The sequence below is a fragment of the Spermophilus citellus genome (genome assembly GCF_964194105.1).
Source record: "Spermophilus citellus genome assembly, chromosome: 6".
NCBI classification, from domain to species: domain Eukaryota; kingdom Metazoa; phylum Chordata; class Mammalia; order Rodentia; family Sciuridae; genus Spermophilus; species Spermophilus citellus.
In genome coordinates this window covers 161,304,794-161,365,741 of record NC_138187.1, presented here as the reverse complement: position 1 = coordinate 161,365,741, position 60,948 = coordinate 161,304,794, and the positions used below count along the sequence as shown (strand labels likewise).

The 60,948-nt window shown below is 44.1% G+C and overlaps 2 protein-coding genes across 4 annotated transcripts; both read left to right on the top strand.

Annotated features, from left to right (window-relative positions):
- Positions 1-310: 310 nt before the first annotated feature.
- Positions 311-16,648, top strand: NTMT2 (N-terminal Xaa-Pro-Lys N-methyltransferase 2). 3 transcript variants are annotated; one of them, XM_081298160.1, is made up of 4 exons: positions 311-769; positions 9,029-9,204; positions 14,701-14,950; positions 15,698-16,518. In XM_081298160.1, the coding sequence occupies exons 1-4, from the start codon at positions 517-519 to the stop codon at positions 15,919-15,921; spliced, it is 903 nt and encodes a 300-aa protein (XP_081154286.1). In that variant the 5' UTR covers positions 311-516; the 3' UTR covers positions 15,922-16,518. The 3 variants fall into 3 exon arrangements, with proteins under 3 accessions (XP_081154286.1, XP_081154284.1, XP_081154285.1); XM_081298158.1 differs by having other exon boundaries at positions 313-769; positions 15,650-16,501; XM_081298159.1 differs by lacking the exon at positions 311-769 and adding an exon at positions 1,709-3,245 and having other exon boundaries at positions 15,650-16,648.
- A 368-nt stretch (positions 16,649-17,016) lies between these two features.
- Positions 17,017-37,340, top strand: LOC308651209 (uncharacterized protein). Its single transcript, XM_081298162.1, has 7 exons — positions 17,017-17,184; positions 17,231-19,512; positions 20,248-20,309; positions 27,177-27,297; positions 28,438-28,557; positions 33,377-33,504; positions 35,571-37,340. The coding sequence occupies exons 2-7, from the start codon at positions 19,492-19,494 to the stop codon at positions 35,611-35,613; spliced, it is 495 nt and encodes a 164-aa protein (XP_081154288.1). The 5' UTR covers positions 17,017-17,184; positions 17,231-19,491; the 3' UTR covers positions 35,614-37,340.
- The last annotated feature ends 23,608 nt before the right edge of the window (positions 37,341-60,948 follow it).

Sequence of the window (60,948 nt, the reverse complement as noted above, 5' to 3'; positions counted from 1 at the left end):
GCTTTCAAATAATTGCATCTCTTGAAGAGCCTTAAAAATATGAAACACATATCCATCTCTATGAAGTGACTTGGGGAAAATTGTACTGATGAAAGGAATCTGAGTGGCTAAGATGACTTTGAAAGGGACCTTGTAACTTGAGGACGCAGTGTTCCAGGAGGAGCAATGGAAATCAGGGAATAGGATCTCCTGCAAAATATTCACAACTCTTTGAAATGGAAATTAGGCTATTTCAATTTAGGAATCAAATTAAAGCAAATATTCAGGGTGTTGGCAGGCTGTCCTGGAGCCTGTTTGAAGCAGCAGCTAACGAAGGGAAGCAAGCGTGCTTTTCCCCTGATGGAGCAGGATCTCAAGCAGCCTGTTTTCATATTAGCACCTGCTGGCTTGGAGTGGTGTCGCCCAAGCAATCGGAGGGAGTCCGTGCCAGGAGCCTGACCTCCCCATGTTTGCTGCCCTTCCCCCACACCCCATGACAGACTGTCCTGATATAGATGGACAGGGGACTGGTTTAAAATGACAGTCTCAAGTTCTTTTAGGAAGAGAAGGCTAATTCAAAGAAACAGCCAGACAAGCTTTCTTTCTCTTCAGAAGTCGTCATTGCCCCGCTCCTCCATGGCCCATCTGGGAGCCCATTTTGCCTTTAGAGCCCGCTGGCAGAAGACCGATGGTGAACTCTGCCGGCACAGCATGTCCTTCATCCTTCACCGAGCCATTCGCAATGACTTCTTTCAGAGCTACCTCTACCTGCTGGAGAAAATTCCCCTGGGTAAGTGAGTCAGAGCTGCCAGATAAGGGACAAGGAATGACTGAAGGGACAATGTGAGGTTGTGGGACACCTGGAAGAGACACTAGAAGGAGGAAAGAATTGCAGCCAGTGTCCAAGGGATGACACGTTTCAATGACATTCTTGAACAGAGAGGCAAAGATCAAGTGCCGCCTGATAAGCAGGACTCTATTTTGGGCTTTCCATGCACCTTCAGGCACAGTGATTTGCTTCTGTCGGTGTCAGCTGACTGTACTCCAGGCTCATAGAAACTCACTTCTTGAGTTTTAACAGATCATTTTAATATTTGCAAAAGTTTTGAGGTAGACAAATTTGGTAACTCAAAGATGAGAGTGTATATATATACACACACACACACACACACACACACACACACACACATATTCAAGAGTATATACAGTAAGAGTTAAAAAGAGACAAACAATAATAGATGAAAATGTGCTTGGTGTGTGTGCATGTGTGCGTGCGTGTGGGTGTGAGTGTGTAATCCACTCTGGTCTTCCTGAGTCTCATTGGAGAGCCTAACAGGAGAACATTTTAGATTGGTCTTTGAATATTAAGAAGAAAACCTGGGCAGTCATCTGATTCCATTTTCGTGATTTCCTCCAGGTTTCGGGGAATCTGAGAGTGGAGCAGTAAAGAGCTTATCTGCTTCATCGAGGCTCCTGTTCCGCAGCCTCTGTGCAGGTGGTTACTTCAGGGCACTCCAAACTGCCTGGAGGAGGAAACAGCTTACAATTAGAGAGAAGGGCCACCCCCCACCCACGCCCCTTCCTTGGTTTATATTTTCTCCCAAAGAAAGCAGGACCACTGTGTCTCAGCCCCAGTCTGTTTTCTTAAGGTTGTGTGAAAGCCCCATTGTGCACGGGATGTGGTCAGGGTTTCCAGCTATGGAAAGGGCTACATAATTCTTTGTATTACACTCAATAAACAACATGTTAGTAGTCGACCAAAGTCTCCTTTTATACCCCCGTTTCTGAGGAATCATTAATTCTAGACATATAAATACCTTCATCTCGTATTTATAGAGCTTTCTCTTCAAAGTGTTTACTCATCTGACTTCATTTGATTATCATAGGATACATAGATAGGGTAAATATTACTATTTTTTCTTCTTATTTTCCCATCTCCTTCTCCAATTTTATTTTATTTTTTCCAGCAAGGGAAAGAAAGTTCAGAGATGATAAGGTCTAATCTGGAGAGAGCAATACCAAAGCAAAAACTGAAGCCCAGGGCTCTTTCTGCTAGATCACACTGCCACAAGTAATTATTTTACACATATAATACATCTCCTCTGTATCCAAATGGGAAGACGAGAAGGTGATTATGTCCTGGTCCCTCTATATATTGACAGCATTGCTTTCCTGGGGCTGTACCCCCGTAAAAGCAGTTTGGTAGCTGTGGTTGTGTTAGAATGGATAAAGCATCAATTATAACCAAGAAGAGACTCACTAGAGGGCAGGTGATGGCCACACTTTAAAAATAATTACTAGAGAGAAAAAGAACCTGTCTTTTTGTAATGGAAGGTGACTTAAGAACAGAGCAATCTCTAGGAAAAATTGGATGACGATTAATTTGGGACAAGTAGATTGTAATTTGTATTTGGCCCTCATCCTTTTTACCCAATATAATCCTTTTGGTTTTATGGTCATTTTGATTTTGTCTGTTTTTCTCCTTGTGAAAGTGCTGATGTTTTTCCAATAATTTCGAATCTTTTTTTTAAAATCAATATTTTGATAAAATATTCCTTGGAAAGAATAACAAAGGAAAAAGTTAAAATTTTCTGCTTAGGATTAGATGCAGGGTCCTCTTCTTGTCCTATCCTCTTTGTCACACCATTGGCGTCTGAGACACTCTGAGGGTATCTATAGTGTTCCATGACAGTTTGAATACCATTAGTCTATTCCAAGCCAAAGTTGATTTCATATGCCTTAGTTTCCATTTTCCATGAATGAACACTGCTTATTTTCTCTAACTGATAGTTTGGCCTAGGCATTAGTTTCCCTGAGAGCCACTGAGTGAGCCCTACCCCTACCCACAATATCTCTGATGATAGACATGGAGGAGTCGATTAGTTGGTAAGGACTAGGCTACACTGCGATAACGAAGGAACCCTGACATCTCAATGGCCAAACACATCCACTCTTGCTTCGTCACTTCAATATGCATCATTGTGGTGGGCAGGCTGTATTCCACTTAGGCATGCAGGAATCCAGGATGATGGAGTCTCCGTCAGCTACAGCGTCGTAGTTAATGAGGCAAAGGGAAAGAGCAGCTGAAAGCTTCTCTACTCACTTTCAATACTTTGACCCCAAAGGAGGTATATCACATCTGTTTGGAGTCCACTGCTCAGTTCCATGGGACTCTGTCTATTTTGTCATTCCATGTTTCCGCTACAAGGAAGAAACTTGGCTCTTTAGAGATGGAAACATCAGATGCTTCTTCATAATCAATTCAGGTATATTCAATGTAAGAGATATTTTATGGAATTCTTATTATTGTAAAATTTACTGTGCACTGGGCAAGATTCAAATATTAATAAGCCATATAATTTCTCTTTTTTATGGTTTTATAATCTAATAATGGAAGCAATCCTACAAATTTATTTTATTTATTTATTTTAAAATTTATTCTCAAAATTTTTAAATTAAGGGTGCAAGGAAGGCAAACTGTCAGCTCTCAGAATAGATGAATAGACTTTTTCAGTTTTTTCTTCTCATGGCAGAGCCTGAATGTTCAGAAAGGAATCATCTTGTAAGTCCCATCTGCCAGTGTCAACTTATAGGCAATTAGAAGTCTGCCCTACCCAATTAACTCTCTTATAACTGATACTTATGGGATGTGTTTGCATATACTGGTTCCTCTACTGGACTCTAGTTCTCACGAGAGTGGAGGATCATCTGTTTTTCTCTCTTCCAGGTCTGTGTATTTAGCATTTACCATAGTTCCTGGAACATAGAAATAACTCAGTATATACTGTTGTATGAATTAAATGGCCTCATATAGCAGTTAATTGCAGATACTGAAGTCCTGAATTCACATTCTTGCACTGTTACTAGTGGAGAAGTGAGCTCTGTCATTTTCTAAAGTCTATGTGCATCATTTTCCTCAAAAGTGTTGGAGGAAGGATCAAATGCCATATATATGTGAAAGTCATCAATCTTCAGTAACTATTAGTTTTGCCCCTTTCTTCCCCTGAGCCAGGCCTTTTTTAAAGTCACCATGTAGCCTTTTCTGGAACAGACATTACCAAAGACAATAAACTTAATTCAATATATGAGAGTTTGCAGGCTGGAGCGGATATTATGCTTTTCAGGTTGGAAATAAAACTTAGCCGGCCGAGATGCTCCCTCCCCTGCTCTGCTGAGGTGTTTTAGAGTTGGCTTCCCCTACTCTTGATGATTTCAAGACTTCATAGAAATGAAAATAAAGCCCTTCTTTCAAAAAGGTTGGGGAACCCCTCCTGGAGAGTCTGCACAGAGAGTTTGTTGTTTGCGGTAATTATGGAAAGAACTGCGGCTAACCAGACCCTTTGACTCCTGCTTTCCTTCCTCCCCACACCCCCCCCTGCCTGGGCCAGGCAGCCAGTCTCACTTTAGCCCGCCCTGTGGCCATGTTCAGTCACGGGGGAATTTGCTGACCATCCCTGGCTGGCTTCAGAGACTCATGGAACAGCAAAGACATTGGTACTGAAAGTCTCCAATGGATGATTCTGCATTGCCTGTGACCAAAACAGAATTCAGGAAAAGGGACACACACTTATCACTATTTCTGGTGTTTTGCATCTACTGTCTCAGTTCACCTTCACAACATCCCTGTCGGTGTGCTGTTATTTTCCACATCTCTGTTTGAGGAGCTGATGCACAGGGGAGTGAGGTCATGTGCAAGAGAATCACGGTGGTGAGAGCAGAGCAGGTCTAGAACCCAGGTGGCCACCACAGACTCGTTGTTAACCACTCACCACTCACACCACCTCCCAGTGTAAGTGGAAATGTGGCAAATGTGGGCAGCAGTGAAAGTGTTTCCATAGGCTTTTATTTGACAAGAATAGAAGATTCTACATTTTATCCACATATCCACACTGTGTGAAATGCCTTTCCTTGTAACTTTTTGCTAGTCCAAATAAAATCATCCTTGGTGGCTGAGGTCTTTTGGAATCTTTCCCTAACTGCTCCTACTTGCAGGCATCTCTGATCCCCCAAGACTACTAGTGCTTGTACCATTCACTGGGCACGTAGTGATGTGTAACTCAACTGCCCCTTTCTAGTTTGTAATCTCCACGAGAGAGGGATTGGGCTTTGTCTCCTGTTTCTTGAGGGTTGTATTGGTGCTTTACAACTAAGTCATAGATGAACTGACTCTTGCTGAACATCTTCTTGGATAGTCACCTTTCCTAGAAATTTCACAAAATCCTTTTTTCTCTTTCAGAGCAAATGAATGTGTTCTCTGTTTTTGTCCTTGGGAGTTCAGTTTGTAATGTAGGTCAAGAAATAAGTATCATGTTATACCAAGGAATAATAGTGTCTAGTCTCTGTCTTAGAGTACCCCACATTTCACAAAGGCATTGCAATGCTACGAGAACAAGCCATTACATGCATTTCCATATTTAAAGGCATGCCTGTTGACCAATTGCCTTATCTGAGTCAACATGCACAGATATCAGAAGGGGAGAACTTGGGACTCCCTGTGACACCTCATATATCTTTTTTAGTGAAATGCACCTGTCAATTAGGTGAAAATGAGAACCATAAAAGCCCACCTATTGAGGCTGACACCTGCTGAGCTTGGCATTCACTTGTGGTCTAAAGGTTGCTGGCATAATGGACCATTCCCATTTCCAGATAAAAGGTTTTAATAGACTGCACCAACTAGTGGACTTAACAGGTGATGATGAGTGTGGCTGCTTGGAGCTTTGCTTGGATAAAGGAGAGCCCTGGACTGTGGCTTGTCAGGGGCCCCAGAGCAGCAGCATTCAACCTTGGGCAGAATCTGGGAGCTGTACTTTTCCAGCATGATTTTTGTGAGATATCAGGAATTTGTAACAGTCATATTATTAGGATGGCAATGCCTGCCTGTTTTTGACATCCTTTTGGATTTATAAGCATTTATTGAGCTACCTGTTATTTACACACTACCAATTGCTAGGAAGGGGGATTGGTATTGGTCAGTAGTTCTGTTTTTGAACTGGAAGATCCTACTTCTAATGTGTTCCCTCAATCAGTAGCTAATTTGTATATAAAGTGGCAGAAACCTTCTATATTTGTTAAAACTTCTTAAAGATTTGTATTTTCAAAATGACTTTTTATGCACAGTAGTCAACATGTGTGGGGGAGATAGCAAGTAATATTGTTAGTCTCCAGAAAATGGCATACCTGGATGTGGATTCTTGCAACTCTTCCAGCAAATTCAAGGTCACTGAGGGTTCAAATATGGCTCCAGTGTGCTTAAGTTGGAAAATGCTGGTGTAAATCCAAAGGTGGAACATAGTCACAGTGATATAAACGGTGTTTATTGGATTTTTAACCTTTAAAATCAATTTTCAATTGACTCTTGAATTTAAGTTGTTCAGTTTAGAAGCAATTAATACACTAGTTGAATATCACAATTTTGGGATTATCTAAAGAAAAATGTTGTTAGTTAAGGTTTAATAGATTTTTTCTTTGATTTCCTCTTCTCAAAATTATCTCATATTTTGCTTTGCTTCATACCATGATCATAATATTTTTGAATCTAAGTGTTCTGCTTAGAGTTTTCAACTTCTTTTAAAAAATTTTTGGTGATTGATATAAAAACACATCTTCCTTAGAATAATACTGATGTCTCCTTGCTTTTTGCCTACTCTCTCTATTGCCTAGAATCCAGTCTTTCTCTTGTAATGTAAACTGATTTCTTTCCAGATTTGATAAACAGCTGTCATTTGGGTATTCCTGGGTTAATTACATCATCTTTCATCATGCGTCTTCTCTTGATTTTAACCCTAATTGGTCTAGAATATAACTTCAAGAAACTTCGGAAGGATGAATCCATGGGAGGTAAATATTCTTTTGATAGTTTAACTGGGTATTAAAGTTATTTTCAAAATAATTTTTCTTCAGAGTATTGATGGCATTTTATCATTGTTATCTAGCATTTCTGATAAGATTTGTGGTATAAGCCTGGTCTCAGTCTTTTGAACATAGGATCGTGTTCTCTAAGATACTAATTACTTATTGTTTATCAAAAAATCAAATAGAACTGTGAGTACTATATTTTTATTTGCTATATCTGGGAAAAATTGAAGATCAACCAATTTTACTCCTCAAAATGGCTTTAGGATCTTATTATTATTCTTTCTGTTTTGAAATTTCTTCAGCACAAATGTAAACGTTGCTTTTTCAAAAAGCTATACTGCTCAACACTTGTTGGATCTTATAATCTTTTTCAGTCTGGAAAGTTTTCTTCTAGTATTTGTCTTTAGTTGCTCTTGTTCCTCTATTTTATTAATTTCCTTTTAAAACAATTTTATCTTACTTAGCTTGAATTAAGTCTTTGTAGGTTTATACATTTGTCTTTTTACTTCTGTTTTCATATCTGTCCTTCTGTTTTATGTTCTGGAAATGTATCCAATATTCCAAAACTTTAATTTCTAAGAATTCCTTTTTATTCTTTGAATTATCATTGCCATTTTCTTTTTTGTATCTTATCTTGGACTGATGAATGCACCGGTTCTTATGTTTCTTCAAAGACATATGAGATTTTGGTTGTGTTTTGACTTAAATTCACTTCTTGAATCACTTCTATTTCCTTTTGGGTCAATTCTGATGATTTATCTGAATATTTTTCTTTCAGGCTGACATTTTACTCTCATGAGTTTGGAGATCATTGTTTATCTACATGTAGGAATACATGACAAGGTAATGAATAAGGTTTCCTCTGCTGTGTAATCATCTCAAAAATAGAAAGGTGACATGAAACTCCACATGTGCAGGTAGCCCTTATCAAACTCTGATGAGTGTGAGGCATGTGGAGTCTTCTACATACCAAAGCAAGTAGAGTTCTAGGATTCTGATGCTAAAAGCTAGTTTCGTTTTTCCTAAGCAATTTATTTATTTTTGTATTTTTAGAGAAGAGACATATTTTTCCATGGTGAAGGCAGATGTATTGCCTGTTGTGTTTAAGCGGTGCATTTGTCCCCTCACCTAGTTGTTCTGTAGACAGGCTTTTGATTAATTATTATTTTTTCAACTTTCACTCCTATTCTTACACTTCCCTCTGATTGGCTGTAAATCTGGAATGTAATTTCCTCTTGCAACTATTTTGATGTGCAAATTATTGAGCTTTATTCTATCTGATTTTTGCCTTTCATAAATTCATTGAAATTATGAATCCATCAGTGATCCCCTCTCATTTTCTTCACTAAGTGGAATTACTATAGTTCAAAACTTCTCAGGGAGTATTGGAGGCACAGAAGACAAATGTGTATACATGGTCTGCAATCTTGAATTGAAAGTTCTTCCCTTTCATCCATTTTTCAATCATTTCCTTTTGAATATCCTCTAATGAAAATATTTTATATCTGCATGGGTGAATTTTGGTTGACAAAACACACATAAATGCATTCTCATTCATGTCTTGGAAGTTTTTCCAAAAATAAATCTCTTAAAATAATACCTTGTGTGTTTTGAAATAATGAAATGACAGTGTGCCTAGGGTACAGAATAGCTGCTCAATAGATATTGTTTCTTTCTGCATTTTATTTTTAGAAGGTAGAGCTCAACTACATTTCTATAAGGTGGGTACAAAGACATATTGGGGTATGTGTTGCTATAAAAAGAAATGAAAATGATTTACCCCTGCTTTGTGATTAGAAGCAAGAACTAGTGAGGAAAATTATCATAAAACATTTGAACTTAGAGATAAAACTCACCATGAAACTGATGAAATTTTTACTGCAGCCGAAAAACTGTTAAACTTCAAAAACACAATGGTAACTGTGTTTATTAAATGACAGAGTTACTCATTAATGAAAATGTCACCTGTGATTGACAGATGAAATCTCCTGAGATCACAGAGTTTTAGAAGTCTCCCCGTATTATATAGCATGTAAGTCCCTGAACCAGAGCTCAAACCCAGATCCTCTGACTTCACTCCAGTGCTCCTTCTTCCACACACAAATTCACAGTCTTTAAAGAGGAATTTCAGTGCACAATAAGACGGAGTTGTTCTATGATATAATGACTATTAATAATGTTTCACTTGCAGTAAAGTTGTATGCCTTAACAAGCCAAGTCATCAATGGCGAGATGCAGTTCTATGCTAGAGCTAAACTTTTCTATCAAGAAGTGCCAGCCACAGAAGAAGGCATGATGGGGAACTTCATTGAACTCTCCAGCCCAGATATCCAGGCCTCTCGGGAATTTCTTAGGAAATTTGTTGGGGTGAGTTATCTAACTGCAGCTTGATGAGAGGGCAAAGTCCCTGCCAATACTGAGCTCAAGTGCTTCTGTGTGGTAAATTTAGTCAGGTTAAAGCCGTGGGCTCAGCTGAGTTCAGCCTGTCTTAAGACGTTCACAAAGGATGGACTTCATCGGACTCCTGGCTTGTCCCACTGGACATTTTGCCCTCCTAGCATTAGCTAATCTTACATGCATGCTTCAAGGGAAGGTGAACCTGCAGTGCTGATACTGCATTTGAGGATTAAGAAGACATTTCTTAAACATCTCAGCAATAAAAAGTTGACATCCAGATAAATAATGAGATATACCTTTGGGAGCTTGGGTTGATTTATTGAATTTCCCATAATAACAAATTGGTTGTAGAAAAGAAATGTACGCTTGTGTTCAGTTTAATAGTAAGGATGGCAGAATCCCTTTGTATTATTTTTTTTACATAGTTCAGATTTCTCATTGATCCCTTTGTAGTCTGGTTTGGGGTGAGCCTCCACTGCCCTATGTCCAGGTCCTATGGAAATTGTAGAGTATAAGGGTCAAACCTTGGGCTCTACAGTCATTGAAGTTCTCCTACTTAATGCAGAAGCAATCCTGGGCTTGTTACTTAAATTTGTGACTCAGGCATGACCACAGAATCTGCTTCATAGAAGAATGTGAAGATCAAATGAGCTCATACCTGTAAAGTTCCTGCTTTAGTTCACAAAATGAGTACCCGCTCCATCTAACTTACTGCTGCAACTACTAACAAGATGTTATGGAATGTGTTTAATAAGGAACTTTGTATAGTTGTGAGAGTAGACTTCACCCACCCAGTAAAGCTGCTTTTGGTCCTACTGAGGATAAGACCATTTGCAAATGATGCTTGTTCCAATTCACTACAAAGTCATAGATTTGCAATTCGGACCCCATTTTGTTCCGATAGAGGAAACATCGTGGATATTCAGTTTTGGATTTAGGCTGTTGACCTACTTGGAAGCATGGTGTTGTCACTAGGTTTGTGTCACCTCTAGCTCCTGGAACACCCAGGTCCCAAGCCTGGTGGTAGAGAAAATGTGATGAGGGTGGAACATTTCCTGGAGCCAAAGTGTCTGTCTGGACCGTAGCTACAATCAGAAAGGACTAGGACGTGCAGAGATGAAGGTCAGGCCCACCACGTCAGTGTTTCTGACCCACTTCACAGAAGTCTGTTCTAAGATGGTCAGTCACTCTGCCAAGCACTGTAGAAGCTCTGTCCTCTTTACTCTCCACAGCAGTTCTTAAAGTAAGGACTGTCCTAGCTCATTTTTATGGCTGTGGAAACTGAGGCTGAGAAGGTTAAATAAGTTGTCAAGGTTACACACTGGTAAGAGACAGAGCTGACACTAAGCCCAGCCAGATCTGTCTGACACCAAACCGTCTGCTCTTAACTCTGACATATTTTTTTCCATTTGTCTTGCAAAGTAGAAAAATCCTTGCTTTTTTTCCATGGACCAGAGAAACCTCACCTCTCCAGTCTGGCCCAAAGCAATTGCTCCTGCTCGCCTGGTGGTGAGGCCGACTTTGATCCTGAAGCATTTCAGAAGCTTAGTTAGTAATCCAGCTGTCTTGTCACTCTGTGTGGAATGCCAAGCTGACCGCAGGGATGCTGGTCCTACAGAGCCCTTGAGCACGTCCAGGACCTGGGAAAGGAAAGCGTCTTGTGCTCGCGTGTTTATGTTGGAAAAGGGGCAGACTGCTCCTCTCAAATAGGAATGAGCTCTTCTTAGCAGACAAGGCTCATTGTAAAGCTGTGACCTCTCACTAAGCACAAACACAGTCTTTTTAAAGGAATGATATTTTTAGTACTTTGACCTTAATAATCTGCTAAATTAGTATCCAGGTCAAGGAACAAGGACTTAGGGAATAGGAGTATCTGACATGATTTATTCTTGTGTCAACCGAGAAAAGGCAGATTGTTTAATTCAGAGTTCTGTTTTCCTTTCAACACCCAGTGACATGCGACAGTGGGAAAGGTGTTTAATCTACTCTCGAACGTATTTACTTTAGCAAATAGACAAAGGGTATCAAGATGACGTCAGTGGCATAACTGATAACTTTCCTCAGGTTTAGATGTCTATGGAGGGGGAATTCATTTTTAAAAAATCAGTATTTGATGACTTTTTTTTAAAAAAAAAAACAACATTTCATAGAGATCGGATGACTAAAAAATCACGATCTAACTTGTTGTAGTTCATTTCTTTTGTGTGTGTGTGTGTGTGTGTGTGTGTGTGTGTGTGTGTATGTGGTGCTAGGAATTGAACCCAGGACCTCACATATACTAGGTAAATGCTCTACCACTGAGCTATACCCCAGCCCTTTTTTAAAAAAAAAATATTTTTGAGACAAGGCCTCACTCGGTGGCCCAGGCTGGCCTTGAACCTGGGATCCTTCCGCTGCAGCCCCAGTTGCTGGCATTCCAGGTGTGCACCTCTGTGCCCCGTTATTTCGTGGATTTTAAGCAGTGCCAGGAAGTGCTTTGACTTGAGTTCTAGATCCTACTGGATGAGCTTAAAGTAATGTTCTTTGAAACGACATACAGAGGCAGAATCAGAAGTAACATGAGAGCGCTACTCGTATTTTACTGGTCTCTATGAATCCATAAGTGAAAGAGAGTCTATGAAATGAAAATGAAAATGCCAAAATACCTCGTTCTGAGGTCATGTGTTGTGCAAAGCTCTGGCCACATTCACCAAGGGCATCAGATTCCAACGCCATCACAGCATCTGCAGTCCCTGAGCTCAGGCTCTAAACATTCCTTCTCCGAGGAGCTGCCTGTGAATGAGACGTTGTGCCGACCATATCACAGGAAGCAGAGTGAAGAATCAGGTGACTGCACCGGAGGCCTGGTGCACAGCGTCTGGGAGAAAGGACAGCCTGCATGTTTGCGAATGACCACAGTTTCAAGAATCTCTGCTCAGATTTCACGTACTAAATGGATTTCACTGCTTAGACCATCTCCAAGGAAGGTTTATTTAAAACATTTTGCCTCAGTTTCTTTGTGTGAAATAAAGGAACGAAACACGTGATTTTAAAGCCCCGGGGTTTTAGTGAGATTCTGAAGGGCTCCTTGGAGAGCTGTGGGAAGGTGGAGTGGCAGGGCTCCACCTCCCTTGAACCAGAGCAGCCTCCTGTTTCTCTGTTCATGGAAAAACAGATGTTCACTTGTTCTAGTCAAATCCTCTGACATGGATCTCTAAGGTCTCTTGGCTTTATTGCTCCGTAGTTCTCCTTCTGAAACCACCTGCCCCACTAATGACAGCAACATGACCAGTAGTCTCATAGAGCCAAGTAGCTAGGAGATAAATTTGTAACGAGGATTGCTGATTGAGCAACATACATTTCTAGTAAAGTCATTTCTAGTAGCTTAAAGTAATTCCCTTATACTTTATCCCATTTTAGGAAGTTACTCAGAAATGCTGCCTTTACCATGCTGTGTATGTACAGCACAGATCTTTAGTCTGGGCCTTTTCCTGAATTCATTTAGTTTAAATCATCACATCTGAATGAGGAAGGCAGCAGAGCACAGCAGAGATGACCAACAACACCTGGCTGAGCAGCACCACCTCCCCTTCCTATCCTCCAGGCAGACACCACTTATCACTGAAGATCCCTTTCCTGCTGAGTCTTGCCGAAGCCTTAGTTATTCTGAATATAGCATTGCATAGACACTACCAAGGGAAGAGAGCTTGCCAGTTGAGGTGATGTCCTAATGTTCCTAAAACTGACTTTGGATTCAGGCGGTTCCTGTTCAAATCCAGTTCTGCCATATATTGGGAACCTGAGTTTTCTCATCTACAGTGTGTTAGTCAGATTTTTATTACTCTGATCAAAATACCCAACAAGAAAAACTTAGAGGAGGGAGGTCTGCGGTCACCCAAGTCCGTTGCCCTGGGCCCAAGGTGAGGCGCAGCATCGTAGCCAAAGGGCTTGGGGGAGGAAAGCTGCTCATGGTAGCCAGGAATCACAGAGAGCAGGGAAGATGCCCCTTCCAGGGCAGCCCCCAACCACCCACATCCTCCAGCCAATCCCACCTGCCTACAGCTACCATCCAGTCAGTCCCTTCAAACTAGGACGGACTAGGTTACAGGTTTTATAATCCAGTATTTCACCTCTGAATATTCCTACACTAACAAGAGCTTTTGGGGAACACCTCATATCCAGAGAATAACATTACAACAATAATCATCTAATGGAGTGAGTATTATGGAGTTATAATTATTACAGATACAGTTTGCTACATATAAACATCAACTTATGATGGTCATTATCCCATTTGAAAAGAAGCTATGATTGCTGTACTTTTTGTTCTTCATTGAACCTTTCTAGCATAAGGGGAACATTCTGGATGGAATGGAAGGCATATTTTTTGATATTTCCTCTGTACCACATCTGTGATCCAGAGCCAAAGGTTTTTGTTTTACCCTTAGTTCCTGAGAAATCAAGAATTGGCTTTCTTTTTTAAGACCTTTATAGGTAACTTCACATATCTTGTTACTGTGATTTCTAGCACAAAACCTATTTAGCATCCATCCCAGTTATGTCCAAATAATTTAGACCAGCTGACTCTTCAAAAATCAGAAAACTTAAAAAAAAATTTGTATAGAAGCAAGTTGGAGAAAGTTTGCATTGGCTAACTTCCTGCCCCCACCACCTCCTCGGCCACTCACCTTCAGTTAATTTAATTCAGACTTACTTTTAAAAAAAAAAGTTCCCAGTAAACCTGATGCTTCTGGTGCAAAAAGCAGAACACAATTTTTAGCATCAAAGGGGACTGCTGAAATTACCCTTCATTCACAGCAACATGCCGGATGCCATCCGGGCTGGATTTGAAATAAAATCCTGGCCAGAGAATGGGACAATTGCATTTCCCAGCTAAGGTCCCCAGATTTACCCCCTAAATCCAGTTTAGAAAAAATAGAATTTCAATTATCCCAATATGAACTGGAATGTTTTCATGGAATGAATTTTTAAAGTAATTTTAAAACTCAAGAGAGACTCTCACTGTTTGGCTCCCCCCCCCCCCCGCCCTATTTTACAAAGTAATCACCTACAGTGCTGGTCCCATTAGCTGTAGGTTTAACCTAAATTGTAGATATGAAAATTCTATCTTTATAGAGCCAGGGTTGGCTCATTTCTTGGGGAGAATTACCGATTGCTTAAACCTTAGATATTATTTTAAAATAAAATAAGTTTGCAATTCTTTTAAACACCCATATTTGAGTAAAATAAAGTAGAACTAGAAATGTCTGGATTTGGGGGGGAAACCATGAAATATTCTGTATCTTGACTGTGGCAGTAGGTACTTGGCTATTCACATTTGTCCGAACGTGTTGAATTGTACACATAAGTTGCACATTTTACCCAATAAAATTGACACAAATGCAGCTGACCTAAAGTGGCGACTGGAGTGTCTGAGGCTCGGGGTGAATCCCCTACTTGAGTGTCCCACAAGGCTTCTTCCCGCAGGGGCCCGGCAGAGCTGGAACCGGCTGCGCCCTGGACTGTGGCTCTGGGATAGGAAGGGTGAGCAAGCACGTCTTGCTGCCGGTTTTCAACAGCGTGGAGCTGGTGGACATGATGGAGCCTTTCCTCCTTGAGGCCCAGAGCTACCTGCAGGTCACAGCGGACAAGGTAGACAGCTACCACTGCCACGGCCTGCAGGAGTTCACGCCCCCCTGCGGCAGATACGACGTCATCTGGATCCAGTGGGTCTCAGGTTAGTCTCATGTGGCCTGTCCTCTGCCCTCCCCGCTTCTCAGCTGCACAGGACAGACGTGGGGCTCACAAGCACACGAGGGGTGTCTTCCCTGTACTTGTGTCGAGAGCAGTTAGCTAGCCCTGGGTGTCAGGAGAACCCCACAGTCCCCGCTCCCAGATTTCTCCCCTGTTCTCTGTACAAGCTGGACGGTTCCTCCCCACCCACAAGGATGGAGCAGGTGTCCTCACACCAACAACCTAAATCCTTGAAGAAACATAAATACTTGAAGAGATTTAACAAGTGGGCCCCAAAGGGCTAATCCCCATTTATGGGCAGAATAGTCATTCTTAGACTTAAATTCCTAGGAAACAAGACAACAGGGGATTAGGGGTGTCTGTGCGTGCACGCACGCACACAGGATTCACTAAGGAGTGGCAGTGGAGTTGGGTTGGCCAAGGAAATTGGAGGGACTCAGGGAATAGACACCAGTGTCTCTCTCATGCTTGTGAGGTAGGTAGGCCAGGTAGTATAATATGTGCTTTAAAGACAGGGACTTGAGCAAAGAGGATGTGTGTTCTTCATCTAGATTTTCAAAGACTCCCGCAACTACAACGACTTGGTTATTAAGTAATCTGTGACTGAGCCTTGTGTTCTTCCCTGCTCTCCTCCCTCCCCACGGTTTCATCCTGTTTCCCATCAATTGGGCCCCACCTGTAGGCCACCTGACTGACAAGGACCTTCTTGCATTTCTTTCCCGATGCCGAGATGGCCTGAAAGAAAATGGTGTCATCATACTGAAGGACAATGTGGCCCGGGAGGGCTGTACCTTCGATCTGTCCGACAGCAGTGTGACTCGGGACATGGACATCCTCCGGAGCCTCATTAGGAAGAGTGGGCTGGCCGTGCTGGGCCAGGAGAAGCAAGAGGGCTTTCCGGAGCAGTGCGTGCCAGTGTGGATGTTTGCACTGCACAAGCACAGACACTCCTGAGCGCCTGCACTGGGCAGAGGTGCTTTGGGTCTGGGGAGCTCCTCCAGGGTGTCCCCGAAATGCAGACAGAGATGGAGAGAAGGGATGCACATCTGGAAATGACTGATGATGCTGTATGTACAGGTTTCACTAATGCAATAATGCACACTCTGGTGTGCACAGGACGGTGGGCACACTCTGTGATGGTTGATGATGTCATATGTACAGGACTCACTGGTGGGATAATGCACACTCTAATGTGCACACAATGATGGGCAGACGCTGTAATGGACATGCGCGGACTCTCCATGGGCTTTCTGAAAGATGGAGTGGGAACATCCTGAAAAACCCTATAAGAAACAGCTTATAGACACCTCACCTGTACAAGTGTGAATGAAAATAGGAAAGGAAACAGTACTTATGAATTCTCAACTCTCTTCCTCACTGATTATTTGTGTAATAGAGTTGTCCAGCATGGGTGAGAGAAAGCTGACACCCACTTCCTTGCCTTGGGGTCAGTTACTTTATTCTTCTTCCCTCCTTGATACTACTACTTCTCTTGAACAAACATCTCCCCCTAATTAACAAGGCACTGAGTAAATAATCTTGTGAAAACATGTCAATTAATTTTGTCTTTAGCCCTTCTCTTGGCTGAAAACGTACATGGTTTCACTTTCTATTTTGGGTCTCAGTTACCCAATGATGTAATATGGATGTAATTTGATAACAGAAGTATGCATTACAGTGATGGGGAAGTGTCTCCTTTCAGGAGAAAGTGCTGTACTCTGAAGTTTCAGCCTAGAACATACAAGTAAATGTCATTGAAAATCTAATTTTAGCCACTGACTTCCAACACTGCCTGTTCCCTTGCGGCTGCTCCTGGTTCCTTGATTGAAATGAAGGTGCACTTGGAAAAGAGGCATCAAAAGAAGTGGACAAAGAAATGGCCTAAAACCTAAAATTGAACTAGCTGGATTAACATAAGGCATAGGGTTAATTTAAAAATAACCCAAAATCTTTCAAAAAGAAAAATTCTAATATTTATAAGCAGAATGTTTACATGTTCCTGCTCTTGTCTTTAAAACATTCCAATATTTTCATGTAGAAGTTCATGTGTTTTGATATATGTTGAGTCTTCCATGAAATTCTGATAACCAATTAAAGTCAAGAAGGCCTACTCCTGTACAGCTAGGCTACCATAAACATCATTCCAAGGCATGGCGCTAACGTAAGAGGAAGACTGTCCCTATAGAATCTTTACAGCTACCTGGGTAATTTCCTCTAGTGTGCTGGAAATTGGTGTCACTGCCTCTGACCTCGGCACCTCCAGGTATGGCCATTACTCACTGTAGCCTGGAGTCACATACACGCAAGATGAGTTGGCATCTGTGGGTGGTGAGCAAGCCAGAGGCCAGACCGAGTCAGATGGTGAACCATTACCAGTCAGCCCTATGTGGGATAAAACTGGGTGCTCAGGCTTTAGCCCACTATGAGTTTTGGAGCTTTTCGGCCTGTCCTGGGAATTTTCTATTTCTTTTACACCAGCACGCTTAATTCTCTCATCTTTCAACTTTCTCCTTTTGTAGCACTGTTATAACGATACCGAGACCCTCAAATAACTCTCAGACCACACATTGCCATTCCAAATAAGCCTTAAGTGCTGGCCAGCGGCAGACACTCTGGTCTCCAAAGAACGAGTAGAGTGGTGTGCCCACTTTTATTTGGCCTCATATTTAAGCCAAAAAACCATCATAGGGACGTTTGGGGGTTTAGCCAATGTAGGCAAGCAAGTACAGAAGCTGAACTGGGCAGTTAACGAGACAATGCAATGGGTACATTGGTATTTCCCATGGGACTTTCCAGGTTGGCATAGCAGCAAGCAAGCAGAAGGGAAGTAGGTCAAAATGACCCTAGTTGAGTACAAGTTAGAGAATGGTTACTAACGTCTAGACAATCTCTGACAAGTTACATTGCCCAAGAAAAAGGGAAAGCAAAGAGAACAATTTTACATTGTATAAGATTGCTATTTTGTGTTGCCAAGTATGTTATGTTAGGTAACTATTAATGGGCACAGAGGTGGCGCTTTCCCATGGGAGAAGCATTTCTTCTATGTTACGGAGTCTCAGGCTAAAATGGAGTCTGTTTGGTCATTGCCCATATAGCCTGGCCCATAACAGCACCTAGAAGCTGCAGGTATGGCTGCAGGGGTACATCTGTGGGTGGTGACATCTGTGGGTGGTGAGCAAGCCAGAGGCCTTCTCTGTTTCCCTTCCTAAGTTGTTCCACTTAGATCTTTATTGCTCTGCACAAATCCCCCAACTCCACATCTATCCTTAATTTAATGGAGAAAGTGGAGATTGGAAGTAAATTGTGTAACATCACCCTCTATATTTTTAGGAATAGGTACAAGGTACAGAGAGCAGTGGTTTGAGAGGAACTGGAGCCAGATCACGCGGCCTCATTGAGCATGTGGAGGTGTGGACGTGCTACTCAAAGGACACACACAAGTTCTGGAAAGGTGCAGGCGGGAGAGTGGTTTTTCTGGCCTTGAAGATAGATAGATACTGTGGAAGGAAGACATTTAGGTGACCTACTCCAGCTGTCTTCAGTCTAATCTAGGAAGACAAATTCTCCTTGTGTTTATCAGGACATCTGCAAGCCAGTGGCATAAGTGGTAGCCTTCACTAGTTCCCAAATACCTGTCCATGTCCAGCTGTCTCAGAATCATTTGGGGAGATTCATTAATAGAGATTCCCAGCCTTCATCCCCAGGAGGGTTTGGTTCTGTGAAGTGGGATAATTCGTGTTTTTTAAATAAGCCCTCAGATTGATGCTGGGATTATTTTTGCTTGAGGAAACTGGTGGGGAGGAGGTGTGGAGCTGGGCTCTTTAGAACCGAGAAGGATAAGGTAGGAAGGGAATAGCTGGGTGGTGGAACCATCCTGCACACTGCTGCTCATTATGGAACCTGCCAGTGATTCCCCATCACCCGTAGCATGACTCCTATGCCTTTAGAATACCTTAGAAAGCCTCATGATCTGGCCCTGGTTTCCCTCACTAGCCTGTACTACTGTACCCCTGCAGCTATACCTGACTGTGTTCCTGAAGGAGCATGATATATGGCCCAGGACATTAATAGACATCACTTCCTCAGCATAGAATATATTGCATTATTTTTTCTGGCCCAGATTCCCTCCATGTTGCAGACTTCTGGAAATTTCCTTCACCCAGCGCCCAGCTGGTGGGGAAGTGCCCAGTTCTGTGCCATCCTCTGCTTATCCTGTCATAGCACATGTCTCTCGGCATCATAATCATCTGCTTAGTGCCATTTCCTCGATTAAACCCTGAGCTCCTTGCAGGAGTATCTGTGATGAGAGTCTCTGTCTCTATCACAGGCCTTATCACACTGCAGGAGCTCAAGACTGTTGCGGGAAGAAGGCAAGGTGATGTCAAAAGCAGATACACCCAGGCTGTCTTGATTTCTAGAGGCATCGAATAGGAATCAGCAACACAGCGGGAAAAATCAAGGGCTTCTGAAGTTCCACGAGCAGAACACTGGCCAAACAGAGCAAGCAGTGAGAGCCAGGAGGAAATGTCCAGAAACACAAGGCCGGTGAGCTCAGCGACCAGGCAAGAGTGTGGGGAGAAACCAAAGCATGATCAGGTCCTGAGGTCAAATCCTGCTCAGGTAGGGAAGCTTGCTTGCTCTTTTTTATCAGCATCCAACCCAAGGATATGGCCATCCCAGAGCCCATGGTTTCATTAGGTTGATATACACTGGGTAAGAAAGACATGTTAAAATTAGGTGCAGATTATAACAGAGCGAATCCTAATCCTCACCCATTTCCCATAGAGCAACAGGTCCAGAGAAACTCGGTTATAGATAAAGTCAATCCTTCTGTGAATGTTGAACAGAAGTGGAAGAGGCTCACCTGTATACTTCACAGATTTACTGCAAGCATGCCTGAGATTCTCCATGAACTTTGCAGGACCCCTGGGTTTGCATAGTGATTCACGGATGCTTGCAGTATTCACCTGCCTCCTTTTTTAAAAATCGGAGTTATACCTCCTGAAAGCCAGCATAAAAGCATGATGAGTCTTGGTGGGTCAGACATTGTATAGATTTGGGACCAGCATAAAAACCTTAAACAGAAAGAATAAGGTCGCGCATATGAAAGACGATCTGCTTTGTGTTATGGACACAGTGTGGCCCCTTCTTTTTTTCCCTCTCCACCATTTCCTGTAACTGGCCTTTTCTGAATGATGGACTAGGGAGAGGGCCTGTGTCACATAGATTCAGCTGCCTGTCATGAGTAATTAAAACCGTTTGTGTTATTGCTTTCCTTAGTTCCAGCTGACTCTGATGCTTTGGTGTCCATGCCAAAAGACTACCTCCTACAATCATCAGAGGCCAGTGTTTCTGCAGAGGTCACTGCAAGTTAATTAAGCAAATATGTGAAAAATAGTTTTAAATTATCTCAATTAGTGGAGTATGTATGTACATGTATTTACAGTGGGGGTTGGGAAGAGACTTTGAAACAATAACTGACTTGCAGAGCTAGAGATTTGGAGTCAAGGAACTGTGTGTGTAGCATCTTTGCACATTCATTAAGTTGGCATGTTTTTGGTTTATGACAGACACTGTACTGGTTTCTGCAAATAAAGGTAGTGAGAATGTTCAAAAGATCATGGCTCGGTAATGCAAAAGACAGGTACATAAATGATAATAATTCATAATAAAAAGACTAAAAGAATAATCAAAGAGTTAATATAGAGAAAAAAGAAACTCACTCCATCTCTGGGATTTGAGGAAGGCTAGGCAGTTTCATTCTATACATTCAACACAGTTTGTTTGAAGGCCTTCTGTGTGTGAAGCTCTAGGATCTCTCCTCGGAGAGATTGAAATGCAATAAATATAAATAAGTACAGCATTTTAGTGTTAGAAAGGTAACATTTTGGAAAAATGAAAAAAGTAGTCATGAGAGAAGATTGTAATTTCGAATAGCAGTGGTAATGGCTTCATTGTAGAGGAGCCATTTGAACAAAGAAGAAAAGTGGGTAAGGGCTTACAATGTGTGGATACCATGGGGGGAGGCAGCAGCCAGTGCAAATGTCCTATCATGAGTGCCCCTGGCTTGTTTGAGCACCGGCAAGGTGAGTGGTACAGATGCAGCAGAGGAGGCCAGGGAGAGGTGTACTAAGGCATACGAGTTAAGGATTCTCTTAGGGCCAGATCATGGAGGGTCTTTTTTTTTTTTTTTTTTTGCACTTTTTAAAAAAAATATAACTTTTTAAAAATATTTATTTTTTAGTTGTAGTTAGACACAATACCTCTATCTTACTTATTTGTGTGTGGTGCTGAGGATCGAACCCAGGGCCTCGCACATGCTAGGTGAGCACTTGACCACTGAGCCACAACCCAGGCCCTGCACTTTTTTTTAATATTTATTTTTTTAGTTGTAGGTGGCTTTGGTTTGAGGGAAAACTAGAATCTTCAGAAAAGATCCTTATAACTAAGAGTTGGAGCCTCTAGATTTCATTCCTGGTTCCTGAAGGGCTCCTCTTAGGGCCCTCAGAGGAACCTCAAGTTCAAGATGAAAAGGAAACAGCCTCATTCAGAGCTGTCCCCAGAATGTAGTTGCCAGATATATCTCATGACAAGGGTTTCTCTTGGGCTTTGAAGACTCATATGGAAATTCAAGCTCAGAATGAGTCCCTGCTTTCTCCACCCTGAACCTGTGTTGGAAGGCTCCGCAGTTTCATTCTGTCCATCCAGCACAGTTTGTTGGAAGGCCTGCTGGGTGTGAAGCTCTAGGATCTCTCCCAGGAGAGACTGAGATGCAATAAATATAAATAAGCACATCATTTTAGTGTTAGAAAGATAACATTTTGGAAAAATGAAAAAAGGAGTCATGAGAGAAGACCAGGACCTTTCAGATGTAGGAGGAATCTGTTTATTTCCCATGGAAAATCATTTTCTTTTTATTAGCCAGCTCCAGGGTTCGTCTCCTGATGACCTGTAGAGCTACGGCTTCTCTGGGGCAGTTCTGGGGGCATTCCTGTCAAGCACAGAAGCAGAAAGACTGGAAAACTTATTTGGTCACGTTTTGTGCCTGGCTTTTAAAGTCAGAGAAGACAATGGGTCCTGGTAGGTTCAGCAACACCTTTGACTGCATTGCCCTGGTGTCCTGCACCGCCTGGAGACGTCAAATCAAGCCAAACCGAAACAAACGAAGAGTAAAAACAAAAATAGAAGACCTTACCACGCACACTTTGCCCTTTCCTCAGTGTTTGACCGGGAGCAGGTACTTTTCTGTTCCTGTCACCTTCAGAAGAGCCACACAAGACCTTCTTCACCACTCACCTACTGGATGCAGGGTGGGGAAGGGGACAGGCGTCCTTAGTATTTTCAGTCCCATGTCTTTCTTGATGTCACCATGCCCACATCTGCCTTCTCAATGTTCCCTGCTTACCTCTCTCCTGGTTTCTTCTGGTCTCACCCCCTCCCCACCAGCGACCTCCTCTAGGGGGTGTTGAGGTTCCTGTCCACAACCATCTCTTAAGGATGCAGGGAGATTTCCAGGGCCCCTGTACCTACCGCCTAAATCCAGGCATTGTTCCATCCACGTCCCCAGTTAGTCGAGCTCTTCCCAGCAGCATCTGACTTTACTGAGCTGTGAGACCACTCCCAGCTCCCCACTCACAAGCCCAAATCCTTGTATCCTAGTAGACCCTCGGGTCCTGGGTTCCACCACTGCCCACCAGAGGCTCCTCGGCTGGCTCCCTCTTCCTTTCCAACGCCCTTATCTGCACCTCCTTTTCCTCTTTACTTTGTATCCAGGCTACCCTGCTCCTGTTCTGTAGCCTCCAGCCCTCCTTGTGCCAAGTGGACCATGCGTTGAGTGGTCCCGTCACTCACACCGGCTCATTAGGAGTGGAGAGGGCCCTAACCCACTGGGCCCCTTGATGTCATTCTAAGTGTGCTCCTTGTCGACAGTAGGCAAAACGAAACATGTGCTGTCCAAGTGGTGTGCTTCCCATTGGTTCAAAGAAAAGGAGTGGGATCTTTAGTAGGACCTTCCCACCAACTGGCTCCTTCTTCAAAGGAGCTTCCGGATCGTTACTGTTTCTTAATCAAATAACATAAAATTCCTGCTTCTGGATCTTGATTTTAGGTCTTCAGACCCCATGAGTGACATTAAGTGAGAAACATCAATTTCTCACCTGAAAAATATGGAAATGTTAAGGCAGCTCACTGGGAATTATGCTGCAAGTGAATGAGATAGAGTCAAGGTGTGAGTCGCGGTGACCTGCTCTCCAGACAGAACTCAGCAAGTGAGAGCAATAATTTTTATCTAGGTAGGTGCTTCTGGCAAAAGAGGAAGCACTCAGAGGTGACCTGCTTGGTATTAAAATTCTTTCCTTAAGGTTTTTAGGCCGCAATACACAAAGATTCTGAGCACCTCAGAGTAATGGACCTATGGGTGCTCACAGAGCTGGTGAAGAAAAGCAGAACAGAAAACACACACACACACACACACACACACACACACACACACACACACACACACACCTCAGACCTTAGGACCCTCAACAGCAAACCCAGTTTCACTTGGAGCATCTGGTGAATGTTTGAAAGAGGGAAATGTCCTTCAAGTAAGTCCTCCAGTTCTTTGGAATTCAAGAGAATGGAAGAAAAATGTCTTACAAACAAGAAGACCTTGGAAAAGTAGAGAAATGCTCGCTGGTTACTCTCTGTCAGCATCTGCAGCACCCCTCGCGGAGGCATCGGTCTGCACCCCGACTCTGAGCTGGGTGTCTTCCTCTGCACCAGGACCCCAGGAACAAGTCTGCGTGCCCTTTAATCCATAACCAGTGCAGATCGAGTTTCCTCTTTGAAACAACTTTTCTTTCTCTGGCCAACCAAATGAATTGAAATTGATGTAGTTAATTGTTTTCTAAATTGCAATTTTTCTCCCACAGATGTTTTTTATCAGTCTTGAGCCCAATGGGCTCTGTCAGTCACATGGGGAGATGAAGTCATGTGGTAATAAAAGAGAAGGGGTGAAGGGAGGGGGAAATGCCATACTGTGTATCGTCTAATTGAAAAATGTGCCACATAAATGCTGAACTTGAAATCTCTGCCTCCCCAAGGGCTCTTCCCAACAAACAATGCACACATCTTCTGGACTGGAAAGATGAGACTTCTCCCCGTTCTACATTATTAATTCAGGCCAAGGCAAGAGTTTCCTTCCTTTGCTTTCGTGGGTGAAGCCACTCTACTGGGATTGGGCTGCAAGGTAACAGGATTCGGAGCTGAAAGCCAAACCCTGCAAGGTGATGGCATCTGGGTTCGGGTGACGTGATGGAGGTAGCATTTGGCCCAACTGACTTTATGGAGGGAAGATGAGAACCAGCCACAATGTCCACGGTTGTGCCTGAGAAATGGCCGCTGATGTAACCTAGTCTGCAGGGGGGGGCGGCCTCTGGGCAGGCAGCCCCTTGGGAAGTCAGAAACGAGGAGGCTTCGTGCCCCCTAGAGAGCAGGAAACCGCGTGGCGGAGACCAGGCTGCAGGAGGGAACTGGGGCCTAGAGCATCCTCGGAGAGCTCTTCCCAGTTCTCTGCGACTTGCCGTTTGCCTGCGTCAGACTGCACAAAATGAATCCATCTTTTTAGACTCTCTGCACTAAGTGACATTTGACCAGTGGGATGGTCACCCTGAGGCTTGTTTTAGCCCTCCTTGTGAAGACTTCCCTCTTGCATCGGGGGCTAAAAAAGGCTCTTTCCTTCGTCCTGTCATCACTGAAGAGGAGGACACCTGGCCATTAGAGAAGAAATCCAAGGAATCACGTTTTTTTTTTTTTTTTTTAACTCATTTAATTGAGCTGAACCTCATATTTGACTAAACAAATCCCAGGGACTTCTCCAGGTTCTTTGATTGCACCGGAATCTTAATGAATCAATCACTTCTTTGAAATACGAGGATGACTGCCCAAGGATTGCAATCCTTTAACTAAATAGTAATTTACTCTGAAGTGATATTTGGAGTAACTAGATTCAAACTCTAGGAGACAGCGTCAGCTGGGTACCGAAGCCCCGGGGGGGGGGGGGGGGGCATCGCGGGGCACTGAGGAGCGGACAGTCAGCCTTGCCGTGCTCTCAAGTGTGTCAGCCTCTCTGCCTCTCACGTTCTTCTTGGATCACAGTGACCACCCCACTCCCTCATGGTCACCTCTGTCCTCTCACGTTGTCCCTCCTCCTCCTTCTTTGTCTCTTTCTTCTGCACCCTTGACCCCTCTTCCCCTGAGGTGTTTCTCTTCCTTTTCTTCCTTTTACTGTTTTATTATTCTTCTCCCCCTGCTTCTTTTCTTCCTATATATTTTTTTGAGATTTTATTTGTGCCAAGGTTTCATCTTGGTAATAGACCTAGATATTATTTTGAGATGAGGAAGTGAAGTGTCAGAGAAAATAAATGGTTGGGTGGCTCACACGGACAGCAAGCATGACTCTGGGTCTCTGTGGCCCTGAATCGGTGCTTTTAGCCAAAGCCTCTCTGGGAAGGGATAAGGAATGTGGGTGGGGGCATGAAAAACGCAATAAATATAATTAAACTATAAATTTGTAATTTGAGAGAATAAAACAGAACTTTGTATTTGTGGAAATTTGGGATTAATGGAGGCAAGATAATTATGACATTTATATGATAAAGTTTTTAATAGAAAAATCATGTGAATTTTTTTAATGGAAAAGTCTACAAGAAGAAGTAAGAGGAGTGTGAAAATACTTTGAAATATAGAAAAGTTTTTATAATTAATTATTTTTGGGGCATATGTGTTAGATATTCCAGGGGGTGGTCCAGGATTAATGAATGTGCTGTTATAAAGCACTCTGTTTTTCTTTCAAAATGCATGTTTGTATTAGCTAGGATTAACTATTAAGGACCAGAAGATCAAATGACATTAGCTTATGTTTTACAAGAGAGATGATCCCAGGGCAATCACAGTGACTCAATGATGTCATCAATTTTCCCATTCTTTCTTTCTACGCCACCATTTTCAGCATATTGGCTTGGGTTCTTTAGAGAGGTAAATTATTATGATAGCATGGCTGCCACAGCTCCTGGCAACACATTGTCATCTAACTAAATTTAGAGACAGGAGGAAATGCCCCCGCCCCCCGCAAGTTTGCATGTGTATGTATGTTTAAAGAAAGAAAATCATTTCTAGAAGTTCTTCCTGCCTTGCTCCCTAACCATTAGCCAGGTCTGAGTCACACACTTACCTCTGATCACTGGCAAACAGAATGACATGGCAAGTGAGGCCAGAGAAGAGGCTGAACTTCTTAAAAGTCTGCAATCTCTGTTACCTAACTACATTAAATACTTGGGGTTTAATTAGCAAGTCCGAGGGGGAAGCACATGTTGGGCCACAGCAACGGTGTCTGCTGTGCCACCTCACTTATTCCACAGGGCAAGGCATGGTCCTGGGGTCCCTCAGTGACAGCAGACCTGAATGGGACACCTGGCCTCCAGGAAACAGGTGGTGAGGAGGCCAGGGTCCCACAGAAGACTGCAGTTGGTTTCTCTCTCCCCTTGGCCTGCAGATATTCTGTTAGTATTCTAATCTAAATATCAGGGCACTTCGGACAGGAAATTAGAGGAGGCTGATACAAATGAAAGACTGAGACAGGCCCTTTATTTTTTTTCTGGGAGAAGAGGTGGACAAGTGAGGGATAGGTATGCAAGTGGGTAAACACGTGTCACTGGAGACAGATGGCGCCTCCTGTGCGTGTGGCCCTGCAGCACATGAAGAAACAGTTACCAGCCCAGCAGACGCACCAAGAGGACCTCTGGGAGGCCAAGGGGCTCAGGAGGAGCATCCTGACGCTCTTCATGCACCCCATACAGTGTGCTGGTGGCCTTAGGGCAGCCTCATGTCCAGACCCCATGGATGATGTCCACACCTGGTGCTCACTGCCTGTCCGCCACTGCTCTGGCCTCCCACCTGCAGCAAGCCGTTCAGCTGCCGTGCGTGCACAACACCGTGGGATCTCTCATCTTCGAGTCTCTCTCATGGAGCTGTGGCTCAGGCTGAGAACTTTCCCAAGGTGACACTTGCAGCTAGTCAAAGGCAGGTCTGGGATTTCTTTCTTTTGTTGGTTTCTTCCATTCTTCTAATATGTTATCTGTGCACATATATTTCATATACAATGATTTGATGCACCTTTCAAATAATCCCATCAGGAAGTCTAATAACATCTCTTTACTTAAAAACAGATTCAGGAATACGTGGCTATGTGTGCTCCTCGATCTTAAATATAAGAACTCCTTGGAAATCATGGCTGACTTCCTAAGGAGTGGTCTCGGCCATAATCATATCATGTGGAATCACCATAAAGTGAGTGAGTGAAGAAGTAGGTTAAAATAAATACGAGGGGTCTGAGCATTTGTCCACATCTCTCACTTATTTTAGAGAAACAATTTGAATAGAAAATTAGTGTCCACATCCCGTAACTCCTTAGTCACACCACAAGAGCTGTTTAACGCCTGAGGTGATTCCTGAGCACTAGGTGACCCATGGGGTTCACCCACTGGCTGCTGTCTCCTCCACTTTTCCCCTCGTGGGTCCTTTTAGGCTCACTGTCTGCAGGGCTGTGCGACTGCATCGTCTGTTGGTGTAGAATGGTGTGGCTTCCTGGGAGCAGGAGGTGGGTTCCTTGTCAATCTCCAAGTGTGGTCACAGCTTCTTGGCCATTTTCCTATAACCCACCCAGGGGAAATGAGCTCAGATGTCCCCATCTTCGGGTTCTGCCCACCCACCAAGTTCCTGTTTCCCCACCTGTGAGGAGAGTGGTTGACGGGCTGTCCTCCTCGGAGCTCGCTTGCCCTTCTCTCTCTCCATCTCTGTTCACGAGGACCCTGAGGGCACCATTACGCTGCTCTAGCAGAGTGCGCTGTTCTCCCTGACAGGGACACAGTTCTTTCGGAGTCCCAGATAGCTATGGTGGGATGGAACACGGGAGGGGGGCCTTTGTTTTAGTGGTGTTGGCTGTCTATCAAGGGACGAGCCCTCAGTGCCAACCTCTGCCCTGAGATAATGGGCATGGCACTGCCCCCTCCATCCCCGTCTTGGGGCCATGCCAGTCTCCAAGGCTGGGCTCACAATGCAGTAGTTCCTTCTGCACAAAGGTCTGGCTGGACAGAACGCACTTCAGGAAGCCTGGTTGTTTCTGAGGTTTGTGGTGAACTCTCCCCCTTGTTAAGAAGTCCAAGTATCCACAACGACGGAAGAAGTCAGACAGAAGGTAGTTTGGTATTTGCATTCACCTGAAGGTCCAGTGGAAGCATGGGGGAATCTCTGAGATGCCTGCAGCAGGTCCTAGTGCCACCTGCACAGAGGAGATGGTGACCATGTCTGTCAGAGATCTGTAGAATTTAAGGCTTGGGGTAGGGAATGCTGGCGATTGAACGCAGGGCCTCAGCCCCAATTTAAGGCAGTTTCAGATAGTGCATCTCATTCAGATCTTTCCCCTTACAGATGAGAACACTGCGGTCAAGAGAGAAAATCATTCACACGGTGAACACAGAGAACGCTGGCACTGTCACATGCCATCTGGCCGAGGCTCGGTGCACTTTCTCCCACCTACTGGGCTTGGAGGTGAGATAGGTAATGATCACTGGGCGAGCAGTACATCGGAGCTGCAGAAGCTTCGGCTTGTTCAGAGCAGGGAGCAAGCCGGTTTGACTCAGCACGTTACGTGAAACTGAGGCTTCTTGGATGTTAAAATGCAGGAGGCATTGACTCAAGTCCTTGTTGGAGGTAATCTTCTCACCCACAGGAGAGTAAGGAATTTCTCCCCCTTTCCTCCGGGAGCTCACTGCTGTCGCTCAGAGGAGTGACTTTTGTTCTTTTTATCCTCCCCCCCACCTCATTGTGGGTTAGCGTCCACGCATCAGGGATAACAGTTGACCTTTGGTGTTTGGGGACCAGCTCATTTCACTTAGCAGGATGGGAGTGGCTTTTGGAGATGGGACTGTCCCAACAGTGAGCCACGTCCTCAGCTTTACTCTCTGGCTTCCCTTTTCACTCCCCTTTCTCATTACAGTTTTGTGGGATTTTACTTAAATTAAAAACTGTCCCATGAAGGCAATATGAGTTCTTGGTTTAAAAAGTTCAAAAAAAAAAAAAATAAAAAAAAAGAAAAAAGAAAACCCTAAAAAACATGGTGGGAAGATCTCCACTTGAATTTTGACCCAGGTGTCTAGTCCTCTTCTTTAAAGGAAACCCCTTAGACAGCCTCTGCATTCTTTTGAGTCTTTTTGAGTATAAACTTCTGTGTAGATGCTTCTTTTCCTACACATGGCAGCATAATATTCTACCAGACGGATCTTAATGTTTCTTAAAGGTCATTTCCTATTAGTATACAGAGATTCACTTCATTCTATTTAACCAGCTTTACTTCTTCCAAGGTTGATGAAATAGGTTGTGCTTCATCCTGACTTCCTGTCAGGTGGCCAAATCCAGAAGGAGTGTTTCTCCAGAAGTTCACAGGAATCAGCCTGGGAAGGCCTGCTGTTTCTGGGCCCAAGCACCAGGGAGCCCTCTCCTTCTGGGAGCTTCCGTGAGCACCCTACAGTGAAACCCTTAGTCCAACTCAGGTTCAGAGATGACCTCTGGGCCGGCTGAGAGCCTGGGGGACATGGTGCTGGGGAGAGGGCTGGCCTTGCGACCTGCGGGTGGAGGGAGGAGCGTTGAGCTGCTGCCTTGCTGTTTCTCTGAGCGGACGCTGGGTTTTCCTGGCAGCAGAGCTTCGGGCCACTCAGCAGAACCTCCATGGTGCTGCAGCTTCGGGAAGAGCCAGGAGGCCGTGATTCCCGCCAAGGAACACACTGCTGCAGACTCAAGACGGCGGCTTGGCGGGACCACGGGCAGGACAAGAACGGGGCTCCTCCTGCCCCTTTCTGACTTGAACCCATTTTCCCACTAAAAGTGAGTGGAGGACGGAGCCACCAGGCATCTAGTTTATTCTCTGGCACAGGGCGACTGCCTAGGTGGAAGGTCCCGTCCCATTTTGGTACAGTAAGAAAGACCAGTGCCCGGCCCATCTGGGAAGGGAGGAGAAGGAAGCCAGGGTCGAAATCAGCATCTCGCAGCAGTCTTGGTCGTTGTGCTTAGATAAATAATCTCCAGGCGACCCCATCCCCTGTTCATTGTGAAAACAGTGCCAGCGAAAGACAGGATTAAATTGTTTCTCTTTTATGGCAGCTGAAGTGTGAAAACCCTTCTATTCCGACCTTGTGGTCAGAATATCCTGACACCTCATAAATTATCTGGAGGGCTTGGCTGGGACTGTGGGAAGGCTGAGGTCCACGCAGTGGCTGCTGGTGGCCAGGCCTCCTCCCGTCCCTGAGGGGCAGCATGGGGTGGGGGGCGGTTTCCTCACAGTCAGTCTTTCTGAATCAGCATAAGCACCGTCCCTCTCCTGTCACGACCACAGGGCCCACTCCCGTGAAGGGCTTGTCAGGGAGCAGGGAACGTACAGCCAGAGTTCCACCTCGGGCACCTCCCAAGGAGGTTTTGTTGGAGTGGAAAAGAGAGGAAGGAAGGAAGGAAAGGAGGGAGAGACACACAGCACAAGATGAAGAGCCATGGAGAAGAGTGGCCCAGGGGGAGGAGGAGCAAAGTCAGGAAGGGCACATGGGCAGCAGGGGAAATGGCCTCTGGACTTGGGCACCCCGTCCCCACTCCCACACGTACATGTCTCCCACAAGAAGGCAAGGGGCCTGCTCAGCAGAGCAGAGCGCTCGCGTTTCTCGGCCTCCTGGAGAGCTTCCTACAGCCCCTACATCCATCTGTGCCTCACACACAGTAGGTGCTCTATAAATGTTTGCCCAGTGGTAAGAGCCTTAGATGGGTCCCCAGAGAGGGAAACTTATTTTGGGGTGGTCCAAGTGCGTAAAGTGAAGTCGTCTGGAGCAGCAGTGTTCCTGGACCCTGAGGTTGAAAGAATCCGGGTCTGTGTGGGCGTGTCTGGGAGTGTGTGTGGGAACGTGGGTGGGTGGTCTGAACGGGTGGGAAACAAGTGACGGGGGCCCTTGGAAAGGTAAAGGGCTCCATAACTACTGTAAAAATAAAACTGGGAACTGCATGCCCAGACCTCCGGCCACGCGTGACCAAAGCTGACCTTGGCGGGGATGAATAATATTGTGGAGATGGATTCAAGAATTATTAGTCAATGCTTTTGGTCCCAATAGGCTTTTATTTCTGTTTCTTTTTTTCTTTTCTCTCTTTTTCTTTCTTTCTTTTCTTTAAGAATTTCTGGGTGGGTTTTTGGCAAGGAAAATGACTGCTGCAGCCTGTGGAATTCCAGAGTCCTTCCAAGCTCTTTCTAGGCTCTTCTGCACTAAAGCTTTTCACTTCTGGACCCCCCCCCCCCCTTAAGTGAGATGTGTCTTCTGGTTCCCTCTTTGGACAAAGGATTTGATTCCTTACTTTCCTCTAGTCTTAATCCCTCCCCTTCATGGAAGTTATGCCTTGAGCCTCCTGACAGACGGCCCTCCTGGTTCCTTTGGCCTGGAAAAGCCACAACAGAAGGTCCAAGAGAGCCCACAGCTGAGGACCTGCTCATATCAGGCCTCAGAACAGGTCACAGTGTGTTCTGTAGCTGTCCCAGTGCACAGAAACGTACTCACAGAATGCCCACTGTGTGATGGTGTTTATGGGCTACAGAGGGAGAGCCTACACTGTCCACCACTGGTGGGTGACAAGTTCAAGTTGCTGTACACTTTCATCATACATATTTTTGCTATCACACTGTAGTAAACTTCCTCATACTGAATTATTATTATTTTTTTAATTAGAGATGTAGCCATGCACAAGAGTTGTTAATCCATTCTTAAACCTAGTAGTCATTTTGGTTACTGGATGGTAAGTGTATTTTAGAAACAAAGTTTCTTGGATACTGGAGATTGCATGTTACAAGTTTAGACATTAAGAAGTGTCATGGAACCAACATTCTCTCTGAAAGCACATTGATAACCACCTGGAATCCCTATTTCCTTTACACATCTTTTTGAGGTTTACCTAACCATTCTTCAACTAATCAGCTTGATTCTTGGTTCCATAGACCATCTCCCGCTTGTAATTGCTGTGCACATCTGTATGTATTTACGTTGATTTTATGTATTTATTTCCTTCCCATTAGGCCTTAATCTCCTCGAGGACAGGAATCAGTGTAATCTTTGTTCTGCATCCCCGAGTGCCTGGGATTGTCCTGTGATACCTGTGCGTAGCCAGTAGATGAAGGGATCGTCCACTCTCTGAGGGGCACTTCAATGCTGGGTTGACGTGTTTTACTAATCCTGCTTCCATCTCTTTATCAGCCAGTGCATGTCAAGAAATGCTGATGTCAGCCACGGGATGGTACAATTAGGAATGAAATATACTTCTGAAAATGTCTAATACACTTCAAAGTCAAGAGTACACTACTTATGGATTTTCCATGGCTTTGTAGGTAGTGAGATGGCATTTAAATTGAGGGTCTAAATTTCTGATTATGAGCAATTATCCATCTTATAATCAAATATAAATTTTCTAGCTAGTTCTTAAATATTTTAAAGTATGTTTCTCTTGCCAGATGCTTTTTAATTCTCCCTAGAGCATTCTGTTGGGCCCCTCACCATCATCTCCTGGATTTTGAATCTGCTCCCATAGTCCAGGGAGTTTCCCATGGACCCCCTTTTGGAACAAGGTTCTCTGTCCTCTGGTATTGTCCACCAGTACTGCTGACTCTCAGGTCCAGTGCTTAGATCTTGCACAATCATAGCTTTAGCTCATTCTTCAGTCTTCTCCTCCAGGCCTCTTGCTGGGCTGCAGTCTGATTATACATAGCTGCTTTTCTCCCATGGTAACCTTGGACTACACACTTGGGAAATGCATTTGGGAGCTCTCCTCCTCTTCCCTCTGCCTGTGGCTTATTGCAGCATGCCCACCTTGCATATGCTGGCCTCTGCCTGCTCTTCTCCCCTTATGCATCCTTAGCAACCCACCCACCTGAGCTTGGCACTCTCAAGAGCCTCTCTCTATTTAGTGGTCTTCGTGGTCTACCAAATGACTTCAGAAAGAATTGCCAATTAACTAGAAATGCTATATTTTGGAAATATACCTTCCTCTTTTTTTTTCCTCTTGGAATATAAGTTCTTCATCCTGATGCTCCAGATGTATCCATCAATCCATCCATTAGTTTGAGGGAAGATTATATATTTTTGCATAAGGAAATCAACATGGAAAGAATAGCTGCTGACATATAAGATAGATTTTGAACAAAGGAGTAGGTTTGAGAGCCAGCCAGACATTGTTGAAAAAGGTGTCCTCTAATACCTTCTTTGTTCCCTTTAGCAAATGACCAATTTAGCATGAAGGGTGCTGGGAGAACCCCTCTGGCGTGGAGAAGATGACCTCATGCTGTGTTCTCCAGGTCGGCTCCATGGCAGCTGAAGAGGAGGATGGAGGGGCCCTGCAAGAAAAGCTGACTCCTTCTAGCTGCAGAGGTTGTGCGATAGAGAAGAGGGAGAGAGAGAGCAGCACAGATATCCCCCTTCCCAGGTACTTACTGCGAGGGGCAGTAAACTCCAAGACACAGCTTGGGACTGGGCAGGAGGCTCACAGGCCTTCGGAGCCAAGCTGGGTCAGGGTTGTGCGTACCAGATCACACAACAAGCTCGGGCAGAGGTAGCTGTGAGGCCTGTCATCCCTGAGCCAAGCTTGGATCCTATGTAGATGGGTTCTGGAAAGAGCTGAGAGCACAGTTAGGAAACTTGGCAAAAGAGTGTCACCGTGCTGGGGTCAGATGGCTCCGCAGCACAAGTGCACATCAGACCTCCAGCCAGGCCTGATGGCAGTCACAGCCAGGCCTCAGGGGGGTCTCCAACCCCAACAGCAGCCGAGGTGAGGCAGTCAGCCAAGGGTCACTCCCAAGCCCTGCACAGCCCCAGCCCCAGCCAAGAACATGGAAATGGCTCTGACCACAGACCTCAGCTGTTGGTGCCAGCAGGGCAAGCAGCACCTGTGTGGGCAGGGAGGGGGCCCTCAGGACAGGGAAGGGGACTTGCTCCTAGAATGTGTATGACCCTTGAGGTGCCATACATCCTACCTACTCCTCCTCATTCACACATCACTGTCACTGAGCAGGGGAGGTGGGGCTTTCAGATACTGGGAATTTTAAACAAAATGATATAAAACATTTATTTTGGGAGGAGGTATTGGGGATTTAAACCAGAGACAAAAATTTACATGGAGCTACATCCCCAGCCCTTTTCATTTTTTTATTCTGAGACAGGATCTCACTGGGTTGCTTAGGGCCTCGCTAAGTTGCTGAGGCTGGTCTTGAATTTGTGATTTTCCTGTCTCAGCCTCCTGAGTTGGTGGGATTATAGGTGTGCCCCACCACACCTGGATTAAATATTTCTTGAGTAGACTGTTAACATTATTGAATCGAGATAGATTTTTAAGTTCAACTAGGTTTGCATTAGTCTTTCTCATCTACCTTTTGAGGGACCAGATCGTTTCCTGATGAAATACTGAACCTCATTGTGTGAGATAAATTTTATGACTCTTGACACTTGGAGACTGGCAGTAGTTGAATAATTTGCCTTTCCTGGGATATGAACATAATAACAGCTTATTCTAAGCATTTTAGAATTGTAAATCAAAGCACTTCATTTTCAAGTCTGAGACACAGGTTGGTAAATGATGGCCTGTGGGCCAAATCTTGGCCCAGTGTCTGTTCTTATAAATAAAGTTTTATTGGAACATGACCACGATCGTTTGTTCACATGTTGCCTGTGGCTGCCTCAGTGTGGTGATAGCAGAGTGGAGTGGCTGCATTCAAGCCCATGGAGCTGCAAGGCCCAGAGTGTCTGTCACAGGGCTCTTTGTAGGAAATGATTGCCAACGCCAGGTGTTGAACATGGGGCTTTACTGAGCATCTTGCTCACTGTCCTCTTTAGACAGGTGAGGCCGCTGAGGTTCTAAAAAGCCAGGTGACACATCTGAGACCCCACAGAAAGTAAGAGGAGGGGTTGAGACCGCAAACCGTGGGACCATAAAACTGGTAAAAGGCAAGTGGGTGAACCTTTACAGAGCAGAGTACTTTTGAACATCCTCCTCTCACACAACACCCTCCAGCCTGCATGGGTATTAGGAATTAAATGTACTAATAAACCCAAGAGGAAAACTAAAGTAATGAATGAAAATTCCCTTCAACCTGTGGAATCATCTGGGTTTTGTAACAATGGAAAAGACCCAGTTCAAATAGTGGCTCTGTGCTCAAATACACGTAAGACCTGCATTTGGGGACATTGTATGTTTTTACACTAGGTAACTAAGCCCCCAAAGAGGATCCGGTGTACCGCTTTGCTTAGTTTGGGGATTTAGAAAATAACCTAAAAATTGATAGCTTAAATCTTAAATGAAATTCTGCCTCAGGGGACATCTGTCACCCTGATCTTCTTTAAGAGGTTGTCAGAGAAACCAGGGCTGCAGGGCTCCATGCCACTTTCCAGTCTCCTGGAGAAACACTGGAGCAGAACAGAACGGTAGCCACGTTCCACCTGTGCCTCTCGTTGCTCAGAAGACTCTTCATTGGCTCTTTCATTTGATTTCCCAACCAGCTTCCACTTCTGGGAGGAGGAGCTGGCCCTGCATCTCCACTGAGACCGGGAGGAACTTGCAACCCTCACCTTACCTCACCCTCGGAGATGCCTGACACGTCAGCCCACACCCTTTGAAACATTGCTGCCTCCTCCCTTGGCTTCTCCAGGGCCCTGCTCATGCAACTCCCCCTGCTTGTCCTCAGCTCATCTTTCCTCTGTCCCCCACCCTTGAATGTCACCATCCCGCAGGGTTCCCATCTCTACTGTCTCTCCTTCTTCTGTACATCCACTTGGGAAATCTCACTGGTAGTTGTGACTTCAACTACTAACTGACTGAGATTAGTCCACAACTCTCTTCTGAACCATAGACTTTATTTCCCTTTACCTATAGAACGCTCCTATTCAATGTGCCTCATATCTCAAGCTCAGAACGTCCTGAGCTGAAATGCAGTGCTTCCCCTAACCCTGAAACCGCCTGCTAGGCTGCTAGGCTTCCGTTGGCGGCTCCCTGGATCTTTGAGGAGTGAAAGTCCCGACTTGCACAGAGCCTTCTGTGAGCTGGTCACAGCAGCCTCCTCTTGGACTTCCCCACCTCTGCGATTTCTTGCCTCCTCCTTCCTATTTTTCTGTTCCTTTGTCCTACTCATCGTCACTCCCCCTTAGATCAATGAGAATGTGATTGGCTTCCAGGATTCAGGTCAAGCAGCTGCCTTCTCCATGATAAGACAGGGGCAGCAGGAAAAGAAGGACAGGATGCTTCTTCCCCTCCGCTGCACACGCGTGCCCCCCCAAAGTCACCATCTTGAAGGAGCAACTTTGGCAGTGACCTCTTCCCTTGGATAGGGCTCTAGCTGACAGCAGTTGGTTGTGGAATTTTCCAGTCCTCCCACCCATCTGGGATTATCTTACTAGCCTGACTTTAGTAACTGTGGGCCAAGTGAGTGGTACTTCTTGGAGTAATTTATCAGAGTGCTGTTAGGGAAAGTCTTCCAGAGAAAACAACGCAATCGTCAGAAGCTGAGTGAGGTCTTATTGGGAGCAGAACACAGCACACGGCAGAGCATTTCCTACGTTTAGAGGAGGCGGCACAGTGGGGTTGGAGGGCGTAGTCTGTCAATTCCTGAACTTGAATTCTGGCACAGCTACCTTTTAGGTTTGTAACTGTGGGCAAATTTCTGAACCTGTCAGCGCCTCAGTTTCCTTGTCTTTGCAATGGAGACGGTAATAGTGGTATCTTGCAGATGAGATCACGGTGAGGGGTATATTCGTGTGTGTGCATATAAACATGTGCGTGATGCACACACAAACACACATCTTTAGAACAGTGCCCAGCCTTGAGGGAGTGTTACCTGTTACTATTTTCAGCTTGTTCGATGACTAAAGGAAAAAAACCAAGGTTCAGTACCACAAGAAAGATCATTTCCAACTAGAGTTGAATAGTTTCCCCTCTTTTACACCAATAAAACCAACCACCAAACTCTCAACTCTCCAATTAAATTGTGCACTGAATAACAAGCTCCTGCATCTTGTGTTTGTTTAGGTTAGCCCTTTACACTAGGAAAATCGCTTTCACTTACTGTTATATTAGGTAGCAGTAAAAACAAGAAAAGAACGAACGGGCTTTTTGAACACGAGATTCTTTACTTTGTGTGCAAATACTTTGATGGACTTCTTCTTAAATAGCTAGGTCAAGCAATTATAGAGACTTCAAACACCAGGGAGCCCTGTTAACAGGAGCCACTGTGCTCCTCTGAGTTTGTGATCTCTCTGGCCTTTGCTTCTCACAACAGTGAAGTCCCAGGAGGGAGGAGGACTGGGCATTACTGCCCTCAGTTTATGTATAAGAAAACAATAAAAAGGTAACACACTCGTTCTGTGTCTGCTGACTCCCTGTCCTATCACATTCCAGTGGGTGGTTTCTAACTTTATTTTACTTAACTTTTTTCTTAATGTCAGGCTGTGCTGAACCCATTCAGACCCTGGTGATTTTGCCTAGGGGCCACAAAAGCCCTTCTGGTGACGTTTTCCAAATCCAGTGACTTCTTTAGGATAATTCTGATTCTTGGTTTTTCCTGCTGCTGCTCAAGAAGCCTAGTGATGCAAAAGCAGCTAAGGTGATTCTGGTAACGGCAAGCAGAAAACAGCTCAGCAGGGGAAACGGGCCTGTTCTGCACTCCCTCTTCCTCCTTGGTGTCGGTTTGGTGCATGGGGCTGACCTCCTCCTCCTCCTCCCTGGCTCCAGCACCGCCCGCCACTCCGCTTCATGCCAACAGGATGTCCAGCCTGGGTTGTTCTCATGTCTTTGAAACCGATCTCCCTACAACCAACCACTCCTATATACTTCTAACCTCTACTCCAATTGGGTGCCAGAGGATTCCTTACAAACTGCAAATCCAGTCACATCTCTGCTCTTTACCTAAACCCCCTCAGTGGATCCCCACTGGTCTTGGGGTCAACTAAGATTGCTTCACCAGTGCTGCATCATCGGACTGCCCCTGTGTATGGTTGAGGTTGCGAGCTGTTCAGTTAGGCCTATTCCTCTTGCTCTTGTGACACAGATGTCTACACTTCCAGACTCCCTTACTATTAGGGGTGACCATGTGACTCGAGTGTGACACTGTGCCATGTTGAGGCCTCCAGGGAGTGTGACGAACGATCCTACCAGCTGCGTGGATGGTAATACCATGACATTGAGGGCCACGTGTTCAAGACCGCAGAGGGGGATGAGAATTACTTATTGTGTATCTGAAATTCAAATTTAACTGGGTGTCCTGCAGTCTTATTTGGTAAACCTGGCAGCCCTACGTTGAGTTCAGCCACTACCAGATTCTTCACCTTAGGTAAGAACTTTACCTGGAGAGAATTAAGGAAGCTCTACTGTTTCAGATGCCTAGCACAGTGTCAGCGCTACACTTAGTGACCCCAGAATGCTTCCTCCTTATGAGAGTTCACATACAAGCCTGCCCTTTCTCGTCCTTCCGGGCCTGGCCTATTGCACTCACCATCTGGTCCTCCAGTTACATCCACATCGAGATGAAAAGGTTGAACTCACACAAACAGAGAACAGAACAGTGGTGAGGCTGGGGCCAGGGAGAAAGGGTAGCCACGGGTCAAAGTGCAAAGCCTTGTGCATTTCAAAATTGCAAGCAGAGTAGATTCTCAGTGTTCTCCACACACAAGAATGGTAAGTATGGGAAGTTAAGTCACTAGATTTACTCATTCCGCAAAGTGTGTGTCAAAATGTCCATCGAACCTCCTAAACACAGACACTCAACGTCAGCTAAAAAGTGAAATGGAATGAAGAGATTCCAATGGAAAAAAAGATATGATTATCAATGTTTTAAAAGTTTAATCCTATTATTCATATTCGTGATAATAAAAACTACTCTTATTGCAATAAAATATTCCATTACTGTGATAAGAGCCACATCCTTTGTGTGCCACGTACCAGGTACGTGCTAAGCCCTTCATGTGTGTGGTTTTATCCATTTCTTCCAGTGAGCCCGTCAAAGAGGTATGACATAATTTCCACTGGACGGACGTAACACACAGAGTCTGGGTCACTGCTGAGGGTCGCACCATGGAGCCGAGCGTCGCACCATGGAGCCGAGCAGTGGCAGCCTGCTGTCGGACTCCTGAGTATGCTCTCTCACCCAGAACACCAGGACATCTGTACCTGGCAAGTGAGTCCAGGCCTTCACCCATGAGCATTCTTTCGTACTCTACGGGACAACTTTCCTTAGCCCCTCTGTAAGCCTGGGGAGTTGATTTTGCTGCCCAGCTGGTAAGTCAACCATCCCTTTTGCACCCAGAGCTGATTTTATAGAAATCTAAATACACTTTACTAGTTTTACATGTTAACACTAAAAGGAAAAAAAAAACTTCCCTGTTTGCCTTTGAGTCAAGGCGACCCTTTGGTTTTATGGGCTTGTTTTAGTAAGTAATTATCCTGGTAATGCCAAGGCCTCCTTTATGGAGCTATAAATGCGTCCTGGACAGCTCAGGCTAACGAGCAGGCCCTTCATTTGAGGCCCGCACGCCAGCCCTGCTCAGCTAACTGCGCGCCGGCCCGCCAGCCCCTGCAGATCGCTCTCTTTCTCTGGAAACCTCCTATGAAACCATGTGAAGGGGGAAAGAGGATCAGATAATTGGGATCTTTAAGATGGTTATTATGAAAAATGTTCTGGAACCAATTCAAATACCAATCAGAAACCACATTGTTCAACTAAATCACTTTCAGATGCCACATAAGATACAAAATACAATTATTTCCAGTTTAAAAATATAATGTTCCTTTAGAAAAACACAGTATTTTATTTTATTATTTTTTTAAAAATCTGCCTTGGCTGGAATTCAGGCCCCTCACAGATGATGTACAGACAGGCTTTGTGCTGGTCCCTTTAGATTCGGGGCCTATAGACCTCACTGTAATGTATTTAAAAGTTCCTTAAAATGGATGTGACGGCTGTTTTCTTTGTGTATTACAGAAATATACAGAGTTCAGAGGCTCCACGGCTACACTTCGGGCATGTATGTCATTAAAAGAATGAAGAAAAGATGATGGCAATGCTGTATTAAACCCCCTAGAAATGCTGGCGGAATTCATGGCTCCAGGCTCTTTTATCTGACAGGCATCAGTTTGGTGAAGCAGTTTCCTTCTTGCCTTTTCTACCTCTCTCCGTCTCCCCCCCCCCTCCTTCCTTCTGTCCTTCTTCTTTCCTCCCTCCCTCTCTCCCGCGGTCTGTCCTCCCTCTCTTCCCCACTCTCTCTCTTTTCCCCTCTTTCATTTACTTCCCATCCTCTTCTTGGCCACAGAATATCTGGGTGTTGTTTTTACCCCTGGAAAGGCCGATACCACAAGGTCTCTGTCCGTCTCTGCTTCTCTTGACTGTCTTCTGCACCTTGGGGGTAGACTGTTCTTCCTCTGCCCAGACACACTCTTTTCTCTCTGGCTCAGGATTCCCTGAATCCACCACTGTGACGGGGAATATGGGGTCAACACACAGTGTGACCTCAGGAGTGATTTCAGTTACAGCAGCTCCCACGTGATCCATCAGACTCTGGGCATGAATTTTAATGGACTCAGAACCCCTTCTCCCGCCTGAGGTCACTGGCTCTCAGAGCAAATCTTCCACAAACTGACATGGACCCTGGAGAAGTTGTCTGCTCTGTCAAGAGAGGTATGGATCTTGCCTTCAGATCTCTGGGGCATGCTGTCCCCCTCTGTGGAACTGGAGGGAAACACCAAGCCATTAGAGAGTATAGAATTACTATGGTTTAATGTGGAAAAATCCAGCCCACTCAGAGCCGATCCGGTGTCTGACAGCAGGGGCGGGAGCCTGAGGCTGGGTTCTGCTCTGGCTTTGCCATTGACAAGCCGCGTGGCTGGGCAAGTTGCCTGCTCGCCCTAGGTTCAGGCCACAAGCTGTACGGAGGGCTGGTGATGAAACCCCCAGTTCTGTGGGGGCGAGCTGAGGAGGGCAGGGTGGGAGGTGAAAACACTGCAGCGAGCTGTCGTCCTCCAAAGCACAGAACCCAGTCTCCCCAAGTCCCTAGCAGTGGGAGAAGGACAAACAAGGGCGCTTCAGGGTCACCGGCAACACAGGCAGTGTGATCCAGGGCTCTGTTCATCTCTGCTGCCAGCCAGAAAGCCACCTGGGCACAAGGACTGTGCCTCTCATCTCTGTGTCCTCTCCTCTGAGACTGCTTGTTGAGTGTGGGGAAACGGGAGGAGCCTCGGTGACACTCAGGAAGAGCGAGAGGAGGAGACAGAAGGAGGCAGGGATAAAGCAGAAGAGCACTGAGGAGGTGCAGGGGCCACAGTAAGGGCCGGCGATCTGCAGCCCCAGGAGAGGAGGGTGGCTGCTCACTGTCCTGCCCTCACCTCCTACACCTCTTATAAACACATAGGCAGAGGCCTCTCTTTTCCCACTTTTTAAAAAAACTGGAATACTATATACAACTTGTTTCCTGTATCTTGCTGTTTTGCTTTCAAAATGCTGTAAAATCCCTCTAGGTCAATTAGGAGCCATCCACCTCTCTTAACTCAATCTTTTTAAACCATGTCATTGACAAGTAAAATTCATGTATTTTCAGGATGTTCAACACGATCACTTGATATGCAGATGCACAGAGTCACGATTACCACAATCAAATCCATGACCACCCATGGTAACCAGTGTGTGTGTGTGTGTGTGTGTGTGTGTGTGTGTGTGTGTGTGATTTAATATCCAATTTATTATCAGAAATTTAAACCATTGTTAATTGTGTAATAAGCAGAATAGTGAGAAAGTCCATCTTTAACCAAATATTACATAGCAACAGAAGACGTGTTAAATCTATGACCTACCTTTCAGAGCTTGCTGTAGACTGTCTTGCATACTTCTTACTAATGTGAGATGGACTAATTAGTACAAAGGGACAGAATGGTCTAGGAATGAGCAGAGAGTAGGTTCAGAAACACTCAAGCACAGCCTTCCTCCCCATAAGATCCTTGAAAGCTTGAGTTACTTAATAGAAAAGAATTACTGGGGAGCGGGGGTGGGGTGCAGAAGATTAGGGCCAGTAGAAGGTGAGAAATGGAAAATGTGGACCTGATCATTACATCCAAATGGCCACCTCAGCTGAGCATTCTGCATCTAGAAGGAAAACTGGCTTAAACCAACCCGTTAGGATGGGTGGAAGACCACCCTCAGATTAGAGACTCAGCCCCAACCCCAGGAAAGAAAGTGGTCTAAGCAGCACCATTCAGAGAATTTGTGTCTGTTTTGAGGACTAGAAAGATGCCTTCTGAGGAAAATACTGGAAACGTCTAAAAGAGGAGGAAATCATGAGCTGGAAGTATGCTTTTCTGTAGGACAAACCGTGCCAGGAAAATTATACTCCTTAGAGAAAAACTTCATAATATTTAGGAGAAAATAAAGTAGAATCGATGTTATTTGTTAGAGTTTTACAGACTATTTGGTTCAGAAATTGCAAAATTGTGTTTTTTAAGTTACTTCGAGAGTTTGTTTCAATTGGCATAAATTATAATATGTTGCAGAGGCTGCTTGTGAGACAACCAAGGGAGAGACAAGTTCAGGGCTGCAGGCCGGGAGGCAGGACTGTTTCTATCTCTTTCTTATAAATATTTTTATTGCTTTCTGACAGAAAAATAAAATGGAACATTAATGAAGTTGGCATTTAAATACTTAGTTTGGGAACGTGAGTGAATACTAGAAGATGGCAGTATTAAGAGATGAGGTTATTTCTCATCTTTCGCTGGATTCTATGAGAAGCCAGAAGGAGATAATTTATTTATTCATTTATTCAGGCAAACATTTATCTCTCCATAATCATATCGATCCCATAATAAACACAACAGGAAGATATGGAAAACAGCAACTCTCTATTATTAAGCTTGCTTTTAAACTTCCTCATCCTTAAAATGTAGATAAATGCAGCTAATTCCAAAGGTGCGTGTTGGGTAATGATCCCATGAAGCAGCATAGTGCTTAGCACAAAGTCAGGATCCTTAGGGCAAATGCATTGAGCACCTACTATATGCTAGGTACTCTTTAATTGTTTTATGTATCAATTTGTCAGATGCTCACAACAACTCTCAGTCATCTCAATCTCAGTTTATGGGTAAAGAAACCAGTTCACAGAGTTTTAAGTAACTTGCTTGAGCCTGGAGCCGTGTGGCTGAGATTCAAACCCAGACAGTCTGACTCCATTGCTCGTGCCTGGGAGCTATTATGGTCATTACGACAACTACTAGGCTGGGCTGAAATTGCAGCAATAAGAATTTAAATTTAGACATAAAGTTCTTAACTATAGAGATTATACCAAAAAGTAGAATGGAAAATTTTAAAATATGAAAATCCTTAGAGATTTCAAAGCATATCCCAGGTGTCAGTTGGGGTCCTACCATCCTTTGGAGACCTAAGCCAATCTGTATGGGTTCAAGGTCGGAGCTATCTCTAGATTTCTCAGTGACTTCCTTCCTCGTGGTTTTCTCTGCCTTGTCTTGGATTCATCCTGTATCATCCCCGAACATGAGCTTGGTGTAGTGGTTGTACTGACCATCTGAGAGGTTTAGGGGAGAGGTCATACCACACGTAGCATTACGAACTTCCTGGCTCCATCTTTTTCACGAGAGCAAATTCGCTTGGCAAATGTGCCAGTTTCACCCATCTAGCAAGTGGTGGAGCCAGGACAGCCAGTGCAAGGAAGAGAGAGACGGCTTCATTCCTGCAGCTATTCCTTGGGAGGCCTGTAGGGAAAAGTTCTTCTAGAAACATGAATGGGCCCCAAGTAAAAACAAGACAATCACATTGAAAGTTAGAAGTGTTTCTACCATGTCCATTTGTATGGAGCACAGGGGGGTCTTTGCCATCTGACCTCTGGTTGGGTTGGGCCAGTGGCAACCTGGCAGGAGGCTGGATAGAGGAGGTCAGGCTGCTTAGGACCTCAGCTGTCTTGTAGGGTCGGAAGTGATCACCAACCTGAGGCTCGAAGCCTAGTTAATTCCAAGGAGAAAATTGGCAGAACGAGAGGCCTTGGGGATGCCCTAAGCTCCTGTGGGCGCATAGGCAGAGGTCAGTGTAGCCAACTCAAAATTCATGTCTAAATTAAAATGCCTTTTCCTACAATTGTGGCTCAGCCTCACAGCTGCATTAAAGTTTTCTGTAGTCCTTGAGTGTGAAGACACACAGTTTTCCTCCATTCATCAATGCAGTCATTTTCAAGTGTAAGTGATGAAAACCATAAACATACATTTTAATTTTTATGATTATGAAGTATAAAAATAGAATTGCCAGGGATGCATATTTTAGTGTGATATATGATGAAGGTTTATGGTGTTTCCATTAAACAGGATGACCGAAATATTTTAAATTGTTCCTTTGTCTAAACATGCCAAAGAATGTCACACCTCAGGACAATGCACAGCTCCCACTGGGATGGGGCCAGGGTGTGTCTTTGATCTAGGGGAAGGCAGGCTTTGTAAAGAGGGAAGAGAGAAGGGGAGGGAAGGGAAGATTCCCTGCGTGGCACCCACCCAGGCAGACTGCTTTCAGGAAAGAGCAGATATGGAAGCTGAGTATCTAGAAATTAATTTCCTGAAAACTATTTGTGTTCACACATCTTTTGAAATGTTTTGTGTACCCTTGGGAGTAAGCATACCAGTTTGAAGATATATATATATTCAATATAGTTTCTTAAAATTTTAACAAACATTTTACCCCAAGTGGTAAAACAAAAGTGCAGCCAGAGGCAAGAGTGGACATGAGGGCCAAGGCCACTGAGACTTGGCACTGGGTAGGCGCACAGTGGGAGAGGTTCTGTGTAGATATGTGTCAATCATCAGGAATTCTGTTCCAATAGTAATTTCACTGCAGTGTAAACTTCATGTGACTACCATTGCCAAATGTTTTTTTCTTTCTGAAAAGTGACTTTTAAATGAATTACTTAAATTGAGTGAAGATAACAGAAGTCATTCATCTTAGCTCCAGTGAGTTCTCCTAGTTTAGGTTCACACAGGAGGCCCTACTCATTATGAAACATCACAAGACTCTTTCACTTTACAAATAAGAGGAGAAAATACGACCAAAACTCTTAAACAAAATGCACTGGGTTAATTTACATTGATGAATGTCACAGGCTTCAAATTACTCCTAGAATCAGTTGAAGATTTACTTCAAAAGTCCTAAACATATTAGAGTGTCCAATAATTCAGGTTATTTAGTAAGTAAACCTTGCTATTGAAGCCAAAGAAATCAGGCCTTTTATCTGCATTTCAGAAAAGTGGAAAATAGCAAGATCTCAGTATAAACCAACGATTTGTTTTCAATTATTTGGCATGAAGTCTCACATATTTTAAACTCAGTCTTAACTCTCAGAATACCTTGCAGCAGAAGTTCTGGACATTGTAAGATAAATGGCTCCCGGAGCACCCCAGCCATCGGAGGTCTGCCTCAGTGTGTTCCACAGCGCCCCCCCCCACCCCGCCCTGGGTTTTAAGGAAAGCTGGACACAGCTTTAGTAGCCTAAGCAAAGCTGGTGGAGCCAGAGCCTGGTCCAGACCTCAGAAGTGTTTGTGGGAAAAGCAAAGGAGAAGGAAACGCAGGAGAGGAAAGGAGGAAGGAAGAAAGGGCAGGGGGCAGGGCGGGGGGGGGGGGGGAGACATGTCAAGAGAAAGACAAACAGGGCTGTGCGTGCTGGGCCAGCAGCAGGCACCGCTCTGCCTGGGTCTGCCTGGGTCTTTGTGCGGGCGCCATCGTTACCTAACTCTATTTAGGGAACTTTCCAAAACACAGAGAAGCTTTGTGGGCCTGGCTCTGAGAGCTTATGCAACCAATTGTTTTGGGAGCAGCCTGGAAACTTCACAAGAGAACTGAGTTCTCCAGAGATCAACAGTTTGACCAAGAGATCAAAGGTTTGGTGCACTGGGGCTGATGTCCAGAAAGCCTTCCAAATGGTGAAGATTTTCCTCCTTGTTAGGGCAGTTAAGGCATAAGAAAATAGCAATTGGAGGCACTTACGAGCAGCTTTCTTCATGGTTCACAGTGTTCCCTGAATGTCAGTGGACTCTGAACTCCTGGAAACAGAGTATGCGACCAGGATGATGATCCCCGAAGCACTGATGAACAGAGACACAATGGGAGTGGTTTGCAGCACCAGAGATATGTGGCTGGTTCCAAGACTCTGTCTTCCAGGTTGACAAATTGCGTAAGCAGCATGGAGAGCGAGGGGGAGCTGTGAGAGATGAGCAATAGCTTGGTGGGGTACAGAAAGACATCCTAACTTCCTAATACTCACTCCAGTTCCTGAGGGCTCCAAAAATATTTATCAAACCCATCAGAAGATCCAAAAGCCATACCATGAAAATAGACAGTAGTTAATAGTATGGTGCTATGGAAAATGTAGCATGGTAATTAATAGCAACTCACCCATATTTTTATGTTTGTTTAACAGGAGAATATTTAAATGCTAATTAGCAATCCTTAATAACTAGGAGATGCTTAAAATTTACTGGAAGTTTAGAGTCTGGAAGCAAAAAACCAATTTCCCCAAGATTTTATAAATCATTGTTTTGGCTGCTGGGACAATCTCAGAACACCGGACCTGCAGAGGTCCTCCAATTGCACCAGGGCTTTCTGGTTCCTTGTTGCAGTTAGAATCAGATTTCATACCTGGGGCTTATTAGATTGGGAAGTCAGGCAGTTGGCATGTGTTTTTATTATGGTGAAATGTATCTGGACTTAAAAAGCATTATGTATTTTCTGATTTCTTTCTTTTCCTTCAATTGTACAGGAATGTTTTAATTGGGTATTGTGACTGAAGGCTCCATTTGCATTGATTACCTGTGGGGATCTGTTTTCATCCTTCTGAATATTCCTCAACACAGCCTTTCCCTCAAACATCCTTAAAGCCAGAGCTTTAAGCCTAGATCTGTGGGCCCCTGAGTCCCTGCTTGAAGTTCTTTGGGCTAAGTTGTCCAGTTTAGCTCTCCCCATTGTTCAATTTCTCTGAGAACAGCTGGAGTCTGGTTTTCTCTTGTGCTTCGTGGATAGTCATCTTTATCCAAATTGACACAAACAAAAATTCAAGTTCTTTCTGCTGAGATGCATTCTGGTATCACATAGCTCCTTTCCACTTAAGACACTTAGCCATGATACACAAAGCTTGTTCTGAGGATAACCAAGCAATAGTAGCTGAGGGGCTTGGACAGCAGAAGAGCTGACCAGGCCAGGCGACGGTCCTCATCTGAACGTCACTTGGAGGATGACTGCTTCTCAGCTGCAGTTATACTGCCATGGGTTTTCCAGAAGGAGTGCCCGTTCCGACGTAGGAAGTTTACAAGGGAGGTTTCCCAGAGGAACATGTGTTTCTCCTCACTTACTCCCCTCCTAATTTCAATTAGGAACCCACTGATTAACCCCAGGACACAATTTATGGGAGAATCTTATTTCTATTAATTTCATGAACCCAGAGAAAAAGGGAGATGCTTATAACTCATGATGGCAAATTATGCAGGCTGACAGGCTATATTTACTAAAAGATATAGACTGGCTCCCCCCCCCCCCAGGAATGTGGGAGCTCTGAATTTAAAAGCTATTTGCATAACCTGACTGCTTCAGTACTGCCTTATAGATACCGTCTGTTCAAGCAAGAGAAAATGCTAAGTGTCTGATTGAATTTTGTCAGCACAGTAAGGAGTTAATTATTGAAGGATGTAAGAAGGAAACCATGGCCACCATTCATCAGAGAACACGCATTTGAATGTGATAAAACACCGGGGTGCTGAAAACTCAAAATAAAATGGAATGAGCGAGAAAGTAAATTTTCCCAGAGGTAGATTATATCACAATGTTTATCCATCTTGAACCCATCCATCTTGACCCAGCTTCTGCCAGCACCGCTCTGGCCAACTTGCCTCACCACATCTCCACTTCCACTACTGCAACCCACAAGCCGTCCTCCACACAGCTGCCAGAGCGATTAAAAGAGTTGGATCATGTTTCCCTGCTTATTTAAAATTCATCAAAATTCCCATTGCATATTGAATAAAACACAGATTCCTCTCGGATATTATTTCATTTTTTTTCCAGATCTTCTTTCCTACTATGTTTTTCTCAGTCATTTTCCTCCAGCACCACGGCCCTTCTTTCTGGTCCTGTAGAATATCCTGCCTCCAGACCCGAGGCCCTGAGAACTAGCCACGGGTCCAGTCCTTTCTAGGCAGCTCATCAGAGTTAGCACATAGATTATTTTCTTACCACATTATGTTGTTTCATTTTCCTTGAAACACTTGCACTCTCGAAATTACCTTTGTATGTTTAATGCTTTTCTAGAATGGAAATTCAAGTATCAGGAAACTGTTCTATCCTGTTTGCTGTTAAACTGCCGGGATTTTGAACAATGTCTTTCATATATTAAGTGGTCAATAAATCCATGTGAAAGAAACGAGTGTTCTGTTCTCCATCTGTTCTTGCAGATTGAGGCTTTGATGTCTCTCACAGAACCAAATGCTGACAGTGTTCTCTGGAGGTGTGGTCCTTGGGTCTATGCTTTATAGGTGAAACAAAATCATAATGAGAACTTTTTTTGTATGTGGGACTGGGGATTAAACCCAGGGATGCTCTACCACTGAGCTGAGTCCCAAGAAGCCCCTGTTCTGATTTTTATTTATTTTGAGATAGGATCTTGCTTAGTTGCCCAGGCTGGCCTCAACTTTTGATCCTCTTGCCTCAGCCTCCCAAATGACTGGAATTACAGGAGTGCACCACTGCACCTGGCTAAAATCTTTGTTTTTAAAACCTTCTGGGTAGGGTTCCATGGAATCTCATTTTAGAGGTAGGTGGGGTTAGGGAATTGGGAAATGGTGAGTTAAATTGGTATCTTCAATACTTATTATGATTTAGGCACTGTGATTGGTATTTGACATATCTAAATCAAGATTTCATATGACTTAGATTTTAGAGAGAGAGCCTTGTGATTCAAACCCCATGAAGTCAGAGCTAGCCAGATAGGCTGAGGGATGACTCAGGGACAGGTGGTAAGACTGTGGGCAGGATGACATTGTAGGAAGAGTGTGAACTTGAAATCAAGAATTAGTGCAAATTCTAATCTGCCACTCATTAGCTCTGTGACCTTGGGGGAGGTACTTACAACTTTAGTGAGGTTTACTTCCTTATTTATAAGGAATAGGGGACAGACAACATTTACAAACAACTACTTTACAGTATTATAAAGACCAAGTGATGTGAATGACTAGACCTGCTCCTTTCCACATAACTGGTGTACAGCAAGGGCTCGGTTTGGGTGGTAGACACTGTTTATTTCCCACCCTGCAGCTACACTTTTCCCTTGACCTCAGAGCCCTGGTTTTGTTCAGGTGGTAATGCATAGGTCTCGTGACAGGTCATGCTTGACCTAAGACAATTGTGAGAACCTGTTTCCCATTGTCCCAGCTTTCTTTGCAACTACAGGTGGTCTTATGATCTAATCTAGATGATGAAACTGATGGGAAGTACACTGTGTGTGTGTGTGTGTGTGTGTGTGTAAGACACAGAGAGAGAGAGTGAGACACAGAGAGAGTGTGTGTGTGTGTGTGTATGTGCACATGCATTGTGTGTGTGAGAGTGTGTGTGTGTATTGTGCTTGTGAGTGTGTGTGTGTGTGTGTGTGAGAGAGAGAGAGAGAGAGAGAGAGAGAGTGTGTGTGTGTGTGTGAGCTTAGCCAACAGAGCACTTAAAGATGATGGCCGCAAGCTATATATTACTTCTGCCCAAACTTAGCTAGTTCAACATTACCTGGATATTTACCAAGTAAAAGCAGGGATGGATTGCCAATTTATGTAAGGTCACACTGTAAGCGTGGTAAAGGTTAGGGACCTGGGTTTTTAATTTCATCAATTAAATCTGATGCTTAGGATACCAGTCCTTCCAAAATACTGGCTAAATTTTATTGTGGAAAAGAATAGCATGTGTATTTATCAAAAGCCAAGTTTGAAAATAAATCTGCTTTTCATTTTGAATGTTAACCTCATTTTATTTCCTTTTATAAAAACCAAACATGTTCTGTTTATATTTTTGAATATTTGAGTAAAAACTAAATAGCATTTACAAAGAGCTACATTTAAAAAGCACATTTTAAATCTTGAAATTTTAAAGTGTATATAAGAAAGATTAAAAAACTGATGCTTCTGTTAAAATATTTTACTGTACTATGTACTATATAAAATATGTTATGCTATATGAAATATATTCTTAAAGGCTATAAAATTTTAAAATAATAGTGTTAAACTAAAGAGTATTTTTTAAAAAAATTCAAATGGAACCACACACACACACAAACCCCAATTGCCCAACCAGTCTTGAGCAGAAAGATCATATTCCCTATCTTTAAAACATACTACCAAGCCCTAATACCCCAAACAGCACTGTGCTCGCTTGAAAGCAGACACACAGACCAATACAACAGAATACAGAGCCCAGAGATAGACGTACACATTCACAGCCAAGTGATTTTTGACTAAGGTGCTGAGAATACACAATGGGAAGAAGAGTCTCTTCAGAAAATGTTGTTTTATAAACTGCGTATCCACACGCAGAAGAGGAAATCAGACCAATCTCACCTCATACACAAAAATCAACTTGGAATGGATTTAAAAGTTAAATTCGAGACCCCAAACGTGAACCTACTAAAAGAAAACAGGAAACACTCCATGACTTTGGTTTGGGCAATGATATTTTTGGTGGGTATGATCCCAAAAGCAAAAGCAACAAAAGTGAAACTAGACAAATAGAATGCACCCACCAAACTCAAACGCTGGGGAGCAAAGTGTCAACAGAGTGCAGGAAAGACCACCAAGGGGGAGAAACTACTTGCAAACAATGCATCTGATAAGGAGCAAATATGCAAACTATATAAGGAACAATAACAGAAAACAACCCAATTAAAAAGGGGGCAAAGGTCCTGAATTTACATTTCCCCAACAATGAAGACATACAAATGCCCCCAAAGCATATGACAAAGTGATGAGGTTCACTAAACACCAGGGAAATGCAAATCAAAAACCACAGTGAGATCTGACCTTACACAAGGAAGGGCTTCACCCACTTGTGGAAACTGCAGGGTTGGGAGAAGCTGTGGGAGCTCCTCTGGTTGGTGCTCCTCCAGCACCAGGGCACTGAACTCAGCCTCACCCTGGCCACATGCTTCTTCTCCTGGCATCCTACAAACCTTTGATATAGATCCTTAGGTCCCTCCTCCTTTTCCTTTGCAGCTCCCACCTGGCATCTGCAGACAGCTCTCACTCCTTCGAGCAGCTTTCCCAGTGGCTTTTGTCCTGGATGGGACCAGACCCGGGGAAGCCGCTTCTCCAGTTTGAGAGAAACCCCAAGAGAGCTCCTAAAATGGCAGCTCCAACTCGCTCTCCACAATTGTGTTCTTTTTCTCTCCCATTCAAATTTTCCTCCTGGTCTTGTATATAGAATTTGGCTAACAGGAAGACCAGGTTCCTAGAGCTAGCTTTGGGCCACATCCTTAAAGGATCTACTGTGCAATCCCTCCCGTCTGTGAAGTGGCCTGCTTATCCTCTCATCCGTCGCCTCCCTGGCACTGGTAAGTGTCCTGCAAATTTTCTTCCACCCCTACCATTCTCTGAAGTACGGTCCCACAAGTTTCATGGCTCAAGTGGACACGGCTGTAACCTCTCGCTAAATGAATACTTTTGAACCACATCTTGCTTTTTCCATCCCTATGTCCTAGTTCCATGTCTTCCTTTCTGTATCTTTTCATTTTTTCCCCACAGGCCTCTCTTCTTTTGTCTCATCCAAACATTGTGGTGTCCCTGGGTTCTGGCCCTGTCATCTCCTCCCTCCTATTATGAGTTGAATTGTGTCCTTCCCCTGCCAAAGTACCTCAGAATGGGACATTTGGAAATTGGGTTGTTGCAGAGATCATTAGCTAAGTTAGAACGGGGTCATACTGGAGTGGGGTGGGCCCGACATCAAATGTGACTGGTGTCCTGAAAAGACAGGGAGAACTTGGACACAGACACACCCAGAGGGGAGGCCACATGAAGACAGAGGCAGAGACTGGGCTTTGCTGCCATAGGCAAGGAGCGCTGGGATCCAGAAGGAAGCTTCCCCTGCCAGAGGCTTTGGAGCAATCATGGCCCTACGGGAGCCCGGATGCCAGGCGTCCAGCCCACACAACTGGGAGACAGCGTGTTTCCTTGCCTTAGCCCCAGCTTTAGTTTTGTTCCCCCTAAGAAACTAACGCCCCTCGCCTCTCTACGCCCATCTCCTCTTCTTCTCCTTCCTGTTAACTTCCCCACCTTTCTTCTCCCCTGGCTTTCTAATTCCTTCCCTCCAATATTTTCCCTTTCCCCCTCTATTTTCTGGAGAACTATAAAGTCTACTCTGTGACAGCCATTACCACAGTTACCTGACAGCGCTCAAATCTCCAGATTCATCGCTCCCCACTTATCTTCTTCAGCGTGGTGTCCTGCGGGTGCCAGAAACGCCACGTACCAAACCGAACTCAACTTGCTCCTCTTTCTATGTTCTGTAGTAAATCGTGTTTCCTGACTGCCATGATACATCTCATCCTTTTGTAAATGTGACATCGTAACTTCTCCCATTGAGATTGGGGTCTGTGTCCCTCCGTGGACCTGGGTGGGCCTTTGGGACTGTCATGATCAGTGAAGTGAAGTGACTAATGTGACCTCCAGACCTAGATAATAACGACGATTCTCTTCCCCTGGTCCCTCTTGTCACACTAGAGATTGGAATCCAGCCACTGTTCTCTGAGAAAGTGTAGGCCACCTGGGGAAGTCCCAGGTAGGTGCTCAGAATGTGACATTTGGAAATTGCTCAACAGCTTCTCAAGAACGTGAGTGAGGAAGGCTTGCGGGATGCCAGCCTCAGCCGCAGCTGACTGCAATGCATGAAGCAACACTTGAGCAACACCCCCGGATCTCGGCCGCCAAGACCATAAACGATGATGATAAAAATGATTGTGTCATTTGAAGTCATTAAATTTTGGTGTAAATCATTATGCAACAATAGATAACTGGAGCTGTTTTCCATTTTGGTAAGTGGAATAACATTTATCAAGTCACATATGTTTGAATTCTTAGTCATCTGTGGTTCTTCCCTTCTAACTCCCCCACAAATTTAATCAAGCCTCCAACTCTTGCCAATTGAACCTCATAAATTTTTGTTGCGTGTATCCCTTCTTCGTATAACATTTCCCTGCCTTGTGGAAAACCATCGCAATCATGCGTAGGAAAGGCGATGAGAAGACGGATGACCAGGCCTCAGTCTCTTCCTGCTTGAACCTGTCCTTGTGCTGACAGGATGGGGACGTGTCCCTCCCTGCCTGCCACTCTCTGCACTCAATGTCTTCTTATGCAAAGATGTTCTTTATGCAAGGGGCTCCTAGAACTTGCTCCCTAGACGACCTTTCCCACTTGGTCACTTGGCTTGGAACCCCATGCCCTCTGCATTCCACCACTTCAGCCCACACACTGAGGCAAGGTGAGCACCTTTCATGCTTCTATACCTTTCCCATGCCCTTTCTTCTTTCTAAAATGCCCTTATCACCTTTTGCTGTCCCACAAACTTATCTTTCGATACCTACATCGCATCTCACTGCTCTGAAGAACTTTCCCCATCACTCTTATTTCCCATAAGTCACTTGTTTTTACTCTGCTGTAATAAAATCTTGTAATACTTCTCTTATTTTATTAAAGTTATTTCTCTAGGACTAGGTCAATATGTTAAATTGAGCATTCCATATTGGTGGTTTTAAGGACAGCAGAGTATGACAAAATTACACTACCTATTCACCCATCTGTTTGTTCAATCAATTGTTCCTACATCAAATATTAGCTACTAATAATACTCTTCTCCTGAGGAAAGAGTGAGCTTGTGGCCTTTTGTAATTTGGTTTAGAAAATCTGAAAACGAATACCACTGTCTGTTGCCTAGAGAGCTCACAGGAAACAATTTTGGGAACACTTTCAAATATGTATGTCTATATATTTACACTCCATCCTTACAAGAATATTGGGAAGTAGACTTTATTGTTGACCAAATTGATTCTCAGAGATTAAACAACTTGCCCAAGTTAATGGTTAGTAAATGGCATTACTAGCTGTGGGTCTAATCTGTCTGGTTCCTAATTCATTCTCTTTCTGTGGTGGGCTCCATTGAGTGTCAGCGGCCATCTCTTAGGACTACAGCATTGTGCTATTTCCAGATCTTTCTGGGAGTCCGCCACCCAGATGTCTGAGGGGGACTGTAGCTTTTCCATCTTCTTCCCAAATTTCAGCTCCCTCAGGTGTCTACTGAGCCGAGCCTTATTTCTCTTCTGCTCAATTATTTCGAGCAACTCAGAAGTCGAGTTTTCATGAGGCTGCACAAAGGGAAGTTCAATTAGTCAAACCAAGGCAGATCTGGGGAGCTCTAATTAGAGACCATCTGCGTTCCCATGCTGTGGCTATGGCATCTGCCTGTGGGTGTGTCAGTGGGAGTGAGACGCAGGCACATGTGCGGCCTGCAGAAGGAATCTGGGCTGGAGTGCTTCTGTGGCAAGGGAGCGTCTACACTGCCTGTCCCTGTGTTCCTAGGTGCACATGTGGCTTCTCCGGGGTGTGCCAGCCCAGTCTGTGTATGGGTCTCTGTGTGCATGTGGGTGTGCTGGAGGAAGAGCTAAGTTCCAAATAGCTTCCCCAGACTTCCACCCAGGACCCAAGATTCTTGAGTGAAAATCATGACAGAAGGCTAAGTGAAATAAGCATCTTAACTGGAAAGCAGGGAAGAGCAAGAAAATGGAACAGACAACCCAGTGTATAGCCTTTTCCTCTTCTCTTCCAGTCTTACAATTCTCTTCCTTATTTCTGTCTCATCTTTCACTGTTCGGGTCAATTTTCTTTCATTCTGCCTGCATGCCACCAAATTGAATGATTATTTCCATGTTTCTGCCTCTAAAATTGTGGGGAAGAGCAGAGAGACCTGGAGAAGACTGCAGGACCAGCGTCTCCACAGAGTGCAGGGGACCACTGAATCATGCAGCTTCATGCCAACCACCGCCTTCTAACAAGGCTCCACTCCTCCTCTGTGCCCCCAAAGGATAGTCTAACACTGCCATAGAGGGGGCGAAAGGTAAAGTAACAGCTGGAATCATGAGGGAACATGAAACAAGTCAGCTATGTGAATTGGCAAACAATTTCTATTTGTGCTATATATCAAAGTAAAATTTGCAAGGTATTTGACAAGATGAAAATTTTGAAAGGATAAAGGGGGTAAAATCTATGAAAACTGTCAAGTAAAACCTGAATCAGATTTTGTCCACCTCCAAACATTTTAACTAGTATCTGCCTTGACTGGTGACTCTGACACCTGAAAATGAGACGTTCTTTGTTTTCACATTCCCATGGAATTGGGGCAACTAGAGGAGGTGGATTTGAGGGGGAGGGAGGAAGGAAGAGAGAGGAGGAGAGGGGGAGGGAGGGAGAGAGCGAGGGAAAGAGAGAGAGTGTGTGTTGGGGGTGGGGGGAATTGAGTCAACATGCCGGAGAGACACTGATAGAATTTTATTATTCTGTTGAATAATAGCAATGCAGTGGGGACAGCTGTGAGATGGAAATAAGGTCTGCCATCTGTGGGAGTAAGCCCAGAGACGTCTGGAAATATGTGCCTGAAGTCTTTGGGAACACACACAACTCCAGTTAGGTTGCCTGGGTGTAATTTCATGTAGGCAGTGCTAGAATGTGATTTTAATTTAGTAATTGGAACCCAACTGCATTGTACTTTATATGGAGGAGTGGAGGAGAGTGTGGGTAACTAGCAAAGGGAGCTGCGACTGGGCAGTCTAGACAGGGACAGGGGGACACAAGGGCGCCATGCTCTTTGGGGTGACATGGGGCAATAACACACCCACTACATCCCTCCTGGCATGAACTTGACATTCCTTCACTGAAGGTCATACTTACTTGCATTTTATTCTCTGCTAATAAGTTCATTTTCATTATGAACTGGTCTCCTGAGAAGGTGGTGCCTGGAATGGGAAACCATGATGATTCTAGACCCTGGGAGAAGCCTCTCCCAAGATAAGTAGAGGAAGGAGCCTTCTGATTAGACTGAAAGACAGCACCCTCCTGTGGGTTTGATTCGTTGGTGACAGACTTCCCAGGACTGATGACAGTGGAGACACAGGTTGGCAGGGGACAGGCAGATCCAGAACTGTGTCACCTGTGAGGTCATTGGTGGACAGGAAGCTGGCCTCATCTGGAAAGCACTTTCTATTGACCACAGTGAACTCTTAATACTTCAGGCTCATTATCTAGAAGCTACAGAATGGAATGAAACTAATCTGCAGATGCTCACGTCCAACTGTCTCCTTCACTCACACTGAGGGTGAGCTCTAGCTTGGCCTGCTGTAGCCCCTCTGTTTCTGCACCCTGCCATGATAGTCCTGATTTTCTTGATTAGTTTTGGGGATTTTGTGACATGGGGTTGAGAGGAAAGCAGGGTACAGGGGGAGTTGGAGGTATAAAAAGATCAACACTGGTTGAGCTCTTGTAGGATCCTCGAGACTCTCAGTGAGGATTGGGGAATAAATAATAGGTAGCTTGAAGAACTATGTATCAACTTTGTGGAGTTTGAGGAAACACAAGAAAATAGTTCCTACACTGAAATCACTGGAAACACAAGTAAAATACTCATTATTCTGAAATTACTGGAATGTGTTCTTTTAGATCAAATACTGGTCTGGATCAAAACAACATGGAACGTAGTTTTAGGAAGATTCCATACAGTTTATTGCTTATTGTTCTAAGTTATTTTCCCCAGACACTTGGCCCCGGGGACATTCAATCTTGAAGTATTAACTCACCCTTTCCTATTGCTTAAAATGTCTCATGTTAAAAAAGTGTTCTGCAGCACCCTACACAATACACCCAGCTAACTGGCCATTTTCTTTTGAATATCCTTTCAGCATCTTGGAATCAAATTATCTCACCATCATACTTTCCAAAACTGTTTTTTTTCTTTTAATGGCCCCTGTCTCAGTGAATAATAATATTTCATGGTCAGATTCCTAAATCAAAACTACAGGATATTCTTTGGGACTTTTTTCTCTGATATTGAACTGTCAAGCTGTCTAAATAGTTCTAAAATTTAACCATTTATCTCTGTCCCACTGCCATGATCTTGGGCTGAACCATTCTTCTCTCTCATTGGGGAACTGAAATACTTCAAACTGCTTTCCCTGTCTCCAGGTCTTCCCTGACCCCTCCCTCTAGATGAAAATTATGTCAGTATTTAATCATGTTCCTATTTGTATCTATGCTATTCCTATAAAGTTTTTCCTTAAACATTTGTCTTCCTTATTTTCTTTGTATGTTTTTGTTTTATATTTATATTATTATGTTTTTCTGATATCTACATTTTAATATCTATCTTATTTAATTTTCTGTATCTTTTAAAATAAGCAATAAATAAATTCCATTTATTCTTTTATTCCCCCCACAGAATCTACCCCCAGAGATTTTTGTTTAAATGCTTGCAGTAGTTACCTCCCTATCTTCTAGGGATTCCTTATATTTCTTCCTGCTTTGGATCCATAATTATCTGAATCCCAGGTCTTCTTCTTTCTTGGTTTACTTAAGTATGTGACAATCTATGAAAAGGTGAAAGTGAGATACAATTCTAGAATATTAAAATACATTTATTCTGTCTTAGAATGTATGTATTCTGCCTTCATATTGATACTTTGGCTAGTTATAAAATTCCAACTAAAATAAATGAATCCTTGAACTTGAAGATATTGTTTTCTGCCACATGATTTTTTTTTTTTTTAACCTGGAAGAGGTTGGTTTTCTCCCTAGAGGCCTTTATGATCTATTCTTCTTATTTTTTTATGTCATAAATGTTTATAATGATTTTCCCATACGGGTCTTACTTGATTACTTTTCATTTGGCAGGATTATCCTTTCTGAATTTGCCCCTCAGTTTGGGCAATTTTTTTTAATTTTATTTTTTCTGATTATTTCTTGATTTTCCTAATTCTCTTCCTAAAACTGTTGGTTGGAAATTGCATCTTCTGCCTTCATCTCTTATTTTGTCTTTTCCCAAGTTGTCCTTTCCCCCCCTCCCCCTGCTAATTTCCAGGAAACAAACTAGATCACGTCTTCCTGTCCGTCTATTGAAACTTCGTTTTGGAATTTAATTTGTAACTCTGTCTGATGCTCTCTTGCATTATATGTTAGTGAAGCCGAGAGTCCTCTTATAACCCTGACTTCTTTCCTAATGTCTTCAGTTCTGCATTTTCTACTTGGCTCCTGCTCTCTTGGCTTCCTCTCCAATTTACAGTTCCATTTATCACCTTTGCTTTTTGCACAGAAGATTCCTGACTGTTTTGTAAGCTACTGTGAGACATCTCTTTGGACTCATGGGGACTTGACACCGTGTGATCTTCCATACCCACTGGTACTATGATGTACATTTGTTCTCAGTAGATCACAGCATGGAAGAATTTCAAAAGCAGTCATATTATGGCTATTGGTTTTTGTATTAAAGTGACTCCTTTTACAGAGTGAAGAGCTCTGTTGTAAATCAAACACCTTCCCTAACTTGTTTTGTTATAAAAACTGATTTCCTTGACTCTTGTTTGGTGACCTGAAAACAGTAAGAAAATTATAATAGAGAATTTCACAGCATCTTTCTGCCCTGGGCTAGCAATGAGTGGCTTAGGAAGCCAGCAGCTCTTCACAACGTAGCAAACTGCTGAAGCTGAGGTCAGTGTTTCTGAATGTAAGGTTGGACGGCTTCTATTAAGATGGAATCAGGAAAATTGTAAAGTCAACAACATTAGGAGACTCAAGAGAAAGGGCCACATCTCTTGGTATGGTCACTCCTCGAGGAGTGAGCAGACTCAGGGCAGTACTGCCAGAGGCTGCACATCTAGTAAACGTCATTGCCTGTCTCCCCCATCCCCTCCCCGCCCCACTTCTCCTCATACTGCTGATGCTTTCTGGAATAAACTTCCTCTCTGCCAAGTCAAAGCCACTGGCCACAGGGCATGCTGGGTGAGAGCCTGGCCCTAAAGTTGGGCAATGCAGATTTGAATTTCTACCTCATCAAGGAGTGGCTTTGATCACTTAGTAACCTGCCCTATCACGATGACCTTGGAAAAAGGTTCTGCCCTCCAGATCCACCCTCTGTTCTTCCCATCTTGCTCTCTGACCTGTCTGGATTTTCACCCACAAGCTCCTTTGACTGGGGGCTTCTGGCTGATTTTAACTAATAGGGAACTTCAGCAGGGAACAAAGCATGGGAAGAAAAGAAAGTGAGGGGGGAGTGCCTGCTCCCCAGCTTCTCCCTCGGGCTTTGTCTAGGTGGCTACATCTGGTTGCAAAGGGGGATCCTGGTGCATGGTCCTCCTCACTGAGCTCTTCTTCTGGATTCTAGTAATCATCCCCTAATACCAGGTGCAGGGGTGGTCATGGCCGAATGTTCCTAGCATCAGGGTACTGCTCGATTCCTTATGGTATTTTTTACACCCTGCCCACACTTTGGTAAATGGTCCTTTTAGTAAATCCTCCTCTACGCAACCCATTTTGAGTGAGCCATCTGTTTCCTGTTGGAACCCCACAAATGCATCTTTATAAGACTCAGTTTCCTTTTCTGTAAAATAGACATAAGAGGGGCTGGGGTTGTGGCTCACTGGCAGAGCGCTTGTCTAGCACATGGGAGGCGCTGGGCTTGATCCTCATAAAAATAAAAAAATAAAATAAAGGTTAAAAAAAGAGTGCTTTAAAAAATAGACATAAGAATATTATCTGCTTCAGAGATTCACTGTGAGGATTGAACGAGATAACGAACCTAAAGCCAGAGGCAGAGTGCACAGAAAGCACTTGATGAGCTCCTGCAATTGTCATGAATAACAATGTCATTCATTTAAAAATGGGTTCAAAATTCACCCACTGCTGATTATGCTTCAGAATTCTGCTTTTCCAACACTTACATACGCCAAACTTTTTCCACATTAGGCTCATTCTTTTCTTGCTCATGTCTTGTCATTTAAATAACCAATAAGTTTCTTTAAAAATGACTGGAAAGTAAGACTAGAGGAGCATTTATTTAAAAGCAGGCCCAGAGAGATTATGCTTAAAACCGAGGCATGAGTTCCCGTTGCTAATAAAATACAACGTCACACATGCACGAGAATCAAAATGAAAAAGCGTGCCTACAGCGGACAGGCATGCTTCAGCCTCTAATGGTTTAGGGAGTTAATATATTCTCCCTTCTGGGGACAAGAGCAGAAAATATCTCTACAAATAGAAGGAATCTAAACCTGCACAGACATGTGGAATCCTGGCAGGAGTTGGTGAGATGAAGCAGTTGACTTCAGCCTTCCTAACTTGTGACTCTATGACTGATCTCAACAGACGGAGAACACCACCCGGGAGCAGTGTCAAAGTCGCCAGTACCTAACACCATGCAGTTTTAGCCTGCATGGATCTAAGTGCAGAGCACAGCGTGGTACAAGGAAGAGTCTCCAACATCTCGGGAACAGATGTAAGAAAGTACTAGTCTTCTGTTTGAGCAAAAATGTGGTTACTGCAGGCCACCACAGTCTGAATCAGAGGACACCATGCTGGTTAACGGAATCCAGATGCTCTGGTAAAGGAAGCTATGGATAAATATGGATTATTTTCAGCTGAATGACCTTCAATTATCTCCCTTAATGTTGAGCCCTGGTTCTCTTGCCATGATCATTCTTTAGGTACTTAGAGAAGAAAACAACAAAGGGGCACCATTATAGAGTGATTTATGGAGGACACATACAAGGGTCATCGATGGTATGTGAGAGGGAAGGAGAGGAGAGAGAGACA

What these genes read in the sequence shown, in the direction of transcription:
- NTMT2 (XM_081298158.1), top strand. Translation starts at nt 517, where the DNA reads ATGACAGTCTCAAGTTCTTTTAGGAAGAGAAGGCTAATTCAAAGAAAC. An exon ending in GCTGGAGAAAATTCCCCTGG is followed by an intron (nt 770 to 9,028) that starts GTAAGTGAGTCA and finishes TTTCACTTGCAG; the next exon opens with TAAAGTTGTATGCCTTAACA. An exon ending in CTGGATCCAGTGGGTCTCAG is followed by an intron (nt 14,951 to 15,649) that starts GTTAGTCTCATG and finishes CCCCACCTGTAG; the next exon opens with GCCACCTGACTGACAAGGAC.
- LOC308651209 (XM_081298162.1), top strand. Translation starts at nt 19,492, where the DNA reads ATGTCCAGAAACACAAGGCCG. An exon ending in TCATGTGGAATCACCATAAA is followed by an intron (nt 27,298 to 28,437) that starts GTGAGTGAGTGA and finishes TTCCCCTTACAG; the next exon opens with ATGAGAACACTGCGGTCAAG. An exon ending in CCCACCTACTGGGCTTGGAG is followed by an intron (nt 28,558 to 33,376) that starts GTGAGATAGGTA and finishes TGTGTTCTCCAG; the next exon opens with GTCGGCTCCATGGCAGCTGA.